The sequence below is a fragment of the Dendrobates tinctorius genome, unplaced genomic scaffold, assembly GCF_039654945.1.
Source record: "Dendrobates tinctorius isolate UK_male_01 unplaced genomic scaffold, ASM3965494v1 ptg000164l, whole genome shotgun sequence".
NCBI classification, from domain to species: Eukaryota; Metazoa; Chordata; class Amphibia; order Anura; family Dendrobatidae; genus Dendrobates; species Dendrobates tinctorius.
In genome coordinates, this window is record NW_027361831.1 from 5,112,219 (window position 1) to 5,174,407 (window position 62,189).

Here is a 62,189-nt window from a genome sequence, read left to right on the forward strand (position 1 = left end):
CGTACACACGCGGCTCCTCCGCTCCGTACACCTCGTACACACACGGCTCTGCTCCGTACACCTCGTACACACGCGGCTCCACTCCGTACACCTCGTACGCACGCGGCTCCGCTCCGTACACCTCGTACACACGCGGATTCGCTCCATACACCTCATACACATGGCTCCGCTCCGTACACCTCATACACACATGGCTCCACTCAGTACACCTCGTACACACGCGGCTCCGCTCCATACACCTCGTACACACGCGGCTCCGCTCCGTACACCTCGTACACACGCGGCTCTGCTACATCCCCCCTGTAAACCCCTCCTGACCCCACACAGAAACTTCCCCTCATCCAGCACCATGACAACCAGCACAGCAGAGTCCTGCATACACTGAGGCCCCTGATCATGTGACCCCTGACTCCTCCCCTCCTGTGACCTCATCCCAGGTCCTGTGCGCACAGAGCAGCCATATATGTGGAGTGCGGCTCTGCAGGTGGAGGTTCCACACCAGGACTGTAGCAGGTAAAGACCCCAATATCCACAGGTATCCCTTCTAATTGGGGGGAAACTATCACCTCTAATAATCCTCGGACAGTTCTGACAAACATTGAACAGTGCCCCTTTATGGAGGTGACAGAAAGTCTGTTTAGTCACTTTAGCTTCATGGTATCAGCTCTATTCCAATGGTGAGAGAGCGATTCACCCTGAGGAGTCACAAATTCTGGGGTTGGTATAAAATGTTATATTTAGGGGGTTTGTGTTGTCTCCTTATAAGAATCACAATGGTTTTGTTCCGTTTCCGCTGATAGATACAAACGACCCAACTATGAGAGACGGGAACCAAGGAACCATGTATTACTCTCATAGTAATTGTCAGGAATATTTATGTTGGCAGCCGGTGGTGATGGAGTCAGTGACGGACTCTGGCCAGATATGTTTCTGGAGCCGTAGTAGAAGATGAAGATGTCGTCCTCACCATGAAGTAGTTATTCCTCCTGTCACGTGTAATGAATATCTCCTGCAGTATTACTAATGCCGATTCCAGGGTCGGTAAATGAGATGAGAATTAGCGTTATGGAAGATGAGTCTGGGCGGCACGGTGGCTCAGTGTTGTCCCACCAAGGACAACATCTGCAAGGAGTTTGTATGTTCTCCCCGTGTTTGCGTAGATTTCCTCCCACATTCCAAAGACATACTGATAGGGAATGTAGATTGTGAGCCCCATTGGGGACAGTGATGATAATGTGTGCAAAACTGTAAAGCGCTGCGGAATTTGTTAGCGCTATATAAAAATAAAGATTATTATTAAGATTATTATTATTATGAGGAACGTATTCAGCTGCCGACTCCGAGGAAGAAACTGCTTGTGTGTGGTGTAAAATATATAGGTTTTGGGTCCCCAATGTATTTCCTGGTTAGTCTTGTGATTCCTACAGCTAATCAGATTGCGAAGCAGTGAGTAACGTAGTCAGTGATTGGGGGCATGGAGGAGATGTCTTAGGCCGGGGTCACACTAAGCGACGCAAAATATGGTCAGTATTTTACATGCGTAATACGGATGAATGGCCCCTAAACAGTGCTCCGTATGTCATCCATAAGCAAGGTGTGGTCGCGTATTTTGCGCATGTAAACATCCGTATGTAATCCGTATGTAATCCGTATGCAGAGATTTTCTCGCAGGCTTGCAAAATGGACATATAATGGAGCCCTATGACAGGGTTTCTAACAGAAACTAAAGAATAGATATAGACACATAGAATGCATATATATATATATGTATTCTATGTGTCTATATTTATTCATTGGTTTCTTTATTAAACCTGTCAGTGTGAGTTTACTGTATAGCGCACTGAATTGCCGGCTTTGCTAAAAGACACCGGGTGCGTATTTCTCGCAGGTCACATGTGTGGTCCGTGTGTAATCCGTATTTTTTGCGCACCCATAGACTTGCATTGGCATACTACGGCCGTAGTACGCTGACAATCGCAGCATGCTGTGATTGGCACGGAGCCTAGAATACGGATGAGAAATATACGGCTGGTGCGAGGGACCTCATAGAGAATCATTGGTCCGTGTCTAATGCGGGCTTTTAGCGCCTCTCACTCGGCCGTATTCCTCGCCAGTGTGACCCCGGCCTTAGTCAGCAATTCAACTTCTGTTTCAGTCCATACAAGACTACAGTATACACCATCTACGCATTCTATCTCCTCATATGTTTCCCCTTATTATCTCCAGTAATTGTATTATTACTCAGAGTTTTTTTTATCACCTTATGCTTCTTTTACACTTACCGGTTTTGCAAAAAACCTCGGATACGGTGTACCACAAAAACAAGCTACCGTTGTTTTTGCGGTACCATTGAAATGTATTGCGGCTGTGTCTGTGAGCCGTAAAAAATATCGAGCAAGCTTGATATTTTTTCATGGCCGTATATACAGCCCTCATGGCGCTCCAATGAATTTTTGCGGCCCCATAGAAATCTATTGGGGCCCAAAAACAGCCCGCAAAAACACAGCAAGTGTAAAAGAACCCTTACATTGGCTCATCATTGTCCTATTCAGGTACCTACATTATCAGATTTTCGCAATGGATGTCTTTATTAAGAGACTTTTTCTGAATTACCCCTCAAGGATGAATATGGACAGAGACAAGATGGTGGAGAGGATATTAGACCTCACCCTAGAGATCCTCTTCCAGCTTACTGGAGAGGTGAGAGATTCTGATGACGTCACATTACATCATTCTTATCTATGGGAATAACAGATGGACAGAACTGGAGAGGTGAGGACTCTGGAAATGTCTGTAGTGAGATTTATTAATGTGTCTCTCCGTAACCAGGATTACACAGTAGTGAAGAAGACCTCTAGGGAGCGCTGTCAGGACACTGTGTCTGAGGGATGGGGTAGACCCCTGAGCTCAATCACGGGACCTCCACCTCACCCCTTGATACATGAGGACATCAATGACCAGAAGATTCTAGAACTCACCTACAAGATGATTGAGCTGCTGACTGCAGAGGTGACACTGCTGGGAATGCTGGGATATTATACAGTAATGCTATGAAGGGATCGGGGGATGACTGTATCATTGTATGTGTCAGGTTCCTATGAGGTGTCAGGATGTCACCATCTATTTCTCCATGGAGGAGTGGGAGTATTTAGAAGGACACAAAGATCTGTACAAGGACGTCATGATGGAGGTTCCCCAGCCCCTCACATCACCAGGTAATAGACAGGACTAAATACACACGGCCTATAATTATCTGTATGTAAAGAATGAATTCAGGCCCTGTATGTGTTTCCTCCAGTTGTATCCAGTAAGAGGACAACACCAGAGAGATGTCCCCGTCCTCTTCTCCCACAGGACTGTAAACAAGAAAATCCCAATGTTCCTCAGGATGATCAGGTAGATAGAGAGAAGGTGTCATGAGATCTCCCCTATGATGGGTAGACGGCTGTGAAGGTCTTGTGCTCAGTCTTGTTTTATCCACCAGTATTATATGTTTTATACTTGTGTAATGAGAACGGTGGAGATGGCAGGATTAGAGCTGATCATACATGTGACTTCTACATCTGTCTGTGACTTTTACAATATTTATTTCAGGGTGAAGATCTGACCCATATCAATACTACAGAGACATATATGAGGGGTGATGAGCGGTGTAAAGAGGAGATTTCTACATATGACTACCCAGGTGAGTAGTAACCACTAACTACAGAGAAGTCACAGATTCTTCTCAGTCACTGGCTATGGCTGCTTTATTGGTCTTGTAGTCCGACCATACCACAATTGTGTGATCACCATTTTGCCGCTAGACCACAACAGTGTCTTTCACCCAAAACCATTCAAATTACTTTGTGTATTGAAAACCCTTTTCTGTACAGCTTATAACCTGAAGATTCACTTAGCAAAATTAGAAGATGCTGACCGTTACCCGCCCAGATCTGTAAGCCACAAAGCCAGATGACCGTGTACATAGAATGTGCTGACAATTTTGAAAATCACTTGAAGAAAAATATTATGATGGGCCTGTAAGAGAAAGCGGAGGGTAATGATGCTGTTGGCTTCCTAGAATCCTGATATCTTATTGGATGAATCTACCTTCTCTCCCTTCTGTGCTGCTGAATCTGCGCATATGGTCCCTACAAGACCAGGTCCAGTCTTTCTGGCCAAATTTCACTTTTATGATCAACAACATTAAATGTGCAGTGAGGGCCAAGTGTGAATTTCTGTACAATAACAACATAGTTTCCCTTTATCCTGACTTTTTAATTTCTTTTGAGACCAACTAACTTCAAACAGGATCGTGATAAATTACGTAAAAGCTAATCACAAAATCTTTATACTAGTTTTTATTTCCAGCATTGGGAACATTGCACACGGTTTTCTAATTCAGAACATAAAGAGAAATGTATATAAGACTCAAAAACATGCAGATTCTGAATAAGGAGTCTGGTGGTTTTCTTAGAATCTACTGCACCAACTGGTAAATTGTTTGAAATGTGGTAATATAATTTATACCAAAAACAGTGATTACTCTGGTTAGTCATATTGGACTGCTATTATTTTGAACACTACTGTATATCTCTAAGCTGTGTGTGGCTGCTGGCTGTAATATACATTTATTCACGCCAGCAGGAGATGTGTTGGCATGGCTCAAGCGCTGGTTTCATGTAATCACACCACGTCATAAATTCCATTATGTTTTCAATCTTAAGCAATTCAGATAACTGCAAAATCTCTCCTGAAATGGGGAGCGCTAATGCTTTCTTTACTCTTCTGGTCAGGACACATGGTCGCTCCAATGGTCCACCATAAATAAGTGCAGTTTAGTGTTGGAGCTCTCCCCTCATACAAGTTGTTTGTTGGGGAAGTTTTTAGTTTTGCATAATTTGTGGTGGAATTCTGTTTGGATGTGCCGGTTAGGCTTTTGACATTAGTATACTTAGGCTCTCTGACTGAGCGCTCAACTCCTCAGCCTCAGGTGTTTTTTAATTACATCAGGATCCTATCTTCCCATATAAATGTAGGCTTTAGCCGGAGAGAGGATTCACACAGGCAGGTTCCCAGCAACAAGAATCGCCTTATTGTGGATGCTGGGTGCACATGAACTGGCCAATTTATGCGCTCAGTAAACTCAAGTTTTCTAATTTTCTAGAGCAGTAATGCAATTCAAATTTCATGTTTGCATGCTATAGCGCTACAGAGTGCTACTTTATTTGTTGGTTATGTATAGAGATGGCTAATCTTAGGTGTGAACAGGCGCTTACTGTTTTCTGTTTGTATGTGCAGGTCAGTCTTTTGATATTGCCATTTTTACAGACAGTTTAAGTAGAAATGTTCAAAAATATAAATTTCATTGATATTTTATTAAAAAATAATTGGTTTTATTCCTAGAAGATGACTGTACCAGGAGATCAGATGGACAGCTGACATCTTCAATTTTTAAATCAGATGATCTTGAGATCCCGGAGGATACAATGGAAGTAAATGCCATTATTCCAGATATATCATCATCCCTTCACAGCAAAGATCTGTCATCTCACTCCTTGAAACAAGTCCCGTCTTCTGATTCACTACCAACTACTGAGGAAAATCAAACTCACAAAATAAGCATTGAAAAACAAACTGCGTCTAAAGTAAAGAAGCCATTTTCATGTTCAGAATATGTAAATATTTTTCCCCTCAAAAAGTCTTTTCTTAAATATCAAAAAATTCACACAGCGGAGAATAGATTTTCTTGTTCCAAGTGTGGGAAATGTTTTAACCAGAAATCATATTTTGTTAAGCACCAGAAAATCCACACAGGGGAGAAGCCTTTTTCATGTTCAGAATGTGGGAAATGTTTTAACCGGAAACAGCATCTTGATATCCACCAGAGAACCCACACAGGGATCAAGCCATTTTCATGTTCAGAATGTGGGAAATGTTTTACAAATATATCAACTCTTGTTACACATCAGAGAGTTCACACAGGGGAGAAACCATATTCCTGTTCAGAATGTGGGAAATGTTTTACACAGAAATCAAGTCTTACCAGCCATCAGCGAACTCACACAGGGGAGAAGCCATTTTCATGTTTAGAATGTGGAAAATGTTTTATAGATAAATCAGCTCTTGTTACACATCAGAGAATTCACACTGGGGTGAAGCCATTTTCATGTTCAGAATGTGGGAAATGTTTTATAGATAAATCCACTCTTGTTATACATCAGAGAATTCACACTGGGGAGAAGCCATTTTCATGTTCAGAATGTGGGAAATGTTTTAACCAGAAAGGGCATCTTAATATACATCAGAGAACCCACATGGGGAGATGCCTTTTTCCTGTTTAGAATGTGGGAAATGTTTTATGAAGAAATCATCTCCTCTTAGTTACCAGAGCAGTCACACAGGGTAGAAGCCTCTTTTATATTCATAATGCAGGAAAGTTTTATTTGGAAATCAACTCTTAATAGACATCAAAGAAGTCACACGGGGAGAAGCCTTTTTTATTTTCAGAGTGTTGGAAATGTTTTAACTGAAAATTATATCTTCTTAAATGGGTTGTCCACTATTTGGAGAACCTCTTATTATTCCCCATGTTTGGCCTTGTTAAAATAAAAACACTCATACATTGCTCCCATGTTGGTCCTGTTGCAATGTTGTCGGGACTCTCGTTCCCAGGGTTCAAATGAGGTTGTTACATCACTCGAGCCTTGCGCACAATCGGTGCCGACTTCTCTGTCCCCAACTTTGGACGTATTGAACATCATCAGGAAGCCAGGACTGTGGCTGCCATCTGATTTCCTCATGATGTTAGATTTGTGTGAAGATGGGGACAGTGTAATCAGAGCTGACTGGGCGCAAGGCTCACATGACGTAAGAACCTCGCGTGAACCCCAGGCACGCAAGTGCCAACAGTGTTGGAACAGTGCCGGTATAGGAAGTTTGCATAATTGTTTTTATTTCAACAGGACAAAACGTGAGCAATGAGAAGGGGTTGTCCAAGTAGGGGAAACCCCTTTAAGCATCAAAAATACCACACAGAGAGAATCCATTATCATACCTAGAGTGTGAAAAATTAATTAATGGAAAATTGTATTTTGTTGACCATCAAAAATAACTCAGATGGGGAGAACATATATACAGTGGGGAAATTAGTATTTGATACACTTCCAATTTTGCAAGTTTTCACACCCACAAGGAATGGAGAGGTCTGTAATTTGTATCGTAGGTACACTTCAACTGTGAGAGACAGAGTCTAAAAATAAAAAAAAGAAAATCACATTGTATGATTTTTAAATACTGATTTTATGCAATTTAATTATTTCATCATCTACCAACCAGCAAGAATTTTGGCTCTCGCAGACCTTTTAGTTTTTCTTTAAGAAGCCCTCCTATTCTGCACTTATTACCTGGATTAATTGCACCTGTTTGAACTCCTTAGCAGTATAAAAGGCACCTGTCCACGCAATCAATCACAATTCTTTCGATTGTATGGTGAAAAAACCTCATCCCATAGGCAGGTCCTCATCCCATTTTGAGGTGTTCAAAACAGTTGGGTGGCTTAAGTCTCGTGGATCTGCGGAACTAATTACATAGCCTCTCAGCTAGATCAAGTTAAATCTTGGTATAAAGGAAATGGGTCCTGCCAGTGGACACAGATTGTGTGAAATGCGATTCATTCCAAAAGTGTGAAGGCCCTTCTTTGCTCCTCCCTAATTGCCACCAGAAGATCCTACACTGCCCTATCCCCTGCAGTTTCTTTAATTTCCAATTGTGATTTATTTCACAAGAAATTTTCCTCTTTCTCCACTCGCCCTCCTTTCCATAACCCCGATGGAGATTCTGGAAGAACTAGTCCCTGATCTAGACGTGTATGTGCGGACATCTCTTGGAATTTCATTGCTAAACACCCTCTCATCAGGCTCATCCTCGATGTCTTTTGACTTTCTCAGACTTTAGTTCCAATCAGCGAATTCGATATTTTTTTGCGTATAAGGAACTTCTTACAAAAGACGCTTTTTGCACAAATCAAAGTTAGCATTGAGCTGTTACACAAATTATAATACAACCCCATCCCAAAAAGTGAGTGTGATTACTGGCAGCAAAAATGACTATTACCAGATTGTGGAAAAAGCTAACCTTATGATTCGAAGATGTAATTTTCTCTATTAATAAAACCTGTTCACATGAAAAGATGATTTCTTAGGGTAGTTTCACATTTGCGTTTAAGGCCGCAGCGACAGCCGCAGCTAAGCCCCGCCCCCTGCCGCGCCTCCGGTAGCTCCGCCTACGGGCGCATGACGCTGCATGCGTCCTGCATCTTTAGCACTGGGGACGCAGGCCGTGCGCAGGTATGCGTTTGGTGGCGCATGCGTCCTTTTGACGCTGGGTCTACTGCACCAAATTGCAACAGGTTGCGTTTGGCGCTGGTCGGCGCAGCGTCAAAAGGACGCATGCGCCGCCAAACGCATACCTGCGCACGGCCTGTGTCCCCAGTGCTAAAGATAGGGGACGCAGGACGCATCTAGTTTTTCCGTGGGAATTTAAAATGCGGATTTCTCGCATATTTCCCGCGGCATGGAATTCCGGAATTCCTGTGGAAATTTCCACAGAAATTCCAGACGTGTGTACATAGCCTAAGGGTTAAAAGTTAACCAGCGATTTCTCATTTTTACAGCACCATTTTTTTTTCTTTAGGGACCACATCACATTTTAAGTCACGTTGAGGGGTCTATATGATTACAAGATAGCCAAAAGTGACACCATTCTAAAGACTGCACCCCTCAAGGTGCTCAAAACCACATTCAAGACGTTTATTAACTCTTCAGGTGCTTCACAGGAATTTTTGGAATGTGGAAAAATAAGAACTTTTAAGTTTTTTCACAAAAAATTTTCTTCAGATCCAAAATTTTTTATTTTGTCAAGGGTAGCAGGAAAAAATGGACCCCAAAATGTGTTGTGCAAATTCTCCTGAGCATGCCGATACCCCATGTGAGGGAGAAAACCACTGTTTGGGTGCACGGCAGAGCTCGGAAGGGAAGGAGCACCATTTGACTTTTTGAATGCAAAATTTGCTGGAAAAATTGGCGGCCGCCATGTCGCGTTTGGAGAGCCCCTGATGTGCCTAAACAGTGAAAATACCTCACATGGAGCACCATTTTGGAAACTAGACCCCTCAAGGAACTGATCTAGATGTGTGGTGAGCACATTGAACCATCAGGGGCTTCACAGAAGTTTATAATGTTGAGCCGTAAAAATAAAAAAAAAGGATTTCTCCACAAATTTGGTTTTAGCACAAAATATTGAATTTTCATAAGGGCAACAGGAGAAAATGCACCATATAATTTGTTGTGCAATTTCTCCAGAGTACCCCATATGAGGGAGAAAACCTCTTTTGAAGCACAGTGCAAAGCTCAGAAGGAAAAAGGCCTCATATTGGAGTTCAGATTTTGCTGGAATGGTTTGAGGGTGCCATGTCACATTGGCAGAGCCCCTAAGGTGCCAGAACAACAGAAATTCCCTATATTTGAACTCATTTTACATACGTTCGAGTGCCCTGGGCGCGCAGCACAGGCAGGGCTGTCGGGTACTCCGTATTGTGCCCGTCGACTTCAATGGGGGACGGTGTCACGGTGGCAGTGACCCGGTCCGTGGCCCTGGGGCGTCCATTACATAATAAAATAGGGGGGAAAGTTGTTTGTGATGTTGTTACATGTGGTAAAAATAGAGATAAAGTTTATAGATGATTACGTGACGCCACCTGTGGTAATCTGGTCAGAGGTGACCAGCGCTGCGGAGGACACAGAGAGGTGCAGTTTCTTTACCTTTTACTGGCAATTGGTTGCAATCCGGAGTACCACATACAGGTGATGGCTTGAGTCCGGCTCGCCTGGAGGCATTCAGGGGCTCCACCTTGCCAGGTGGGGGTTTAGAATCTTCCTTCTGCGCTTTTTGTGTGGGCCTCTGCTGTTTGTAACTAAGCTGAGACCCTCTATTTGTGATGATTTCTCTAACCTGTATGGCTGTCAGCGTGACCCTATTCCACGGGTACCGTCCTTGTCACCGACAACCCCGGGCTCCTTATCCGCTGCCCTTCCCTCAGGTGTTCAACGTCGCACAGGAACTTACAGTTCCCTGTACTTTCAGATTCGTGGCAGGACATACAGCTCCTGCCCACCCAGGACTCTGGCGTCCCTTTCTCTCTATTAGCGCTTCGCTCTGGGGTCTGCTATAGGCCGTTTTTAGCTTCCCCAGAACCTCTCCGTCTCTGCTCGTGTCCGTTCCCTCTTCACAGATTAGCTCTCCCTGTCTTGAACAGACAGGATCTTCCAGAAAGATCTTTTTACCTCACGTTTAACTGTCTTGTCATTTTCCTCACCGCTCCCAGCTGCTCTCGTTTTCATGACAACTCCCTCAGCTGATTTCTAGCTGACTCGCCAACCCCATCTGCTGGCCAGAATTTATAAGGCAGCTCCCTTTTTTGACCTGCAGCAGTTATTGTGATTTAATCTATGTTACCTGGCATGGGGGTCCCCTTTCTGCCTCCAAGCATGACTTCACCTCTTAGAGGGAGGCAATGTCACTGTGACAAATGGACTCTGGGGTGTCACAATTACATTCCCCAATGAATTCATCTAGTGGTGCAGTGATCATACTGACACCGCATGTGCCTCACAGAAATATTTTTCAGGCACAGTGGAAAGCTAAGAAGGCAAGGAGCGCCAGATTTTACTGTTATGGTGTGCAGGTACCATGACCCACTGGGAGAGCCCATGAGGTGCCAGAACACCAGAAGGCCCTCATAAGTGACCCCATTTTACAAACTTCCCTTGTCAATGAATTCTTCTAGGTTGCTCTCTCCACACACCATGCTGTGACCGGGTATTTGTATCTGCGCATCCACCTACAGGTTTTTTTGCTGCCTTCTTCTCTTACCCCTGAATGGCTTTTACCATATGCTATAGTCCTTATATTTAAACCTATAACTCAACTGACCCAATTGCTTAGGGTCTTTTGCATTTGCTCTATTGGGGTTCTCTCTGTGCAGCTTTTGCTACTGGACTTGAATATTCTGTCTGTTTTTGGGGTAAGTAACTTCATTTAGACTATTGGCTGATTGTCATTTGTTTAATGTTGCGTTATTTTTGATACGTCTGGTGCACACAGTGGAGATAGCTGCAAGGTACCTAACCGGTCCTTCAGGTGTTATGGTTTAGACCAGGGGTGGGGAACGTCCCCTCCAGAGCCGCAATTGGGTACTACCTTGATGCAGGAGCCAGAGGAGCAGAGGAGGACTCTCGCTCTGCTTCCTAGCCCCGCCCGCTGGATACCGCACACTGATATGTGCAGCCGCAGGCACTGACGGGGACTGAGCACACCCCGCCGGACCCCAGCGGCCCCCGCGCACTGATACCAGGACGAGTAACCGCGCGCTGCTACCCAGTGTGAGCTGCACGGTCTGAGGCCTCCCTTCCTAGTCACCCCGACCTGCCATATTCATCATCCTGGTCACCGGTGCTGCTGTGTGTGCGGTGCAGACCACTCCAACACCAGGTCAGACATGTGCTGCCTAATGGGGACCTGTGCTGCCTAATGGGGACATGTGCTGCATATTGTGGACCTGTGCTGCCTAATGGGGACATGTGCTGCATATTGGGGACGTGTGCTGCCTAATGGGGACGTGTGCTGCCTAATGGGGACCTGTGCTGCCTAATGGGGACATGTGCTGCCTAATGTGGACATGTGCTGCCTAATGGCTTTCCCGAGCATGCTCGGGTGTCCTCTGAGTATTTTGGCGTGCTCAGAGATTTAGTTTTCGTCGCCTCAGCTGCATGATTTATGGCTGCTGGACAGCCTGAATACATGTGAGGAATGCCTGTTTGTTAAGGAATCCCCACATATATTCAGCCTGTCCAGCAGTTGCAAATCATGCAAATGTGTCGACAGAAACGAAATCTCCGAGCACGCCAAAATACTCAGAGGACACCTGAGCATGCTTGGGAAAACCCGAGCAACGAGTATACTCGCTCATCATTATTAATAATTTTATGCGGCCCCCGAACACTATTATAAAATTCCAAATGGCCCTCGGCAGAAAAAAGGTTCCCCACCTCTGGTTTAGACCTTCAATGTTTTTTTTAAATTGTTTTTAACATGTGGTCTGTACCTTGTTTGTGTGATCCTGTGTAATCATGCATGAATAAAATGTATTGTTTCTAATATTTGACATTTATTCATGGTGATCCTGGCCAGTTTTTGTACACACTACTTTTTTCTTGAGTATCAACATAGTCATGTTTTAAGTGTGGGGCTAGTGATCCCTAGTATTATTTTGTGGTGCCCTCAGACTTCTTTTATACAATTATGAATTCATCTAGGGGTGCAGTGATCGTATTGACACCAATTGGTGTGTCACAGAATTTTATACCATTGGGCAGTGAAGACAAAATCACTACATTTTTACCACCAAAATTTTGCCTCCTGGAGCACAGATTTTCCTAGAACAGTTTGCGGACTCCATATACAGAGCCCTATTTGCTAGAAGAGCAGAATCCTCAACAAGTGACCCAATTTGGGAAACTATACACCTTGGGGAATTTATCTACAGGTGTAGTGATGATTTTGACTCCATGGGTATGTTCAAGAAACAAGCAGCAATGAATGTTTCTGAGTGAAAATTGCAAATGGCTGCTGTAGTGACCAGTTCGTTGCAGCCACCAGTATATTTTGCCTGACCCATGCTTCTGGAGACATGCACCCGTAAATTAGGCGGGCTCTCATCTCTTCAGAAATGCCAAACATGGACACTATATGTGGTTTAGGAACACTGTGGGGTTCAGAAGGGCGGGGGGGCATTTAAATTTGGGAGCAGAGAATTTGCTGAATTTCTTATGGCAGGTGAGGAGCCAATTCACTTTTCCAAAGCCTTTTTACTACCATTAACATGGAAGCCCCCTATATTTCCATTAACTGGAACCTGGCACCTCGTTTTTCAGCTATAAGCTGGGGCCACTGCCTTTCGGGACTTATCTACAGCATTCTATAATGCTGTAGATAAGCTCCCGATCTAACCTGAAAGATAAGAAAAATACGTTTTATTATACTCACCTGAGGGCGGTCCGGTGCGATGGACATTGCAGGTCCGGCACCTCCCATCTTCTTGCAATGTCATCATCTTCCTTGCTTCGTGTCGTGGCTCCTGCACAGGTGTACTATATCTGCCCTGTTGAGGGCAGAGCAAAGTACTGTAGTGCGCAGGTGCCGGGAAAGGTCAGAGAGGCCCAGCACCTGCGCACTGCAGTACTTGGCTCTGCCCTCAACAGGGCAGATCAGTACGCCTGCGCAGGAGCACGGCACGAAGCAAGGAGGTTGACTACATTGCATGAAGATGGGAGGCACCAGACCCAGACCTGAGACACCCATCGGACCACAACCCCCCCTGGGTGTGTATAATATAACTTGTTTTTCTTATCTTTCAGGTTAGATCAGGGCTTATCTACAGCATTATAGAATGCTGTAGATAAGCCCCTAAAGGCAGTGGCCCCAGCTGAAAAATGAGGTAACAAGTTCCCTTTAACAGATGACTGACCTGAGAGTTTGCTTTTTTAGTGGATTGAGTTGAAGCATTTATCAGGAACATAACGTTAGGGATCACATTTATCCGGCGCTCTACGGTGAGCACTTACTTTGGGGTTACCATCTAAATCTCCAGTGACGTGATTCAGATGAAAACTCTGAGGGATCCATTCACTATAATGAGGCAGCAGAGTTACTCGACTCTGTCTGGCCTCTGTTCAGCTGTGTCCTTCTGTTCAGAAGTGCACAAAACTGTGGTCGACGGCACTTTTATGCAATCTTAAAAAGACAGACACCGCCGGATCTCAGGTCAGACGGCGTCCACAGTGCCTCCGTACACCTCACACACACACGGTTCCACTCCGTACACACACGGTTCCGCTCTGTACACCTCGTACACACACGGCTCCGCTCCGTACACCTCGTACACACACGGCTCCGCTCCGTACACGTCGTACACACACGGCTCCGCTCCGTACACGTCGTACACACACGGCTCCGCTCCGTACACGTCGTACACACACGGCTCCGCTCCGTACACGTCGTACACACGCGGCTCCTCTCCGTACACGTCGTACACACGCGGCTCCGCTCCGTACACCTCGTACACACACGGCTCCGTTCCGTACACCTCGTACACACGCGCTCTGCTCCGTACACCTCGTACACACGCGGCTCCGCTCCGTACACCTCGTACACACGCGGCTCCGCTCCGTACACCTCGTACACACGCGGCTCCGCTCCGTACACCTCGTACACACGCGGCTCCGCTCCGTACGCCTCGTACACACGCGGCTCCGCTCCGTACGCCTCGTACACACGCGGCTCCGCTCCGTACGCCTCGTACACACGCGGCTCCGCTCCGTACACCTCGTACACACACGGCTCCGCTCCGTACACCTCGTACACACGCGGCTCCGCTCCGTACACCTCGTACACACGCGGCTCTGCTCCGTACACCTCGTACACACGCGGCTCTGCTCCGTACACCTCGTACACACGCGGCTCCGCTCCGTACACCTCGTACACACACGGCTCTGCTACATCCACCCTGTAAACCCCTCCTGACCCCACACAGAAACTTCCCCTCATCCAGCACCATGACAACCAGCACAGCAGAGTCCTGCATACACTGAGGCCCCTGATCATGTGACCCCCCTGACTCCTCCCCTCCTGTGACCTCATCCCAGGTCCTGTGCGCACAGAGCAGCCATATATGTGGAGTGCGGCTCTGCAGGTGGAGGTAGGTGCTGGAGACTCCCCATTACTGGGATCATTAGACATTAACCCCCTCAGTGCTGAGACTTTTGGGGTCTCTGTGTGGTGTGAACAGTGACGTAACAGCTGTGGACAGACTGCCGGTTCCCAAGTCCACATTAGATCCATTCAGACAACTGCAGGATGAGAGGACAGAAGAACAAGGACATTCTCACCACATGCGATTATTATGTTGGCTACTGGCATTACTGTGACTGTCCGGCCGCATCACGTTATCGGGTTTATAGAAAACCCGTTGATGCGATGCTCGGCACACCGTCTGACAGTTCAGGGAGAGTTGTTATAGGAGGGAGAGCTCAGATTATTGTCCACTTCCTCCCTAAATATTACAAAGTTGCACCCTTTGGTGCCTTTCATGTAGCACTATAGGGTTTTTTTTAAAGCTTATTAAATAATGAATGAAAAAGAAACTGACGTGCGGGCTAATATCAGGCTGGGAAGGACCATGGATATTGGCCCCTTCCCAGCCTAAAAATACCAGCCCACAGCCACCCCAGAATTGGCTCATCACGTTAGATGCACCATGTCTGGCACTTTGCCCAGCTCTTCCCCCATTGCCCTGGTGCATTGGCAATCAGGGGTGTTTATGTCAGCTGTGTATTGTCAGCTGACATCAATCCCAGGGGTTAGTATTAGAGAGACATCAGACACCACCATTACTAACTCAGAAAGCTAAAAAAAACCTCCCTGGTTTATGCTGGTTTGAAGTAGTCCACAAATGGCAACCTGAAAGACATAAAAAGAGAGCATTAACTGAATAAAGACAAGAAACAGTCCCTTGATCACCAATGGCGTTCCCGCAGTGTCCACTGATTTTGTAGTACAATCTATGGAGCCTCATTTTGGGGTCGAAATTTCATAGCTCACTCCCGGTCAGGCTGCGCTTCTCGAGAGCGGTGATTTCATAAACATTGCTGACGTCATCACTGCTCCCACTTGTCTCGCGGAGAGCAGCCTGACCGGGAGCTGTACATCAGCACAAGCAGCGTTTCGTGGAGACATCATGGAAAGGGAGATGTGGTGTAAACATGCACCTGTTGCCACCTTCCGGGGTCGGATGCTTTTTACAAGCCGGCGTCATATCCCTTGGGTGTTCCTTATATAGTGATTGTGACATGACAACAATATCCTGAATGTCAGAACCAATACACATACGAGACATAAAGGTAATATATGACACAAGAAACAACAACAAAAGGAAAGAAACAACCACCGCACGTCCATTGAATTACTGTATTATAAACTAGATGGAGGCCCAATGCTATCGCATCGAGAGGGCGGTAATGTCACGATGGGGACAGGCTTTACAGCATTGAAAATCTCTGCCCCCCCCATGTACTCACCCACCTGTCCACTCTCTCCCCATGTGCTGACTTCTCCCGTCTGTGCTCTCTTCTTTGACCTGTCTACCCCATGTGCTCTCCCCCTTGTCTGCTGTCTCTCTCCTTCCTGTGCTGTGTTCTCCCCTCATGTGCTGTGCCATTTGAGCGGTCTCCCCCTGTGCTCTGTCTCTCTCACACCTGTGTCTGACCATGTACAGAACATACCACAGCTCCTGGGCAGGGGAGCAAGCAAAAGACAATACTGACATTATAGCAGGAGATCGCAGAGGATACATTTTGTGAGGTACAATATTGTTTAAAAACAGTCAGTGAAATATTTTACCTCACAAAATGAATCCTCTGTGATCCCCTGCTGTAATGTCAGTATTGTCTTTTGCTTCCTCCCCTGCTCAGGAGATGTGGTATGCTCCGGTCAGACAAAGACAATTTTTAAAATGAACTTTCGTTTGTGGGAAAACCCCTTTAATGTGACCAGCTTCCTATGACTGTAGACACATCGCGCATCTGCTGCCGGGATCAGCCGAATGATTCACTGCGCCTGCACGGAATTCGCGCAGGTGCAGTGCGACGGTGTTCTGCTGGTGGTACCGTGCAAGAGGCTGCGTGAGAGTGTGAGTGTGTGTGTGGTGTGTATGGCATATACAGTGTGTGTGTGTGGCACGACAGTGTTCCGCTGGTGGTACTGCGCAATAGGTTGGTACCAGCAGCAGTTTCCATATTGAGACACCCATCACTTGGGTGTCCCAATATGGCTGTCGGTGAACTTCCTCCGCTTGGAATTCTGGGATACGGTGACATCTGGACAGAACAGGAAATGAAAACATTACAAGGCAATTATATAAATAGATAATACTAGAAATATATTGCACAGGGGATATCACAGCCAGTTCCCACAAGAAGAATCCTGGAAACACCGAATTAGAAATGATTCTTTCTCCGCAGTTTCTATTGGACTTAATACATTCCTGATTCCGGAGAGTAATAGGAATACGGCAGAAAACAGAGGAAGAAAGTTCAAAGAAGAAGCTTCTTAGAAGGACATTGAAGTTACAGACGACATTTAACCCTTTGGGAGAAAGTAATTCCAGAACTCGTCTCTGTAGAAGTTTCCTGCGTTGTGATTGTGAATCCAGTGCGGTCGCCTCTTCTAACACCGACCATCGGAGATCAGAACTTTTATCACCATCTCCAAGTAATGTCCGGCCACGGTGGTCTCACCAGACTTCTGCTCTTTCTCATTCTTTTCTTGCAGGGGCCGCAGTAGATTTCATCCTAGATCCATAGAGCTGAATAGAGGAGCGATGTTCCTTCAGTCTGATGTTAGTTGATGGTGATGTTTGGCAACACTTGAGTTTAATAGTATCAGCTCTAATCAAATGGTTAGACAGCAATTTACCCTGAAGATACGCAAATTTTATATTTTATTTATTTTGCTCATTTACTGTATATAGAGTCATTAATTCCACTGCCCTTTACATACAGTATCATCACTCTCCCTATTGGGGCTCACAATCTGATTTCCTTATCAGTATGTCTTTGGAATGTGGGAGGAAACCCACGCAAACACGGGGAGAACATACAAACTCCTTGCAGATGTTGTCCTTGGTGGGATTTGAACCTAGGACTGCAGTGCTAACCACTGAGCCACCGTGCATCCAATATTTAGGGTGTTTCGTGTTGCCTCCTTATAAGAATCACAATGGTTTTCTTTCTTTTCAACTGATACATACATACGACCCAACTATGAAACATGGGAACCGAGGAAACATTTATTGCCCACATAGTACAGTGCCCGTTTCGTGACCCCCACTCTGTATAATGTTCCTCCAGTACCGCCATCCTCCACACACATTATGATAATACAAGCTGCCCCACACAATATGCTACCACCCAAACCACTAGATAATAAATCCTCACGTATCCTCATTCTTGAGGCATTACGGTTCCCCTTTCTTGGTTGCCACGCACAATATAATGTTCCCACAGTACAACCATCCTCAATATTGCAATATTTTCACTCATGTTTGGTGTTTTTCATGGAATATACAAGAGCCTACATTTAGACATTAGCGTCAAATATCTCCTGTCTTGTTGCTCTTACAAACAACCTTTTATAAAAACCTCAAACTATTCCGTGTGTGAATCAGACCTGAGATCTAACGTGATAGAAGATTACAGTGCGGGGAAGACGAAGAACCTGCATATAGACGGCTGGTGGTGATAGTCAGTGACGGACTCTGGCCAGATATGTTTCTGGAGCCGTAGTAGAAGATGAAGATGTCGTCCTCATCATGAAGTAGTTATTCCTCATGTCCCGTGTAATGAATATCTCCTGCAGTATTACTAATGCCGATTCCAGTGTCGGTAAATGACACGAGAATTAGCGTTATGGAAGATGAGTCTATGAGGAACGTATTCAGCTGCCGACTCCGAGGAAGAAACTGCTTGTTGTGTGTGGTCTAAAATATATAGGATTTATTAGTAGATTTCAGGGAAAAACTAATAAAAATACCATTGCTGCTTGGGTCCCCGCCGGTCTCTGTATTTTCTGGCCAATCCTAACAAACTTGTAATTCCTACAACAAATCAGATGCCAAAGCGGTGAGTAACGTAGTCAGTGATTGGGGGCATGGAGGAGATGTCTTGGTCAGCAATTCAATTTCTGTTCCAGTCTGTTCCAGTCCATACAAGACTGGAGAATACAACATCTACACGTTCTATCCTGATATATTTCCCCTTATTGTTTCCAGTAATTGTATTATTGCACAGTATTTTTATGATGTTATATCGGCTCATCTTCTTCTTATTCAGGCGTCTACAATATCGGATCCTCTCAGTGAAGATCTTCTATATAAGAGAATTTTCCTGGTTTACCCATCAGCGATAGATATGGACAGAGACAAGATGGCAGAGAGGATATTACACCTCACCCTAGAGATCCTCTTCCGGCTTACTGGAGAGGTGAGAGATTCTGATGACGTCACATTACATCATTCTTATCTATGGGAATAACAGATGGACAGAACTGGAGAGGTGAGGACTCTGGAAATGTCTGTAGTGAGATTTATTAATGTGTCTCTCCATAACCAGGATTACATAGCAGTGAAGAAGACCTCTAGTGAGCGATGTCCGGACCCTGTGTCTGAGGGATGGGGAAGACCCCTGAGCCCAATCACGGGGCCTCCACCTCACCCCCTGATACATGAGGACATCAATGACCAGAAGATCCTAGAACTCACCTACAAGATGATTGAGCTGCTGACTGGAGAGGTGACACTGCTGGGAATGCTGGGACATTATACAGTAATGCTATGATGGGATCAGGGGATGACGATATCCTTGTATGTGTCAGGTTCCTATAAGGTGTCAGGATGTCGCCATCTATTTCTCCATGGAGGAGTGGGAGTATTTAGAAGGACACACAGATGTGTACAAGGAGGTCATGATGGAGGTTCCCCGGCCCCTCACATCACCAGGTAATAGACAGGACTAAATACACACGGCCTATAATTATCTGTATGTAAAGAATGAATTCAGTCCCTGTATGTGTTTCCTCCAGATCTATCCAGTAAGAGGACAACACCAGAGAGATGTCCCCGTCCTCTTCTTCCACAGGACTGTAAACAAGAAGATCCCAATGTTCCTTGGGATCATCAGGTAGATGGAGAGAAGGTGTCATGAGATCTCCCCTATGATGTGTAGACATCTGTGAGGGTCTTGTGCTCAGTCTTGTTTTATCCACCAGTATTAAATGATTTATACTTGTGTAATGAGAACGGAGGAGATGGCAGGATTAGAGCTGATCATAGATGTGACTTCTCCATCTGTCTGTGACCTTTAGAATATTTGTTTCAGGGTGAAGATCTGACCCATATTAATACTACAGAGACATATGTGTGGGGTGATGAGCGGTGTAAGGAGGAGATTCCTACATATGACTACCCAGGTGAGTAGTAACCACTAGTGATGAGCGAATGTGTTCCAAAAACGATGGCAAAACATGAATTCGGCACAAATCTGGTACATTCAGATTCGTGATCGGTAAACAAAATTTTATAAAATTGGTTAAAATCGGTAACATTCTGTAAAATATTGCGGGAAAATATTTACATTGCTACTAAAGTATTTTCAGCACTTTGACTATGATAATGGTGGTGTATCATGAGTGTGGGGCACAAATTTTGATACATTTAGGGGATTTGCAGAGCTCAGAGGCGTACAGTAATTTTTTAGCCTTCTAACTTTATGTGTGCACGTTGCGGCTAGCCAATCGGTGCAGAAAACATCCAGAATGTCCTGACACAACGGCTTGTGTCATTGGCTGCTGAAATCACATGTCCCCCTCTCTATGAAGAGCGGACATCTTGTTTTAGTGCCATGTTGACACTGTAACCGTGACTGCTTACTGCTAAATTTTAGCTAGTTAGCTAGGCGGTTGTTTCTTACTCAGATAGTTTAGCTACGTAGTGTCCTGTGTGGCTGTGAAATCGACTTTCCAGCAGTTTTTTTTTTTGTTGCATTACTGAGGTCCACAGACAAAGACAGCAGGGCACATTTCATATGTGTTGTGTGCTGCTTCTTTTGTGCTCCATGCACGAGTAGACCGTTCTAAATCTTATTTTTTCACTTGCTAAATGTGAAACAGCATGCCATATCCCACCTTGTCATGTGGTGTTGTGGTGACATTGTTCTGTGATTTGCGCTGTTGTGCATGAAAAAAAATAATTGTTGGCAGTTGCTACTGTGATTCACCATGCCATATCTCACCTTGAGGTGAAATTCCACTGTCTGCATAGCTTATTTATTAGCCATTAACAACTTTTCATTGTCTGTAATGGTGGGATCAAAAAACGATAATCCCACCAACTCTGCATTCAAATACCACAAATGGTTCGAAAATTTGATCAGAGCTATTTCTGCAATGTTGTTGTCACATTCTTTATAGTCTAACAGACTATGCAAAATACCTAAATCTTAAAATACCTCAATTTGGATTTTTTTAAACTTTGAGCGACGAGCGGCACGGGTTAACGTCGTTTGATCGAGCTCAAATTTTGGCTCTCTCAATATCTGGAAAGGGGAATCGTTTTGTGGGGTCCAGACGAACAAGATTCTGACATTTTTTCCCCCCCATATGAGATCCGGTCACCCTAATGAACACACCTGCTTGGGTATCCATCTGCTCCGTTGGGTGTAGTGGAAGATGTGTCAGTCCCTATTATACTATATCTACTGTGGTGAAATTGGTGCCACTTTGGTGGTGTCGGCCAATAATTTTTGGAAAAATTAACATTATTGGTTGGGTGTCCATCTGCTGGATTGGATGTAGTGGAAGACCTGTCTGTCCGTATTATTCTTTTTCTACTGTGGTGAAATTGATGCCACTTTGGTGGTGTCTGCCAATAATTTTTGGAAATGTGTAGACTCCAGGTTGGGACTTCTTTATGTGTGTTGCCTGGAGCAGTAGGCCTCTGATACCGGAAGTCCTGCACTCGTCAACTACCCATGTTACTATCCTTACATTTTTCTGACAATAGGAGTCTACAACACTGATATTTGTGCCACCTGAGTGTGGCTGAGCATCAATTTTTTTAATCACTTATATAGCTCTGATAATTCAACATTTGCTTTACAGACATTTACAGACAATACTGGCACTGTCACCATAGGGACTCACAATCTAAATTTACTATCTGTATGTCTTTGGAGTGTGGGTAGAAAAATAAGTACTGCGAGGAAACTCTCGCAAACATGGGGAGAACATACAAACTGTTTGAGTATGCTGTCCTTGGTGAGGTTGGAACACAGGACTTCAGTGCTACAAGGCTGCTAATGTTTTTGGGTTGACAACTCAACATTCCTGTGGTTGGAAGCCTATCACTGTGATGCAAACTGTGTGCCTCACTGCTGTCTTGGGGAAAACCACTGTCAAGATTGTCTTCAAGAAGGTTTTGTTACTGCAGCATGGGCACCTCCCATTCCGGGCAGGGGGGGGGGACTGGCAAAATTTACCTTTGCATCGTGGATAGAACACACTGGCAACCCAGTAGTCGGCGCTATTTTGAATCATAACTATACGGGTAACAATCATGTTGCAGATAGTGCTGCAAGAAGGCGCTCATGGGTCGGTCTCTTTCATGAGGTCCAAGTCCACAGTGTGTTGGTGGCGGGATAACACTCAAGCTTTTTTCCTCCATTCCCTCCTGGCACCCACGGACGACAAAGAGGGAATCATTATCGTCTTCATCTCATAACTGTTACGCATCCATCACCTCTTCCTTCTCGTCCTTTTCCTGGTCTTTCCCATTTGTTCCTCTAATGGCAACTGCCTGTGAGACGACAGACCTGAACTTATAGATATTGTTAACCCTAAAGACATCCTCCTCTGTTTACTCCTCTTCCCCCGGGACCGCCAGCACCTCCTCATCCAGACTATTTAAAGTGTTCTCCAGCAAGTAGATTACAGTAATAGTGATGCTGATGGTGGCATCATCAGCACAAACCATCTTAGCAGCCACTTCAAAAAAGTGCAGAAGGATGCAGAAGTCCTTCATCTGTGTCCACTACGCAAGTGTGAATTGCACCATGTCCGAACTGCATTGTGCCAGGCAATGCAAAATGTCGTACTGTCTTGGTGCTGCTGCAACAGTCGCTGCAACGTGTGCAGAGTTTAATTCCACGGTGTGGTCACATCGCATATCAACCGGTTGTCCGAAAAATCTCTATCAACTTGAGTGGAATGGTGGAAGTGAGCACACAACAATGGTTTCTGCAGCAGCGCATCCAGTCTAGGACTGTGGTCTAGGAATTGCTGTACCATCAGGTTGAGGTTGTGAGCCATGCAAGGCACATCTGTGAGGTTGGCCCTGCGTAGGGCCTACACCAGGTTTGCATCATTATCACACACGGCCTTCCTTGGCTCCAGGTTGAGTGTAGACAGCCATAGCTCAAACGCTGCATGGATAGCTGTCCACAACTCTTGATCTGTATGACTGCAATCTGCAGGGCATATTAATTTAAACACTGCCTGACTGCAGTGAGCTCTGGCTGCACAGTACGGAGGGGGTGAGTCTCTATGCGGTGTTGGAACGTGTATTTCATTAAGGCAGGGGTTGAGGGTGCAGGTGGAGGCCCTAGAGGAGGTGAAACAAGCAGAAGCACCTGAGGAAGTGTTAAGATACAGAGGTTTGTTCCACAAGCCCTGGCGATTCCAAAACTAGGTGTCTAGTGCTTTAGTTCTTCATCTCCTGGTGTGCACTAGTTTAGTTCTCCTGATATAAATGATATTGATATGGCACACATAATGCGTGTCGTCATCTCATCTTAATTGTCTGTGGCCGAATTGGATCTCTGGCAGAGATTATACATGCACGAAGAAAAGAATACACAAGACAAGGTATATCATGTCAAATGATTCTTCCCTATCTTTAATCAGAGATGTACAGTTTTTATAACAGAAATCGAGCTGTCTCATTGTGTTACATCATGGGTTCCTTTCCAAATTACAGTTTACCCCAAATAGCAAATTAGTATTGATCTCATATGATCTCATGTGTCCTATATCCGCTACATAATCATTATGCACATAATTATCGTTTTCTAGCCTAGCCTAACCCAGTATCGAGGAGACTAGGTGGATACAGAAATAAGTCTTAGAGAATCAGAAGTATCTTAAAGCTATATGATTCTAACATTTGAGCAAAGCGTCCATATAGTGGTATAATTTTTGATTCTTGTATATGTTCATATGTCATATATTCTCCCCTTAACACTCCAACCCAAGCTGTTTAGTAGTTTAGTTCTCCAAACCCTGTTGTCTATTAGTTTAGTTCTCCATAAACTGGTGTGTATTTGTTTCGTTCTACAATCATAGCTCTTTCATAGTTTAGTTCTCCAAACCCTGTGTGGAGAAATGGGGTCAGTGGGTGCTCTCGTCCGGTGGAAGACTGAATTATTATTATTTATTATTATAGCGCCATTTATTCCATGGCGTTTTACATGTGAGGAGGGGTGCACATAATACATACAAGTACAGTAATCTTAAACAATACAAGTCACGACTGGTACAGGATGAGAGCGGACCCTGCCCGCGAGGGCTCACAATCTACAACGGGTTGGTTGAGGATACAGTAGGCGATGGTAGAGCTGGTCGTGCAGTGGTTTGGTGGATCGGTGGTTACTGCAAGTTGTAGGCTTGTCGGAAGAGGTAGGTCTTCAAGTTCTTTTTGAAGGTTTGCATGGTAGGCGAGAGTCTGATATGTTGTGGTAGAGTTCCAGAGTAGGGGGGATGCACGGGAGAAATCTTGTATGCGATTGTGGGAAGAGGAGATAAGAGGGGAGTACAGAAGGAGATCTTGTGAGGATTGGAGGTTTCGTGCAGGTAAGTACCGGGAGACTAGGTCACAGATGTACGGAGGGCACAGGTTGTGGATGGCTTTGTATGTCATGGTTAGGGTTTTGAACTGGAGTCTTTGGGTAATGGGGAGCCAGTGCAGGGATTGACAGAGGCGAGAGGCCGGGGAATAGCGAGGGGACAGGTGGATTAGTCGGGCAGCAGAGTTAAGAATAGATTGGAGGGGTGCGAGAGTGTTAGAGGGGAGGCCACAGAGCAGGAGGTTGCAGTAGTCAAGGTGGGAGATGATGAGGGCATGGACTGGGGTTTTTGCAGATTCTTGGTTGAGGAATGTACGGATCCGTGAAATATTTTTGAGTTGAAGTCGGCAGGAAGCGGAAAGGGCTTGGCTATGTGGTTTGAAAGAGAGATCAGTGTCAAGGATAACCCCAAGGCAGCGAGCTTGGGTTAGGGATCATACCACTGAATGGTCGCTCTATCTTCCGGTGGGCAATACACTACACAGACAACACAGGGTTAGGGTAAAACAGTGTGGCAATACTTGACTGAACCACAACACCCAATAGAAAACAGAACAATCCCAGCAATTAGCCCAAGATGGTGCACATTACAGGGGCTCAACCTTCTGCTGACTCGCTGGGATAATGGTATATGTTAGGTCCGAGCTCCCAGGATCATTACCCCACCTGTGATAGGTACGCAGAGAGGAGGTAACCACAAGCGTAGGAGATAACCGAGAGCCGTCCTGTGTTCTTTCAGCCATGTCCGAGGTACCCTGAGCTGAGATCCTGAAGAGTGACGCCAACCAGAAGAAAAGAAGTCTCTCTTATACCCGAGGCAGGTGATCTACTTTTAGATTTACCCAGTGTCCTTCAGTCCACCCTCACAGCCTTTCCCTATCTACCTTCGAAGACAACAAACTGGTTATAGAATACAATACACAATTAAAATATCAGCACACAATAAAGAAAGATAAACGCATACTAGGTACAAGTCACTATTACAGACTTGCACAGTATGTTAAATGGTATGCAAGTCTGTCTTCTTGACCCATCAGCCATAAACACTTAAATCCACAAGCAAATATACAGATAAAAAGTCAATTCTTCTTGGTTTGCAAAAACATGGTTGTCTGGGAAATTAAGATACAATCTGGTTTCTTCACACCCTGTTGTCTAGTAGTTTAGTTATCCATCGTATGGTGTGTAGTGGTTTAGTTCTACAGCCCTAGCTGTTTAGTAGTTTAGTTGTCCAACCCAGTGTGGTCTAGTATTTTAGTTATCCATCTTATAGTGTGTAGTGGTTTAGTTCCCCATCCAAAATGCACCCTGCAAGCCTTGGGGATTGCAAGACTTGTGTAGCAGCCCCATCCCAGACTGCCCCCACAGCCACCAGAGTCACCCAGTGCCCAGTCAGCAAGCTGTAATGCCTCTGTTCATTCTAGCTTGTTCAGGTGTCAGTGTCTAAATGCACACTGGCAGACATAGAATTTTTCAGGGAATGAGTGATGTTGTCTGCGACATGCTGGTGTAGCGCAGGCACATATTTCTTAAAGAAGTAAAGGTGACTGGGCAACTGATGCTGGGGGACTGCGACGGCCATCCGCTTTCGGAAACTGTCTGTATCCACAAGGCAGAAAGGCTGCGTTTCTGTAGCCAACAAATTGGAATGGCCATGCAAAAATCACAGAAATCACAGGCCATGAGTCACGCAGAAACAACAACTGTGATCTTTGTATCGAAGAGCTCCCAGCTGGCCCCTATTGTCCAGACAATGACACGATTGGGTGATGGTCATCCAAGGAGGCCACAGGCTGTTCACAATAATTAGTTTTCGAAAAACTAATAGTGAGCATACGGCTTATCCACCTCTGGATTAGAATGCATAGAATATGTGTATATCCTGCTGTACGATCATTTCTAGCTCCATGATAACCCCCCCACAGTACTCGCTGTCACCACCAATCCTGTTTTTTAAAAAAGTTATAAATATAGGCCCATTGTTTGTTATTCCTCTTTGGAGGTTCACACAGGCTCACCCACTCACTTCCTTGACCACTTTTCTGCCTTGCTGCCACACTTCATGTTCTCAGAATTGCCAACCCTTATCCTGGGAGACTTAAACAGCCCCACCTCCCCAACTGCATCTCAGATTCTATTTCTAGCCACTTCTTGTGGCCTCTCACAACTTTCAACCTCTGAGACACACAAAGACTGTAACACCCCTGACCTGGTCTTTGTCCAGCTAAGTTCAATCTCCTACCTAGATAACTCACCTCTTACCCTTTCTCCCCCATGAAATTAGGAGTATACTTTACACATTTTTAGACGCTACCTAAAAATACATCTGTTTAGGGCGTCCTGTCACGTTCCCTAATTAAAATCCTTTTTATATATAGCCTCTTCTCTACTTCTCTGAACATAATTCGCCATTACACTCAACCATAACCAAAAGCCTCATGCAGCTTTTATCTACCCCCCATTTCCTCAAGATGGTTAGACCATCATTGTAACTAAGCACCTGTACTTTGTGTCTCCTCCACCTCATTGTAGATTGTAAGCTCTGAAGAGCAGTGTCGTCATTATTTTTGCTTTAATTGTTTGATTATCGTAAACTTTTCAACTTTTGACTGTTTTATATGACTGCTGACTTGTAAAGCTCTGTGGAATATGTTTGCGATGTATAAATAAAGGTTATTATTATGAGTGGGATGAAGATGGTGAAGATCAAGCTCTTAGCTTTGCCATGTGTAGGAGGAAACCATCTTTTACATGAGCACAGCTGCACAAATGTCGGCTCGCTGCTGTGCTGATGGAGGGTGGAGTAGGGTGAACATGACAAGCTGCTGGACTGAGAGAGGTGCAGGCTGAGATGTTACGGTGGATTGAGAAAGATGGGGTGTGCTTAGTATCTAAGGCTAGTTTCACACTAGCGTTTTTTTGAGCTGCGTTTTTGCGCAGTGCAAACGCATACAAAAAACACATGCGTTTTCTGTATTTTTGCGCTTGTCTTAACCAATTTTTAGCCATTTTAACTCTTAAAACGCATGCGCATGCGTACATCTGCGTTCCCATAGACTGTAATGTGTTTTTTTGCGCATTCTGTGCGCATTTTGTGCGCATGCGTTTTTTTGAGACCGGTCGGACGGACCAAAAATGCAACAGGTAGCGTCCGGCGCGCCTGGGCACACTATACAAAAAACGCATGCGCACGCAAAATGCGTACAAACGCTTGCAAGCGCTAAACCATGCGCACCCATGTTAAAGATAGGTGCAAAGGACGCATGCACATGTATGCGCAAAAACGCAGCGCAAAAAAACGCTAGTGTGAAACCAGCCTAAGATCAGTCAAAAACAGCAAGCATGTCCACTTCCGTATCAGCTGACAGGCTTCCAGCCACCCCAACTGTAGGGGGTAAACAAGTTGAGGTTCTGCGGCTGATGACCTGTGTGACAACACTTGCCATGGTGAGGGAGGAGGAAGAATCAGAAGATGCGGTTGACTGGATGGACATTGGTTGGCGAGGCCCACTTGTCTACATTTTAGCACCGTGAGATTTCCAGATTAACTCATGTTGATCGCTCATGTGCCAGTTCTTGCATGTAGGTCTCAAATTCTTTTTACTCTACTATGTCATTTTAAAAAAAGTTGACATATAACATGATTTTTTTAATTTTTGCCGGTCTGAAAAGAAAGACCCAAGCTAGACAACTGCAGACCCTCAAACACTGCTGGGGCTCAGGATGCATTGTTTGTTGTGGTTGCATAACTGTGTCTGTGGGAACACGCAACGTAAGCTCCTCGTCTTCCTCCTCCTCCTCTGCTGAGCTACTCAGCTGCATGTCTCTGGGTTTACACCAAGTGTGATCTACTACCTGATCACCATCTTCTTTGTTCCTCCCATTCCTCCCCCTGAGAGTCACCCTCCTCCTCTTCCTGCCCTGACAGCACAGTACAGTCTGCGAGCGCCTCAAGTATCTCACTCTCGTCACGAATGGATCACCTCCACCCACCGGGGTTAATGACTGTTGCAAAGGTTTAGATTCTGCTTGGACCCTACTTCGTCCGGCTCCGGATCAAACTGAAAAAAAATTGGCCATCGGTGCAGATGATTTCCTCCTCTTGACTCTGTGAATCTTTGGAGAATGCTTCCGATGCCCATGGCATACAATGTGTGAGCAGATCTGCAGACTTAGCCATCTGTGGTTCTCAACAGTCAGTTGGGTGGTTGGAGAGTTGTGACATGGGGGAAAACAAGGGTAATTGGGGTGCCACCTCTGAGGAATGTACTGTGTGTGATGTTAAGGTGGAGGAAGAGGAGCAGAGGCCACTTAATGCAGCGCTTGCCATCTACTGGAGCACATGTTCTTTCTGGCTCTCATCTACAAAGCGTACCGCTGTACGGCTGCCATAGAAAGGGAGCTGAGTTGACTGTCCAGTAATAGAAGTTGTAAAAGTGCTGCGCAATTGCTCACTACAGCAAAACAAACCTACTATTCATCCCTCATATCATACCTGTCTCACAACCCTAAACAGCTATTCACTACTTTTAATTCTCTCCTCCATCCACCAGCTCCCCCTCCCCTCTCCTCTCATCTCAGCTGAAGACTGCCTCACCACCTGTGAACTTGACCTTATAACATCCCACCTCATTCCAAACCTTACCACAGTCTTCATCCCAAGTCTAACCCACCTTTCCAACCTGCCACTAACAACTGGTGTCTTCCCCTCCTGACTGAAACATACCTCAATCACTCCCATCCTCAAAAAGCCTACCCTTGACCCATCCTTTGTGTCTAGCAATCGCCCCATCTCATTTCTCCCCTATTCCTCCAAACTACTGGAACAACACGTACATTTTTAACTGTCTTTCCATTTTTCCTCTTGCTCCCTCTTTGACCGCTTACAGTCTGTCTTCAGACCGCACCATTCCACTGAAACTGCCCTGACTCAAGTCACCAATTACCTACTAACCACCAAATCAGAGCGATGCTAGTTTGACCTCCTCCTTCTACTGGACCTGGCATCTGCCTTTGACACAGTGGACCATTCCCTCTTACTACAGACTTTCTGATCTCTTGCCTTTATGGACATGACCCTTTGTTTGATATCCTTTTACCTATCAGACTGGACATTCAGTGTCTCCCACTCACACACCACCTCCTCATCTCGCCCCTATGTGTTGATGTCCCCCAAGGTTCAGTTGCAGGCCCGGGCACTATGCTTAGGGTACGCGCTCCCTCCTTCTTAAAGGGATTGCCCGCATCAACCTAAGGTATTCCCAACCTATAGCTGGGCGGCACCTTCTATTTAAGTCTCTTCATCCAATATGGAGGTGCCTGAGCTACGTTGTTAGTTTGTCTTGCATGCTTGCTTGTTGTAAGGTTCACCCGTCTGCTTGTCTACCCTGTGCCCATCTGCTTGTACCTGTTTGTGTTCTTCTGTCCATCAGCTGGTCCAGACCACACCTGCCAGTGCTTTTCTGTTTCTCAGCTAGTCCGATCTGCACCCGTGGTTCCAGTGTCCCTACAGTGCCTGCCTGCATTCTTCATCTCTTCTAGCAGCCTACTCACTCTAGGGGGGTCAGCTGCCACCCTCTGTAGGTCAACCCTGAAGTAGCACTTTGTGCCACCTCCTTGTCCCTCCTGTCGCAGTTTTCGCCTGCTGCCACTTATCTGAGTTGGGATTTGGTAGGCCACCTGTTTACGCCCCTCCAGGCTTTCCGAGGGATACAGCATAGTGGTTCCGCTACCTTGCCCGTTGCAGTCTCCATCTGCTGGGTTGGCTGTAGTGTAAGAGGTGTCGGTCCCTGTTATACTATTTCTACTGTGGTGAAATTGATGCCACTTTGTTGGTATCTGCGACCTTCCCTTTGTTTCTTTTGTAGATGGATTCACATCCCTTGTTCCTTTCACATCTTGATTATAGAATTACTGATTATGATATTGTATATTACATTGTGTAAAACATGTTTATAACCAAGTGTTGGTGTTTATTAATATTTTTGACACTTACTAAGTCTTGGCATTTATCATCTTTGTGATTTCTCATTATGGCCTACAAAGTCAAATGACAGTATACGTAGAATGTGCAAAACAGTATAAACTATAAATACATGTGCATCAATCCAAACATTAGTCATGCATTACATTATTAGGCTGTGGGCACACATAGCGTTTTAAAACGCACACTAAAAACCGGACTCCTTCCCAGAAATTGCGCGTTTTTTCTGCGCGATTTCACCGCGATTCTGTTCGCGATTTTCTCAAGCACTTTCCAAGCGATTTGAAGCATCGCTTGGAAAGTGATTGACAGGTTGGTCACACTCGTCAAACATAGTGTTTGACAAGTGTGAGCAGCTTTTTACTATTGAGGCCGCCTATGCGGCATCAATAGTAAAAGATAAAATGTTAAAAATGATAAAAAAATAAAAAAATCGGGGTATATTTACCTTCCGACGTCCCACGCTGCCATCCCGGGCCACAGCGTTCCCAGTAATGCCTTGCGAGACCTGTGATGACGTTGGTCTCGCGTTACTATAGCGATCTCGCGAGACCGCGTCATCACAGGACCTTGCCGCAAGGCATTACTGGGAACGCTGAGGCCGGGAATGCAGCGCGGGACGTCGGAAGGTAAATATACCCCGATTTTTTTATTTTTTTTTTTTAATTCTTTTTTTTTACAGGGGTATGGTACCCAGGGCCTGGAGGACAATCTCCTCTCCTCCACACCGTGGGTACCAACCGCACATGAGACGCTTAACTTCCCGCATGGTGGGCATAGCCACATGCGGGAAGTAAGCGATTGTCATGCATTCCTATGGGTGCGGAATCGCGGCAATTCTTTGCGATTCCGCACAAAAGAATGAGCATGCTGCGATTTTTTCCGCGATGCATTTCCGCCGCGGAAAAAAGCGCAGCATTAGCACAGCATGTGCGGAATGCCTTAGGAATGCATGGGGGGCGTTCTGTACACGATTTTTAAACGTTTTCGCGCCCAAAATCGCAGCAAAAACGCTTAAAAATCGCATCGTGGGCACATAGCATTAAGGTAGAAAAGTCCATCCATCTGTGTGTGTTCATCCAGTAAGGAAGAGCCAGAAAGCACATGTCTTGTCTCTCTTCTCACATCTCCAATCTCTCTTCTGTGTCCTCTTTTATATGTTAAAAAAGTCTACTGTTGTGAATTCTCTTGCTTCTGAGTCAGGACTCCCTCTGGTGGTTACTGTGGGTAGTGGAGCTGGCCAGATTGACAGAGGTTTGCCACCTGATGATGATGATTTTAGATCTGGGGTTACTGATTGGAGTATTTAAGTCAGCAGGCTTCCTTCAATCCCTGCTGGTGATTAGTTGTTTTTTTTTAAACTCTATTTTTATTAGAAATTTTCTTTGTTAACAACAAAAGAAAGTACAGAAAGAAAAAGCCATACAAATACATATCATGTTACAAATTTGCATTCTTCAGAGAGACGCAACATCACGGCTCTAATCAAGAGCATGTATCTCTAGTAACAATTTGTCCAAAAGTCGATGGCGTCCACTTCTTCCTTAAGATTACATATTTAAAGAACAGCCTTAACTCTGCTACCCTCTTCCCTCCCCAACAATCTCTCCCCCCCCCCCCCAACACCCTATAACCTTTTCCTCCCTTGCTTTGTGGAGAGCCTACCCACTCACAGGCTCTATGACTCTCCATAATTGACTTTCATTGGCTCACAGAAATCATTTGCATCAGTTCAGTTTTAATCTTCCCAGTGTTCCCCCCAAAGATTCCTTGTGGTACCATGTTGTGTCCCTGAAAGGAATAACTATGCGTTGAATTTCCTCCTTGTTACAATGTTCCACAATATAATGCCTCCACTTTGTAAAAAATCTAGATGTTTCGCAAGACTTCCTCTTTTCTGCTTCCAACCTTTCCATTAGCATTACATGTTTCAGGCGACCCGAGAGTTCTTTTATGGTGGGCATGTCTTTTTGCAGCCAATTTGTTAGTAATATTTTTTTCATGAGCATTATAATTATATGGACGACTTCCGGGGGTCCCCCCCCCCCTTCATGAGCAACGGGGGACTTCTCCCAATAATGAAATAAGATCAAATCTCTCGGGATTTCATCACCCCAATCCCATATGTTCTTTATATATTTTCTAACCGCACCCCACATATCCGCCACGTGCTTGCAAGTCAGTAGGCCATGGAGTAAGTCAGTAAATGGGACATTACACTTGGGACATTGCGTGAGTCTATCTGGCTTATCAGAACTCCTTGGAAACTGGAAGGCGTATATTGCCCTATGTATTATTTTGAATTGAGTTTCTCTCCAACTCTCATTAATAAGGGACTGTCGAGCTTTAGTCCACCCCTTCCTTATTTTGTCTCCAATAGCCCTGTCCTCCAGCTGCGATTCCCATTTTTTATAGAAGGTATCTGGATGACTATCTAAGAGCACCCCTCTCATCGTGTTATACAGCAATGTAATAGACGAAAAATTTTTTGCTGCATCAACCATTTTATCAAACTCGTTGCATGTGAACTCCGCCTGCGTGTCTACTAAGTGGGACATGATATGATACCTAATCTGTTCAAATTGTAACGTTTGGAATTTTTGGAGATCAAATTTTTCTATTATTTCGTTTTGTCTTAGCCATCTGTTCTCTGTAGGATGAACCAGATGAGCTATCTCCTGTATACCCCTATCTCTCCATTCCTTAAACAGTTTATTCTCTACTCCCGGTAAAAACTCTATGTTGTTCCACATTGGGAGGTATTTAGATATTCGGAACGAAAGTTTATATTTTTTTCTCACCGTCTTCCAGGTGGCAATAGTATCCCGGAATATCAAAGAATTTTTGATTTTGGCTGGGAGCATCTTTAATCTTGCATGCAACAAGGACCTAAGATCCCAAGGTTGGGCATATTCCTTCTCTATGACATAGGCCGAATATTTACTCTCACCATGCAACCAATTTAAAAAGTACCTTGTCAGACACGCTATATTATAATTTCTAATACTTGATAAGTTTAAGCCCCCTTCCGTCTTTGGATTCATCATCTTTTTAAGACTTATGCGTGGTTTTTTGTTCCTCCAAATAAATTTGGAGAACGCAGAAGTCAATGCTTTTACATCCGTGTGTTTCAGCAGGAGTGGGATTGTTTGAAGGTGGTACATTAATTTCGAAGTACTCATCATTTTAATAAGTTGTATTCTCCCTGTCAAATTTAATGGCAGATCTTTCCACTTTACTAGATCATTTACTATATTTGTTATTAAAGGAGGGTAGTTTAATTTGTATATAGAAGATGGCTCTCCCCCTATTTTAATGCCTAAATATTTAATATAAGATTTCGCCATACCCACCCCCAATTGAGCTCTATTTAATTTCTGTCTATTCGTCTCGTCCCACCTTCCCAGGGGAAGCAGTTCGGATTTAATCTTGTTAATTTTAAAACCCGCATAATCCCCATATGTATTTATCGTTTCTATAGCCGGTTCCACCTGCGCAAAGGGATCCCTAAGGAAAAGCAAAATATCATCGGCAAAGAAAGTAGCACGCACTGCCTCCCCACCGATCTGAATGCCAGGAAACCGCTGCGGGTCAGACAGCTCTCTCACCAAAGGTTCCAGAGCTATATTGAATAGCAGAGGCGACAAAGGACACCCCTGCCTTGTCCCCCTGGACAGTGGGAACCTGTCCGAGAGGAAACCCGGAATGTAGATCTGGGCCTCCGGCCTTGAATATAACTCTGTGATGTAGGTCAGGAAGGAGCCATCAAAACCCATTCTTACCAACACCCTGAAAAGCCATTCCCACCTGACATTATCAAATGCTTTCTCAGCATCGATTGTTAGTAATGCTGGTTTTTCACTTGGAGTGGGATTAAGGTTTACCCTGTCCAAGACCAACATGACTTTTCTCAAGTTACTCGTTGCTGACCTACCCTTAACAAAACCCGCCTGTGATTCCGATATTAGGTTTGGTAATATTTCTGCCAATCTATCAGCCAGGATTTTAGACATAATTTTATTATCTACGTTTATTAAGGAAATGGGACGATAAGATCCCGGCGACAGGGGATCCTTTCCTGGTTTTGGTAAAACTTTGATATATGCTAATTTGCTGGGCCTCGTCATGGGCTTCCCTTCTAGTATCCCGTTAAATATTTTTGCTAAAACAGGGGATGCTTCATCCTGTAAAATCTTAAAAAATTCTCCCGAATAGCCATCAGGGCCCGGGGCTTTCCCATTCCCCAAGTTCCTAATTGTCTGTTTAATTTCTTCTTGTGTAATGAGTGTATTTAAGAGTTGTTTTTGTTCATCTGACAACTTCGGGATATCTGGTCGATCGAGTAATGTGGTCGTCGGAAATCTCCGATCCACCTTATCCATATAAAGGTTCTTATAGTATTTTCCCAGAATACTGGCTATTTCTTTTGGTTTAATTTGTATGTTACCATTTTGGTCTTTTAGATGAAAAGGGCCTTGTGCAAAGAATCTATTCCTGACCATAGAGGCCATCAGTTTTCCTGCTTTATTTCCAAATCTATGGAATTTGGCCTCGTGAGATGATTTAAATAATTGTTCCCTCTTAGCCATCCAAGTATTAAATTCTCTTTGCTCCATTAACCAGTTATCCTTATTTATTTTGTTGGGGTGACTTTGAAACAGGGTATAAGTCTGTCTGAGCCTGTTCGTGAGTTCTGTGTACTTTTCCTGTGTTTTCCTTTTTAAAGCTGACGTGTATGAAATTATTTTTCCCCTCATGACTACTTTAATTGTTTCCCATAATAGGGGTGAGTTAGTCTCGTGAGACCTATTATCCTCTCTTATCTCTCCCCACCACTCCTTCAGTTTTAATGCGAAATCTTCGTTGTCATGTAAATATCTAGGAAATCTCCATAAATAGTCTGTTCCTCTAGGGAACGCATCTGCCAGTTCTATTGTCACAGGCGCATGATCCGATATCACCAGATCATGTATTGTAGACGACAACACCCTGCCAAGGACAGTCGGGGAGACCAAGAAATGATCTATCCTCGACCACGCGTCTCTGGCAGGTGAATAGAAAGTGAATTCCCTATCCTGCGGGTGCAGATATCTCCAAGTGTCAGTCAGGCCCGTGTTTTTTAGCATTGGGGAAATTACTTTATCTTGGCCTCTCAGCCCCGGTGTCCCCTGTGATTCGTTTTTTCTATCTTCTGAGACATTTACCACCGAGTTGAAATCCCCCCGATTATCAGGTCATGTATGGAATCTTTCAGTATCTCCTGTTCTAGAAAATGGTAGTATGCTTTATTATTTTCATTGGGGGCATATACGTTCATTATTTTGTATGTGCTGCCTGATGCCGTTATGGTAATCGAGTGTAGCCTCCCCTCATGATCCGTTTTAGTGTTCACCACCTGGTGTTGGAAATTTTTATCTATCAACAGTAGTACTCCTGCCTTATTATTAATAGCTGGTGACCCGTATGTTTTGCCCACCCACAATTTTTCCATCCTCTTAAAGTCTGACAATTCCAAATGTGTCTCTTGTAATAGGGCTATATCCGGCTTAATACGTTTAAGATGTCTGAGAATCATTAACCGCTTCTGTGGGGACTTCAGGCCCCTTACATTCCAGGTAACTATCCTCATAAATTCTTATTTATTATATATATATTTTTTTTTTTTTTTTTTTTTTTTTTTAGGTGGGCCAACTGAAGTTAACTTAGTGACACCCAACACTGGGATACGAGCAAAGCTTCTCTGTCCATGTGAGCCAATTTCAAAATCAAAAATACAGTTATATCCCCCACAAACAAGTTGAACCAAGATTAACCTTTTCCCTGCCCCTTTATCCCCTAAGGAGCCTGAAGAACATCTCCAGGATCCTTGTCCAGATTGGCATACCATTTTTGACTTCACTTCTTCCCCGCACCTTTTCCTTCCCTTGCTCCCCTCCCCCCTTTCCCCTCTCCCATTATTGCGTGATCAGTTATAAACAGACATATAGAATACAAATCCCTCGGGCGGTCCGAGAGGTGATCAGACCCCAGAAAGAGAAGAAAACAACTATACGTCAAACCCCAATCTGTCCTCAGTAGCGACCCATACACCATTCTTCAAACCTTCCCGGATTGTTTGGACGTTCTCTGGGCCTTTGGTGAATCCGATACTAGATTCGGGCTTCTGTCCTCCGTGTATGTCGGCCAGTCCTTTAGATGCTCTTTGGGACTGTTTGCGCTTCCCTGCGATCTTGCATCCTCTGTGTGAACGACTCTCAAGGTCTTGAGAAACTTCTCTGCTTCTTTGGGATTGTAAAATGAATGTGAAGAGCCATCTTGATGCCTAATGTAGAGGGTTGCCGGGTATCTCAATTGGAACCGCACATTGTTTTTGTGTAGTTCTGTGCATATCACACTGAAAGCTCTGCGTTGCCTGGTCACTTCAGCAGAAAAGTCTTCAAATAAGAGCACTTTTTCCCCCCTAATTTCAAGGGGTCGTCTAAGTCTTTTATAGGACTGAATGACATCATTTTTGTCCGAAAAGTTCAGGTACTTGGTAATGATTTGTCTAGGTCTTATCTGGTTGCCCATTTCGGACGGGTTCTTTTGGGGGCCAATGCGATGTACCCGCTCAATTATCTTCCCCGCCTCTAACCCCAAAGCCTCGGGGATCATATTTTCGCACAGATTTCTTAAGTCCTTTATGGGGAATTTTTCAGAGATTCCTATAATCCGAATATTACTCCGTCTGGATCTGTTTTCCAGATCATCAATTTTATCTCTCAAAATCAGGTTTTCCTTAGATAATCTAGATATTGTTGACTGATCATCATATACATTGTCTTCCAGTGTAGATACACGTGTCTCCATTGCGGACACCTTCTCAGCGGTTTCATCTAGATGCTTCTGCATATCATGCAAGGCCGTTCCTATGTACTCCCTCAGCTTTGACGTAATCTCAGGCAGTAAATGACCTGCCACCTCCCCTGCCAGCTTTTTATAGTCCATCTCAGGTATGTGCGATCCAGGGGGGTCACGCTCCTCACAATCACCGCAGTCCTCCATAGCAGTGGGGGATGCAGGGGCATAAATCGCGTCAGGAAGAGTACATGGCTTAGGGGTGCCCTGGGTCTCCCTGAGCTTCCCAATCGCGGATTTCCCAGACTTGTGTGTCTCAGCCCTGCCGTCTCTCCTTCCTCCCTGCTCCCCTCTCCTCACCGTCTGCCTTGAAGCAGCTGCTGCCGCCGCTGAGGTCGGCGCCGGCGCCATCTTGGAAGGCGCGCGTGTCTCTCCCCCTCGGTTTTGAGCTGCCTCTTTACCGCTGTTCCTGAGGACGTATCTGTCCATGCAGCGGTGCAGCAGGGCCGGGGCTTCCTCTCCTCCCGTTCCCGGTAATCCGGGGATCAAGTTTGCGGTGTAGATGCTGCCTTTTAGCAGGGGGTTGGGGAGCGCTGGAAGCCTTGCTCCTCACATGCGGGCGCCGGAACCGGAAGTCCTGGTGATTAGTTTTCCTGTGCATTCTGAGGTCTGATGTCTCCTGCCCTGATCCTGCATTTTACAGTTAAGTTGTTCATTTGCTAATCCTTTGCATCTGATATGGTTTTGCCTCTTTCTGCTTGTTGTGAGGGTTCAGCGTGCTGGGGGCTGTGCTGGACCCTGCTCCATATGTTACAGCTTTGTCAGTTTGTTCAGTCCCCTGTTATATTAGTCTCTTTTGCTTTGCTTCCAGTTCATAGATTGCTGATATAGTGGGGGCAAGGTTGTGAGACCTCAGTGTTTTTTGGTACATCAGACGTGTTGGATTTTTTAGGGTTTTTGCATGATTGCAGACAGTGTCTTTCCTTTCCTATCCTATCTTGTCAGTTCGGGCCCCATCATTTACATAGTAACATAGTTATTAAGGTTGAAGGAAGACTTTAAGTCCATCTAGTTCAACCCATATCCTATCCTAACTTGCCCTAACATGTTGATCCAGAGGAAGGCAAAAAAAACCCATGTGGCAATTAAGCTTCACATAGGGGAAAAAAATTCCTTCCCGACTCCACATACAGCAATCAGACTAGCTCCCTGGATCAATGCAATATTAAGGAAACTAGTGTATATACCATTTAATATTATACTTTTCAAGAAAGGCATCCAGTCCCTTCTTAAATTTTAGTAGGGAATCACTCATTACAACATCATATGGCAGAGAGTTCCATAGTCTCACTGCTCTTACAGTAAAGAATCCGCGTCTGAGCGTATGCTTAAACCTTCTTTCCTCCAGATGTAGAGGATGCCAACTTGTCCCAATCAAAGGTCTAAGAGTAAAAAGAACATTAGAAAGGTCTTGGTATTGTCCCCGCATATATTTATGCATTGAAATAAGATCACCCCTAAGCCTTCGATTTTCCAAACTAAATAACCCCAAGTGTAATAACCTGTCTTGGTATTGCAGACCCCCCAGTTCCCTAATAACCTTGGTCGCTCTTCTCTGCACCTGCTCCAGTTCAGCTATGTCTTATACACCGGAGACCAGAACTGTACACAGTATTCTAAGTGTCGTCGCACTAGTGACTTATATAGAGGTAAAATTATGTTCTCCTCATGAGCATCTATGCCTCTTTTAATGCATCCCATTATTTTATTTGCATTTGCAGCAGCTGCCTGACACTGGCCACTAAATGTGAGTTTGTCGTCCACCCATACACCCAGGTCTTTTTCAGTGACAGTTTTGCCCAGTGTTTAACAATTAAGCACATAATTATACATCTTGTTCGTTCTACCCAAGTGCATGACCTTACATTTATCCCCATTAAAGCTCATTTGCCTTTTATCAACCCAAGCTTCTAGTTTACATAAATCCTCCTGTAATATAAAATTGTCCTCCTCTGTATTGATTACCCTGCAGAGTTTAGTGTCATCTGCAAATATTGAAATTCTACTCTCTATGCCCCCTACAAGGTCATTAATAAATATGTTACAAAGCGGGCCCGAAACTGACCCCTGTGGTACCCCACTGCTAACCGTGACCCAGTCCAAGTGTGCTCCATTAATAACCACCCTTTGTTTCCTATTCCTGAGCCAGCTCTTAACACACTTTCACATATTTTCCCCTATCCCCATTGTTCTCATTTTATGTATCAACCTTTTGTGTGGCACCGTATCAAAAGCTTTTGAAAAGTCCATGTACACCACGTCCACTGCATTCCCTTGGTCCAGTCCGGAACTTACCTCTTCATAAAAGCTTATCAGATTAGTCTGACAGGAACGGTTCCTCGTAAACCCATGTTGATATTGGGTCATGAGGTTATTCTTCTCCAGATACTCCAGTATAGTATTTCTTAGAAAACCCTCCAGGATTCTACCCACAGTTGAGGTTAAACTTACTGGCCTATAATTTCCAAGTTCAGTTTTTGTCCCCTTTTTGAATATTGGCACCACATTTGCTATATGCCAGTCCTGTGGTACAGACCCTGTTATTATGGAATCTTTAAAGATTAAAAATAATGGTCTATCTATGACTGTGCTTAATTCCTGCAGTACTCGGGGGTGTATCGCATCCGGGCCCGGGGATTTGTCAATTTTAGTGATTTTTAGACGCCGCCGTACTTCCTGCTGGGTTAAGCAGGTGACATTTAATGGAGAATTTTTATCCCTGATCACGTTATCCGTTATGGGATTTTCTTGTGTAAATACTGTTGAAAAAAAAGTCACTTAGCATATTGGCTTTTTTCTCATCCTCATCCACCATTTCACCCAGACTATTTTTAAGGGGACCAACACTATAATTTTTTTGTTTCTTACTATTTATGTAGTTAAAGAATATTTTGGGATTATTTTTACTTTCTCTGGCAATGAGTCTCTCTGTCTCAATCTTTGCTGTTTTGATTTGCTTTTTACAGAATTTATTTAATTTTCTGTATTTATTTAATGCCTCATCACTACCTACTTGCTTTAATTCTCTAAATGCTTTATTTTTATCTCTTATTGCGCCCCTTACAGCTCTATTTAGCCATAGTGGTTTCCTCCTATTTCTAGCATGTTTATTCCCATGCGGTATATATTGTGCACAGGTCCTATTCAGGATGCTAATAAACGTCTCCCATTTTCTTTGTGTATTTTTATGTCTCAGGATATCGTCCCAGTTAATTGCACCAAGATCATCTCTCGTCCGTTGGAATTTGCCTTCCTGAAGTTTAGTGTCCTTGTAACCCCTCTACTACACATCTTATTAAAGGATACATGAAAACTTATTATTTTGTGATCACTATTACCCAAGTGACCCTCAACCCTTACATTTGATATGCGGTCTGGCCTGTTGGTTAATATTAGGTCTAGCAGTGCCTCCCCTCTTGTTGGGTCCTGAACCAGTTGTGAAAGGTAATTGTCTCTCATAGTTGTCTAAAACCTATTACCTTTGCTGGAACTGCAGGTTTCGGTTCCTCAATGTATTTCAGGGTAGTTGAAGTCCCCCATAATAATGACTTCTCCTTGAGTCGCAGCTTCATCTATTTGGTTTATAAGGATATTCTCTGTTGCTTCCATTATTTTTGGAGACTTATAACAAACCCCTATCAGTAATTTATTATTTTTTCCCCCTCCCCTTATCTCTACCCACAGGGACTCTACATTTTCATTAGATTCATATATATTATCACACAGGATGGGTTTTAAGGATGATTTGACATATAAACACACGCCTCCCCCTCGCTTATTTGTATGGTCAATTCTGAACAGACTATAGCCCTGTAAATTAACCGCCCAGTCATGGTTCTCATCCAGCCATGTCTCAGATATCCCCACCATGTCATAATTATGTTCCAACAACATTAACTCCATTTCCTCCATTTTGTTGGCGAGGCTTCTGGCATTAGTATACATGCACTTTATGTATCTCTCTGTACCTCTATTCTTTCTTAAATTATTAACTGTTCTAATCCCACCCCCCATGCCACCCCCACCCCCAATTTCATTATTTGTGCCCAGGTCTATATCTGTACTGTCTTCCCCTCCTATAAAAGGAATACCCTCCCCCGTCCCTAGTTTAAACACTCCTCCAACCTTGTAGCCATTTTCTCCCCCAGCACAGCTGCACCCTCCCCATTGAGGTGCAGCCCGTCCCTAGCGTAGAACCTGTAGCCAACTGAGAAGTCGGCCCTGTTCTCCAGGAACCCAAACCCCTCCTTCCTACACCAATTCCTGAGCCACTTATTAACCTCCCTAATCTCCCGTTGCCTCTCTGGCGTGGCACATGGTACAGGAAGTATTTCCGAAAATACCACCTTGGAGGTCCTTGCTTTAAGCTTGCAGCCTAATTCCCTGACATCATCTTTAAGGACCTTCCACCTACCTCTAACTTTGTCATTTGTGCCAATGTGCACCATGACCGCTGGATCCTCACCAGCCCCTCCCAGTAATCTGTCAACCCGATCAGCGATGTGTCGGACTCGAGCGCCAGGTAGGCAGCACACCGTTCGACGATTCCTGTCTTTGTGACAGATTGCCCTATCTGTTCCCCTAATAATTGAGTCTCCCACTACCAGAACCTGTCTGGCCTGCCCTGCTCTCCTATTTCCCCCCCTTACTGGAGCAGACACGCCTCCGGCTTTCAGAGGACATGCCTTGCTGCAGCAGCGCTACTCCTGCACTGACATTCCCCTCATCTGCCAACTTAGCAAACTTATTGGGGTGTGCCAGATCAGGACTAGCCTCCCTGGTGCTCTTCCCTCTACCCCGCCTTCTAACTGTCACCCAGCTAGCTGCTTCATTGTCCTGCAGCTCCAACCTAACATCCCCCCCTCATCTATCCCATTGAGCGTCTGCTCAGTGAGCAGAAGACTCCGTTCCATATTGTCTATGGATCTCAGTGTTGCTAGCTGCACATTTAGATCCAGTATCTGGGCTTCCAAATGCACAATGTGATCACATCTCGCACAGTAGTATGCACCCTCGACCGGCTGTCCAAGGATTTAATACATGCAGCAAGACGTGCACTGGATGGCATTGGCGATAGTGGAGCACATCCTAATGCTCAGTCTATTTTCTGCCTGTGTTTGTGTTTCATCTTGTCTCACCGACAATATATGTTTGGGGGCTATTTCTTTGGGGTTCTACTCCGGGGCAGTTTAGACTTCACATTTCTTGCTTAGGCCTAGTTAGTTCTCCGGCTGTGTTGAGGCGTTTAAGGCATTGTAGGTACGCTCCACTGCTACTGTTAGTTGTGTTGTTAGGATTAGGGGTCTACAACCCGCTAAGTTACCAACCCTTCTGGTTTCCTGGTGGCTTAGCCTATTCCTGCCATCCTCCTCGGTGACAACTTCTTGAGAGGCTTTGATCTCCCAAGGTATGTGTACTGGAGACTGAAACTGCCTCCAATTAGGATAAACATCTCCTGAGAAAGGTCTAATTAGTATACTCTCATCTTTGAATGTCAAATGTCCTTTTTAGAAGATAAAAAAAAAACCAGTTATTTGCCCTCCTTGGACAATTTGAACAAGTTTCAATGACCTTACTTTCAGGGAAGTTAGCAGAAGGATATACATATTATATATTAAACTGAATGAAGCCATATCAATAATTATTAAAATAATTAATTGGAATGTTGAAGCCATTAAAAATAACTCTTACTACATACGTTTGTACACTACTGTATTGGCACATGGCAGGGTTCAGAAGGGAAGTAGTGACATTTAGCTATTTGATTGTGTAGGCAAACTCTTCCAGCAAAATCTGCATTGTATTGGGGGAACGAACAGGTTTGGTGCTATTGTCTCCATTTTCCAGACCCCAGGGATTGCCTTGCTCATCACCCTTTAATACCTCTACATGATTCTGCAGTTACACAGAGATCCCTAGTCTTGGCCATGGTGTTACCTGCTGTTTTGTGGTGTGAGATGGCAGGAAGAATAATCAGGCATTTGGGTCAGAACCAGGAGGGCAGATAAAATACAAAATCAGAAGTCAAAAGAGGAGTCAGTAAAATGGTCGGGGTCACAGCAGAAAACAAATACACAAGTCAAGAGCTGAACACAGAGGACTGAACCAGAGGAGAACAAGGCTGTATTTGGAAACTTCTGGTAATATGATTTGAGCTTTAGTAGTATGTGGTTCTTTCCAGTTGGCTGAAGCAGGGAGCAGATTACTTCAGCTGGGCAGCACACACACCCATACTGCCAATTTGGATGGTACTACCGGTCCCAGGCACCTTTATCTTAGTAGCAGGACTGAGTCTGCGCCGCCCAGAGCTTCTGGTTCTGATATCTCCATCACCAGCGCTGCCTGCAGAATGAATGAGGCATCTTGTGACAGAAGCAGACGTTACAGGAGCTGATACCAGAGGAGATGGGATACAACATTTGCAGAATTCCTAATATGACAAAATAGCAGAAAACCAAAGCAGTAGAAATCCCCATAGAGCGACTACATTTTGTAAATTATAACCCTCAGGGAATTAATGTATAGTAGTGAGTATTTTGACTCCACATCCACTTTTCGGAAATTAGCATGTAGTGGATGTTGCAAAGTGAAAATTGCACATTTTCCATTTAATTACCCACCACATAGTGCCCAGATTGCGCTCCAGGAGACACAACACCATAATTTAAGTGGGTTCTTCTCACTATAATAATGCCAAATGCATGGTTACTAAATGTGGTTTGAGCATACTGGCTCAGAAGAGAGAGGTAGATTAGACTTTGGGAGTGCCGATATTGCTGGATTGGTTTATGGAAGCTTTTCTAGTGCCTTTGAGCCACTAATAATGTGGAAACCTCTGTTTTTCAATTGACAGATATTGGTCTTAAGTGTGGACTGTTTTTTGTGAGCTGAGCAGAAGTTTTTATTAGTATTACTTTCACCTACATAACATTGTTTGGTGGCTTTTTATTTCATATTTGGGAGACAGAATGAACCAACAGTTAAACACCGCGTTGCACTGGTTCATGCCATGAGGTCTTTTATTAGACTGTGAATTGTATCTGTGAATAATTCAATATTTTTATATAACTTGCCATTTTTACTGATAGTTTAAGTAGAAATGTTCAAAAATATAAATTTCAAGTATATTTTATTCAAAAATAATAATTGGTTTTATTCTTAGCAGATGACTGGGCCAGGAGATCAGAGGGACAGCTGACATCTTCAATTTTTAAATCTGATGATCTTGAGATCCCACAAGATACAACTGAAGTGAATGCCGTTACTCCACATATACCTTCATTCCTTCACAGCAAAGATCTATCATCTGACCTTTGGAAACAGGTCCTGTCTTCTGATTCATTACTGACCACTAAGGAAAATCAAAGTCACAAAATAAGCATTAAAAAACTAACTCCTCCTAAAGCAAATAAGTCATTGTCACGTTCAGAATGTGGAAATAGTTTTCCCCTCGAAAAGTCTTTTCTTAAACATCAAAAAATACTTACAGTGGAGAACAGATTTTCTTGTTCCACGTGTGGTAAATGTTTTAACTACAACTCTTTCCTTGTTAGTCACCAGAGAATTCACACTGGGGAGAAGCCATTTTCATGTTCAGAATGTGGGAAATGTTTTTACACAAAAGCGCATCTTGATGCACATCAGAAAATTCATACAGGGGAGAAGCCATTTTCATGTTCAGAATGTGGGAAATGTTTTTACACAAAAGCGCATCTTGATTCACACCAGAAAATTCACACAGGGGAGAAGCCATTTTCTTGTTCAGAATGTGGGAAATGTTTTTACACGAAAGCGCATCTTGATGGACACGAGAGAATTCACACAGGGGAGAAACCTTTTTCATGCTCAGAGTGTGGAAAATGTTTTGTAGATGAGTCATCTCTTGTTAAACATCAGAGAATTCACACAGGGGAGAAGCCTTTTTCATGCTTAGAATGTGGGAAATGTTTTACAGAGAAACCAAGTCTTAACAGACATAAGAGAACTCACACAGGCGAGAAGCCATTTTTATGTTCAGAATGTGGGAAATGTTTTACAGCGAAATCAAGTTTTCTTAGTCACCAGAGAACTCACACAGGGGAGAAGCCTTTTTCATGTTCAAAATGTGGGAAATGTTTTACAGATAAATCAACTTTTCTCAAACATCACAGTACTCACTCTGGGGAGAAGCCTTTTTCATGTTCAGAATGTGGGAAGTGTTTTAACCAGAAATCAAATTTTGTTAGGCACCAGAAAACTCACACAGGGGAGAAACCTTTTTCATGTTCAGAATGTGGAAAATGTTTTGCAGAGAAATCAACTCTTATCATACATCAGAGAACTCACACAGGGGAGAAACCTTTTTCATGTTCAGAATGTGGAAAATGTTTTGCAGAGAAATCAACTCTTATCATACATCAGAGAACTCACACAGGGGAGAAACCTTTTCCGTGTTCAGAATGTGGAAAATGTTTTGCAGAGAAATCAAATCTTATCATACATCAGAGAACTCACACAGGGGAGAAACCTTATTCATGTTCAGAATGTGGGAAATGTTTTAATCAGAAATCAGATGTTGCTAAGCACCAGAGAAGCCACACAGAGGAGAAACCTTTTTCCTGTTCAGAATGTTGAAAATGTTTTATGAATAAATCATCTCTTCTTAGTCACCAGTGAAGTCACACAGGGTAAAAGAATTTTTTTATTTTCTTAAGTTATATTGTCAATGTTCAGAACGTGGGAAATATTTTATACAGGAATCAAATTTTGTTAAGCACCAGAGCTGTAACACCAGGAAGAAGCCTTTTTTATACTTTTAATGTGGGAAATGTTTTACTTGGAAATCATCTCTTAACAAGATTCAGAGAAGTCATACAGGGGAGAAGCTTTTTTCATGTTTAGAATGTTGGAAATGTTTTAACCGAAAATGATATCTTCTTAAAGGGGTTGTTCACTACTAGGACAACCCCTTGTTATTCCTCCTGTATGGCCTCGATAAAATAAAAGCAGTAATACTCACGTGCTGGTGCTGTTCTAGCGGTGTTGTGACTCGCATTCCTGGGGCTCACGTGAGGTTTTTACATCACATGAGCCAGGCACCTAATTAGTACCCCATTTCACTGTCACTAGCTTCAGACGTTTTGAACATCAACAGAATGCCAGGACTGTAGCGGCTCTCTTGACAGCGAGGATCTCTGCGCCTGTCCCCATCTCCCTCCACCTCTTTCCTCCACCATAATACGTTGGAAAGAGGCGGAGGGAGATGGGGACAGGCGCAGAGATCCTCACTGCACAGGCACCAGATTCCCAGCTCCGCAGTGTGAATACATTATAACACACTGTGGGGCGGGATCTGGGGCTTCCGCTACACACAGGCACAATATCATTACATCATCACCTGATGTAAGTTCCCGGTCAGCGCGCACGGCGCATGCCTGAGAAATGTTTGCAGAGTGCAGGCACCGGTCACGTAATGAGGAACAGAGGAGACAGCGCACGGAGGCAAGAGGGGGATGATGAACGGCTGTGAGGCGCTTGAGACAGGGAGAAAACATCCATGACGCAATAGAGGTATGGCGGGCAATTTATAAAAGTCTTTTTTTCAGCGTTCCTAGGGATAATACACATAAGAGCCACCTTCACAGAATGCAGCCTTAGTGCTGCTGAAGGTGGCTCTTTTACTTTAATAGGCCCTGGGGGGTGACAGGTTCCCTTTAAATGAATAAGTGAAATTACTTTAGAGCTTGCCATAGTTTTTTACATATAAGACACACTTTTAGCAAGAAAAAAAATCTTACTAAATAAGTGAGTGCATCTTATAGACTGGAAGCAGCTTCCTGTGACAGAGGAGAACAATGAGACCGTGTCCTTCCTGATTACTGAGAGAACTGCTCTCTGTCCTCCAGCCCCATACTTATCTAACTGATTGGTGCAGAACAGGAGAGAAAGGTACTGGGACCTGATCAGAAGGTGCCATCCTGAATGAGAAGCTGAAGAACCTTCTACCTGACCAGTTCATGGACCTTTCAGATCCTGTAACAGTGTTTTGCATATTTTCAAAAGTTGTCAGGTTCAATCATGAAATGAGCCATTCCTTAATGATTTTGACCTTTATTAAAATCTGACAATGAGGGAGGCGTGACTTGGCAGACAAAGAAGATGGCCACTTTGCTGCAGAGCCGCGGCACTTTGGGCCCTTATTTAGCGACTTCCTCAGCACCTTTCCTATTAATATAGCTCCAGCACTGTCCCATTACCCAGAGATGATGACCAGACTGCTCCAGCCACGGTATGATTATTGACAGAGTTATGCGCCCTAAACACCTTCCAGGTGTACGGAGCAGAGCCGTGTGTACGAGGTGTACGGAGCGGAGCCGTGTGTGTACGAGGTGTACGGAGCGGAGCCGTGTGTGTACGAGGTGTACGGAGCGGAGCTGCGAGTGTACGAGGTGTACGGAGCGGAGCCGCGTGTGTAAGAGGTGTACGGAGCGGAGCCGCGTGTGTACGAGGTGTACGGAGCGGAGCCGCGTGTGTACGAGGTGTACGGAGCTGAGCCGTGTATGTACGAGGTGTACGAAGCAGAGCAGCGTGTGTATGGAGCGGACCCGTGTATGTACGAGGCGTACGGAGCAGAGCCGCATGTGTACGAGGTGTATGGAGCGGAACTGTGGGTGTACGGAGCGGAGCCTTGTGTGTATGAAGTATACGAAGCCGTGTGTGTGTATGGAGCAGAACTGCGTGTGTACGAAGTGTACAGAGCTGAACCGTGTGTGTACGAGGTGTACGAAGCGGAGCCGCGTGTGTATGGAGCAGACCCGCATGTGCATGAAGCGTATGGAGTGGAGCCATGTGTGTGAACGAGGTGTATGGAGCAGAGCCGCATTTGTACGAGGTTTACGGAGTGGAGCCATGTGTGTATGAGGTGAGCGGAGCAGCGTGTGAACTAGGTGTATGGCGCAGAGCTACATGTGTACAAGTTTTACGGAGTGGAGCCATGCGTGTGTACGAGGTGTACGGACCATGGTCGTGGGTGAATGAGATGTATGGTGCAGAGCCGCATTTGTTTGAGGTTTACAGAGTGGAGCCATGTGTGTACTAAGTGGAGCCGTATGTGCGAGGTGTATGGAGCGGAGCCATGTGTGTGTACGAGGCATACAAAGCGGAACCGTGTGTATGAGGTGTGCGGAGCTGTGTGTGTACAAGGTGTATGGTGGGGAGCATTCATACCTCCCAACCGTCCCGGATCCAGCAGGACAGTCCCGATTGTGAGATTCTGCCCCGTTCTGGCCGGGAGCTTACTTTTCCCGAGGATGTAGGAGTACACGGCGGAGCCCCGAGGAGCACTTTAAAACTCGCACGGGACATTCCACCGGAAGTGACGTGCTGGAAACTGACCAGAAGTGAGGTAATTTTGGCAAGAGATTGTGACGGAACCATGGAGGCACTTCAGGAAATGCTTCAGATCCATCACCATGTCGTCCTCTGACAGCGCAGACAGCGGGATCGCCTTGGAATCAGGGATGCCGGCCATGTGAGCGGATCATGATATGTCCTGCACCGGGAGGCTCAGGTGGGCATTACAGTGTGAGCCAGGCTGCTATAGTATCTTTATAGAATATTTCTTTCTCTGTTCTCTCTGTTTTCTTTCCCTCTCTAATCTTTTTCTCTGTTCTTTCTTCCTTTCTCTAATCTTTCTTTTTTCCTTCTCTCTCTGTTCTTTCTTTCTCTCTGTTCTTTCTCTCTCTGTTCTTTTTGTCTCTTTCTTTCTTTCCCCTCTTTCTCTCTCTCTTTTCTTTCTTTATTTCTTTGTATTTTCTTTCTTTCTTTGTATTTTCTTTCTTTCTCTCTCTGTTCTTTCTTTCTCTCTGTTATTTCTTTCTCTCTGTTCTTTCTTTCTCTCTGTCTGTTCTTTCATTCATTATTTCCCCGCTTTCTCTCTCTCTGCTCTTTCTTCTTTCTCTCTCTGTTCTTTCTTTCATTCTCTGTTCTTTTTTTCATTCTGTTTTTTTTCTCTCTCTCTGTTCTTTCTTTCTTTCTCTGTTCTTTCTTTCATTCTCTCTGTTCTTTCTGTCTTTCTCTCTGTTCTTTCTCTCACTGTACTTTCTTTCATTCTTTCCCCTTTTTCTTTCTCTCTGTTTTCTTCTTTCTCTCTCTGTGCTTTCTTTCTGTCTCTCTGTTCTTTCTTTCCCCTCTTTCTTTCTCTCTGTTCTTTCTTTCCATTTTTTTCTCTCCCTGTTCTTCCTTTCTCTCTTTTCTTTCTCTGTTCTTTCTTTTTCTCTCTCTCCTTTCTTTCTTTCTCTCTGTTCTTTCTTTTTTCTCTCTGTTCTTTCTTTCTTTTCCTCAGTACCAGCCACTGTGCGCTCAGTACCAGTCAGTGTGATCAGCAGTGCTAAATGGGTGTGGTTGGGGCATGGACTAGTTGTAAAATGGGGTGGCCGGGGCATGGCCTAAAATTTGCCGGTGCCCGACCATGGCTTGCCACCCCCCCTAGTTTTGCTCCTGGGTACGCCCATGTGTATACGGTTTGTTAACTTCCTGAAGAAGAAGAGGGTTACACTTCGAAATGCATATAAAAAAAACAAAAACTTATTTTCATAAAACTTCTGGCATTTGCCATTTCTTTGCAAGCCGGCAGCTTGGATATGGACCACGAAACTTCCTTGTTCCATAAGTGTTTTTGTTGACATCACCCAATAATCTGCAACAACCACATGATGCTGAGTCAGGTCAGTATATATCCATACGATTTCTATTACTTATCAGCTTTTTGTATTTACCTTTACAATGTGACAGATATGATCATACAGAAACCATTATTGTGTAAGAAATATGTGCCGGTGGGAGTGTAATGTCTACAGATGTACACCTATGTATAAATTTGTGCTCAGTGGTTAGCACTGCAGCCTTGCAGCACTGGAGTCCTGGGTTCGAATCCCACCGAGGACAACATCTGCAAGGAGTTTGTATGTTCTCCCCGTGTTTGCGTGGGTTTCCTCCGGGGACTCCGGTTTCCTCCCACATTCCAAAGACATACTGATAGGGAATGTAGATTGTGAGCCCCATCGGGGACAGTGATGATAATGTGTGCAAACTGTAAAGCGCTGTGGAATATGTTAGTGCTATATAAAAATAAATATTAGTGTCTACAGACATACACGTATATATAAATATGTGCCGATGGGAGTGTAGTGTCTACAGATGTACACCGATATATAAATATGTGCCGATGGGAGTGTAGTTTCTACAGATATACACTTATATATAAATATGTGCCGATGGGAGTGTAGTGTCTACAGATATACACTTATAAATAAATATGTGCCGATGGGAGTGTAGTGTCTACAGATATACACTTATACATAAATATGTGCCGATGGGAGTGTAGTGTCTACAGATATACACCGATATATAAATACTAGAGGTGTATGTGTGTGAGTATGTGAGTACGTGTGTGTATGTGAATACGTATGATGTGTGTTTGTGTATGTGAATACGTGTGTGTGTATGTGAATACGTGTGTGTGTATGTGAATATGTGTGTATGTGAATACGTGTGTATGTATGTATGTATGTGAATACGTGTGTGTGTGTATATGTGAGTACAGGCGGCGGTGGGGGGGTTCAGCGGCGGCAGGTCCAGCGGCGGGGGGGTCCAGGCAGCGGCCAGTCGTCAGGAAAGACCGCGGCTTGCGGCCTGTGCACAGGCCGCAAGCCGCGGTCTTTCCTGACGGTTGTGACGGTGGGTGGGAGGACAGAGGCAGGTCCGGCGGGGGGGGTCCTGGCAGCGGCCAGCCGTCAGGAAAGACCGCGGTCTTTCCTGCAGGCAGCGGCGTGGGGGGGGTCCATCGGCGGTGGGTCCAGCAGCGGCGGGGGGGGTCCGGCGGTGGCGGGGTCCCGGCGGTGTCTCGCTGGTGGTCCTGGTACCACCAGCGGGTGCCATATTGGAATACCCATCACTGGGGTATTTCAATATGGTGGTTGGTGTATTTCCGGTCGGCACGGTGGATTGTGGGGTTTGGGGACATCCAGACGGAAGTGGATGACAGACAATTTAAGGCAAATATATATATATATATATATAATATATATATATATATATATATATATATAGATGTGGCGATGGGAGTGCAGTGTCTACAGATATACACCTATACATAAATATGTGCCGATGGGCGTGTATTGTCTACAGATATATACCTATATATAAATATGTGCCGATGGGAGTGTAGTGTCTACAGATATACACCTATTTATAAATATGTGCCGATGGGAGTGTAGTGTCTACAGATATACACTTATACATAAATATGTGCCGATGGGAGTGTAGTGTCTACAGATATACACCGATATATAAATACTAGAGGTGTATGTGTGTGAGTATGTGAGTACGTGTGTGTATGTGAATACGTATGATGTGTGTTTGTGTATGTGAATACGTGTGTGTGTATGTGAATACGTGTGTGTGTATGTGAATACGTGTGTATGTGTGTATGTGAATACGTGTGTATGTATGTATGTATGTGAATACGTGTGTGTGTGTATATGTGAGTACAGGCGGCGGTGGGGGGGTTCAGCGGCGGCAGGTCCAGCGGTGGGGGGGGTCCAGGCAGCGGCCAGTCGTCAGGAAAGACCGCGGCTTGCGGCCTGTGCACAGGCCGCAAGCCGCGGTCTTTCCTGACGGTTGTGACGGTGGGTGGGAGGACAGAGGCAGGTCCGGCGGGGGGGGTCCTGGCAGCGGCCAGCCGTCAGGAAAGACCGCGGTCTTTCCTGCAGGCAGCGGCGTGGGGGGGGTCCATCGGCGGTGGGTCCAGCAGCGGCGGGGGGGTCCGGCGGTGGCGGGGTCCCGGCGGTGTCTCGCTGGTGGTCCTGGTACCACCAGCGGGTGCCATATTGGAATACCCATCACTGGGGTATTTCAATATGGTGGTTGGCGTATTTCCGGTCGGCACGGTGGATTGTGGGGTTTGGGGACATCCAGACGGAAGTGGATGACAGACAATTTAAGGCAAATATATATATATATATATATATATATATATATAATATATATATATAGATGTGGCGATGGGAGTGCAGTGTCTACAGATATACACCTATACATAAATATGTGCCGATGGGCGTGTATTGTCTACAGATATATACCTATATATAAATATGTGCCGATGGGAGTGTAGTGTCTACAGATATACACCTATTTATAAATATGTGCCGGTGGGAATGTAGTGTCTATAGATGTACACCGATACATAAATATGTGCCGATGGGAGTGTAGTGTTTACAGATATACACCTATATATAAATATGTGCTGATGGGAGTGTAGTGTCTACAGATATACACCTATATATAAATATGTACCGGTGGGAGTGTAGTGTCTACAGATGTACACCGATATATAAATATGTGCCGGTGGGAGTGTAGTGTCTACAGATATACACCTATTTATAAATATGTGCCGGTGGGAGTGTAGTGTCTACAGATATACACCTATTTATAAATATGTGCCGGTGGGAGTGTAGTGTCTACAGATGTACACCGATATATAAATATGTGCCGATTGGAGTGTAGTGTCTACAGATATACACCTATATATAAATATGTGCTGATGGGAGTGTAGTGTCTACAGATATACACCTATTTCTAAATATGTGCCGGTTAGAGTGTAGTGAACACCCGATTCCTACACTTTGGCTGGTCCGAACTATGAAAACAATTGTTACCATCCACCTTTAGTGTCTACCCTTTTTCTTCATAGATTGTAAGCTTGCAAGCAGGGCCCTCATTTCTCTTGGTATGTGTTTCGATCTACAGTATGTGTTTATTATTATGATGTAATGTCTATTGTCTAGAAATCCCCTCTATAATGTAAAGTGCTGAGGAATATGTTGGCACTATAGAAATAAAATTATTATTATTAGTGTCTGCAGATATACACTGATATATAAATGTGTGGGTGGGAGTGTAGTGTCTACAGATATACATCTATATATAAATATGTGCGGGTGGGAGTGTAGTGTCTACAGATATACACCAATATATAAATATGTGCCGATGTGAGTGCAGTGTTTACAGATATACATCTATGTATAAATATGTGCCAGTGAGAGTGTAGTGTCCACAGATATACACCTATATATAAATATGTGCCGGTGGGCGTGTAATGTCTACAGATATACACCGATATATAAATCTGCACCAATATTCATATAGATGCCATTATTGTGTAAGAACTGCAGTGGATACATTAAGTGTTCAGACCCCTTTAAATTTTTCACTTTTTGTTTCATAGCAGCCATTTGGTAAATTCAAAAAAGTTCTTTTTTTTTCTCGTTAATGTACACTCTGCATCCCATCTTGACTGAAAAAAACAAATGTAGAAATTTGGGGATCCTCTGCCATTCTTCCTTGCAGATCCTCTCCAGTTCCATCAGGTTGGATGGTGAACGTAGGTAGACAGCCATTTTCAGGTCTCTCCAGAGATGCTCAATTGGGTTTAGGTCAGGGCGCTGGCTGGGCCAGTCAAGAATGGTCACAGCGTTGTTCTGAAGCAACGCCTTTGTTATTTTAACTGTGTGCTTAGGGTTATTGTCTTGTTGGAAGGTGAACCTTCGGCCAAGTCTGAGGTCCAGAGCACTCTGGAAGAGGTTGTCATCTAGGATATCTCTGTACTTGGCCGCATTCATGTTTCCTTCAATTGCAACCAGTCGTCCTGTCCCTGCAGCTTAAAAATACCCCCACAGCATAATGCTGCCACCACGTTTCACTGTTGGGATTGTATTGGGCAGGAGATGAGCAGTGCCTGGTTTTCTCTACACATACCACTTAGAATTATCACCAAAAAGTTCTATCTTCGACTCATCAGTGAATCTTATTTCTCATAGTCTGGGAGTCTTTCATGTGTCTTTTAGCAAACTCTATGCGGGCTTTCATATGTCTTGCACTGAGAAGAGGCTTCAGTTGGGCCACTCTGCCATAAAGACCCGACTGATGGAGGGCTGCAGTGATAGTTGACTTTATGGAACTTTCTCCTATCTGCCTACTGCATCTGTGGAGCTCAGCCACAGTGATCTTAGGATTCTTTACCTCTCTCACCAAGGCTCTTCTCCCACAATTGCTCAATTTGGCTGGACGGCCAGATCTAGGAAGACTTCTGATGGTCCCAAACTTCCATTTAAGGATTATGGAGGCCACTGTGCTCTTAGGAACCTTGAGTACTGCAGAAATTCTTTTGTAACCTTGGCCAGATATGTGCCTTGCCACAATTCTGTCTCTGAGCTCCTTGGCCAGTTCCTTTGACCTCATGATTCTCATTTGGTCTGACATGCACTGTGAGCTGTGAAGTCTTATATAGACAGATGTGTGCCTTTCCAAATCAAGTCCTGTCAGTTTAATTAAAAACAGCTGGACTCCAGTGAAGGAGTAGAACCATCTCAATGAGGATCACAAGGAAATGGACAGCATGTGACTTAAATATAAGTGTCTGAGCAATGGGTCTGAATACTTATGACCATGTGATATTTCAATTTTTCTTTAATAAATTTGCAAAAATTTCTGCATTTCTGTTTTTTTCCAGTCAAGATGGGGTGCAAAGTGTATATTAATGAGAAAAAAAGAACTTTTTTAAATTTACCAAATGGCTACAATGAAACAAAGAGTGAAAAATGTAAAGAGGTCTGAATACTTTCCGTACCCACTGTATGTGCCGGTGGGAGTGTAGTGCCTACAGATATACACTTATATATACTGTATATACTCGTGTATGAGCTGACCCGATTATAAGCCAACCCCCCTAATTTTGCCACAAAAAACTTGGAAAACTTATTGACTTGCGTATAAGCCTAGGGTGGAAAATGCAGTAGCTACTGGTAAATTTCAAAATTAAAAATAGATACCAATAAAAGTAAAATTAATTGAGACATCAGTAGGTTAAATGTTTTTGCATATCCATATTGAATCAGGAGCCCCATATAATGCTCCATACAATTCATGATGGCCCCATAAGATGCTCCATACAAAATACACCCCATATAATGCTGCACAAAGGTTAATAATGCCCCCATAAGATGCTCCATAGAATAATATGCCCCATATAATTCTCCATAAAGGTTATGGCCCCATAAGATGCTCCATAGATTATGCCTCCATAAGATGCTCCATAGATGGGGAGCGTGGCTATGCCGTGAACGGAAGAGGATGCTGGTACAGAGAGCTCCTCATCATCCTGTCAGATCCTGATCATTGGACCCCTTCCTGACAACGCACTTATGGCTGGCTGGACCCCCTTGGACACCGGGACCCCTGGTCACTCCGTGGCAGGTTGGGAGGCTTCTGGGAGCGGGCGGCGGAGGAGATAGAAGCGGGCGGCTGGCTTCCCCACGAGACGGCGGCCATCTTGGGCGTGCAGCTCAGCTGCTGAGAGCTGCAGCGCTGACTTCCATTGCTGCACCGCCGCCGGGCAGTGAAGAAAACCGTCTGGCAATCTGAGGGTACACGCGGTGAGTGCCCTGGAAAAACGGGCCCCGCGTGATATCCCTTTTTATCTATTGGCTCACTGTGCCGGTTGGCGCCATTATTGGGGGAGGCTTTGTGCACCCTCCCCCACTGCAGCTGCCTCTGCGGGGGTTCCTCCTCCCTCCCCGGGTCATTAAGATCTGAACAGTACCTGGCTATCGTCCTTGTAATCCCTCGGGCGTCCCTCAGTGGCCTAATCCATAATTAACTGTTGCCAGCCCCTCTGCGATTCCCATCTGTAGTGAGCAATACCTGGATTACACGTTTTAATTGTCCCGCTAAACCGCACTGCAGACAATCATGAGCCGACTTAAAGGGTCGGGAGCGGCGGAAAAACTGAAGGAATTTGCTAGAGCTGACCCCGCTGAAAGTGCGCGACATAATAGGAGCACATCCTCTCAAGTTCAGCGCAAAAATCGCCATTCTGGGGGTGAGGAGGAGACGGAACAGGAGGAATTGACCCTTAAACAAGCATCGGAGCAGTTGATGCAGGCTATCTCGTTGACCAGGACATCCCTGACAGAGAGAATTGAGGATGTCTATACGGAGGGGGGAGACTCCGTCAGGATATGCAGGCTATGAGGGGGCGCATTACGGAAGTGGAGACAAGGGTGTCCAAGGTGGAAGATACCATTACACCCATGGAGGCTAAATTAACGAAAGTGGCGGGCTCCATGAATACTTGGAAGCAGAAGGCGGATGATTTGGAAAATAGAATGCGCCGGAATAATATCCGTATTGTTGGACTGCCTGAGCGCTCGGAAGGTCAGCATCCTGAGCAGTTTCTGGAGGATTGGCTTAAGACCTCCTTGGGGGACGAATTCTCCTCAATGTTTGCTGTTGAAAGAGCTCACAGGGTCCCCACAAGACCCCTGCCTCCGGGGGCCCCGCCTCAGCCATTCCTGGCACGCTTGCTCAATTGCAAGGACAGAGATACCATTCTGCGTCTCGCACGCCTGAAAAGACCTATCAAGTTGAACATTGCTGTCGTTTCCATCTTTCCGGATTTCTCCATGGAACTGCAGAAGCAACGGGCACAATTCTTCGAGGTCAAGAAGCGGTTCAGGGACAGGAACATTGTATATTCGATGATATATCCGGCCCGGCTCCGGATTGTCCATGAAGGCTCCTCCGTATTTTTTACAGATCCGGCGGAGGCGACTGAATGGCTACGGTCCCATAGGGGATCCCCCGCGAAAGATTCCTAATGTGGCGGCTGTTACCTTGAATCCTCTCAATCAATGGTCTAATTGGAGCTCTCTCGGCGAATTCCCAGATGCCAGCTATACCGGACGCTGTATACAGTGATGGTATCTCCTTGTTTATCTTTTGATGGGGGCGTAAGACTGTACGCCTATTTTATTAGGTTCCTGTTTTGCTTTTTCTTTTTCAAAAGTTTTACTTTTTATAATTGTTTAGATAGAGGCCGCAGCCAACGCCAAATTCTGCTACCTGTGTGGGTTCTCTGCATCTGGTTCAGGCACCAGCATGTATTATATCCAGATAGACGGGAATGGGTTCTGAGCTGATTTGTATGACCGGAATATAAGAGGCATAAAAACCCCTCGGAAAAAAATTAAAGTGTTCTCACAAATTAGACATTACCGTCCTCACGTTGTGGCTCTGGTGGAGACGCATTTCACCAGAGATACGGTTCGATGGGTACAGAAACCGTGGGTGCAATGGTTTATACATGCTTTTCACACCAGCTACTCAAGGGGGGTTTCACTGTTGGTTCATAAGGATGTTTGGTGGGAGGTTAGGGAGGTCCGGAAAGACCCCGAGGGACGATTTATGTTTGTGCACGCACTGATTAATTCTCAGAAATATGTCATCCTTTGTATTTATAATCCCCATCCGGCCAATATATCAATTATTCGGAAGGCATTGAGCTTTGCTTTGAATTACCCAGATGCACATGTCATTTGTATGGGAGATTTCAATTTAGTCATGAACAGCCATTTGGATAAATTGAGACTGGGTGATGGAATACAGGGTGGGGTTCCCCCCCCCGGGCACATCCTAACTGTTACAATTCATGGCGGGTAGCGGGTGGCTAGATCTATGGAGGGTGCGCCATCCAGAGACAAGGGAGTATACTTGTCATTCCTCCACTAAGTGCTCTCTGTCTCGTATAGACTACTTTTTTGGGTCTAGCGGTCTGGCGGCGTGGGTGGATGATATCAACCATGGAAGTAGGGGGATTTCGGATCATAGTCCAGTTATTCTCAAGCTTATATTTGGGCCATTGACTAATAGGATAACATGGAAGTTGAACCCTTTTTGGCTGAAGTTGATAACATCCCTTGATAGAACGATAGATCAATTACGTTGCTTCGTCTCGTCCCACCCCGAACCCCGAAATATTAATGTATTCTGGGATGCTCTTAAAGCCTATTTACGGGGTTGTTTATCCTCTACAATTTCTCATGTTAAGCGAGTGACATCGAAGGAGGATGGCGAGATGGAGCGACATCTGAAAGACTCAGAGGCAGCCTATATATTGGATCAAACTAACAGTATAAGGGTAGAATGGCTGACCGCTCAAAGGCTATATGCTCAATACACTGACACTAAAATGAAACGTAAATTATTCTTTGCCCGGCAGTCTTATTTTGAAATGGGGAATCAGGCGAGTAAATTTCTGGCATATTTAGTACGACAGCACAATGCTACTAACACAATTCTACAGATTCGTGACTCAGATGGTACTTTGGTTTAATCAACTGAAGAGATACTACAATGTTTTTCTGATTATTATGGTTCATTGTACAATTCTAAGACGGAGGTGGATGGCCTGGAGTGTTTAAATTATTTGTTAGATATAGAATTTCCTAAGCTAAGTCCTTCCCAATGGGCCTTTATGGATGCAGAGTTTACACTGGAGGAGGTAGAGGATGCCATAAAAGACATAGCCTCCGGGAAGGCCCCTGGGCCGGATGGATTTCCTGTGGAGCTATATAGGAAATATCAGGATATACTGGCACCCCTTTTGTTGACAGTGTTTCGTGGGATTTGGGAGGGGGGATGCATGCCGGAGTCCTTTTATGAAGCCAATGTAATAGTTCTTAAAAAGGAGGGGAAGGACCCTTTAGATTGTGGATCTTATAGGCCTATATCACTAGTAAATGTGGAATATAAAATTTTTACAAAAATTTTAGCCAAAAGAGTAAATTCAGTCATATTAAATCTTGTACACCCTGATCAGATGGGTTTTATGCCGGGTAAGAGTACTTCCATAAATATCAGACCAGTCCAGTCAGTGGTCCAATATAGCTTTCTGGTACCAGATAATGAATGGGCACAGGCATCACTAGATGCGGCCAAGGCCTTTGACTCGCTTGAATGGCCTTTTCTCCATGCATGCTTACAGAGGTATGGATTTGGTGAAAGATTCCAAAAATGGGTTAATGTTATATACATGAAGCCCAAGGCCCGGGTTATTGTAAATAACTCCATATCTGAATCATTTTCACTGCATAGAGGAACTCGTCAGGGATGTCCCATTTCCCAGGCCCTTTTTGCTCTTGCTTTTGAGGTGCTGGCAATACGTATAAGAGCCTCCCCTAATATTGCTGGTATAGAAATAGCGGATCGGATAGATACCATAGGCCTATATGCTGACGATATGGTGATATTTATGGACAAAACAAAAGAGACCCTGACAAGACTGAACACTACCATAAATAATTTCAGTAAATATTCTGGCCTATACATAAATTGGGAGAAATCTGCTTTGATGCCTCTTTCCCACACTCCAATGCCACGACTTGAGACTCTCTCCTTACTCCCCATTGTAACTAGTTTTAAATATTTGGGTGTTCATATTTGTCAGGGTAGTAAATTTGATCTGCAACTCAATATACAACCATTGCTGGAGATGGTCAGGGGTAAATTTGCGATCTGGGGTAAACTTCCACTGTCTGTAGCCGGACTTATTAATTTAATTAAAATGATATTACTCCCCAAGCTTAGCTACTTTCTTCAACATAGTGCGGTGGTGGTACCCAAATCCTTTTTTGCTAATATAAATTCCAAAACCACATCCTTTATTTGGGGGAAAGCCAGGCCTAAACTTAAACTAACCACTCTGCAGAGGCCCAAGAGGGGAGGAGGGGCAGCGTTACCCGATTTCTTTTTATATTATCTAGCTGGACAGGCCAAGGCCATAAGTACATGGATGCCTGGAGGTCATCTCCCGAATTCTGAGAGTTATCTACTTCATGCTGCAGGGACTGGTTGCCCACTGGGTTTTTTTGGAAATGAGGAAAATAAATGTCTCGAGACTGCTACCTCTGCTTCGTCTGGCACGATCGATATGGAGACAGATCAAGGGGGTGGTTAGATTTGGGGATATTATAGCTGAAATGCCCCTATGGAATAATGACTACTTCCCGGTGCTACTTAAACATTCATCTGCTGAGTTTTGGGCTCAATATAGTGTCTCTACGATAAGTGATCTATATGATCATGGAACAATGGTATCCTTTGAGCAATTACAAGTTAATCGTGGAGTCCCGAGATCCCAGTTTTTTCTTTATCTACAGCTAAGATCAGCTTTTCAATCGCACATGAGATGTATGGGTATAGATAATGCCATTTCGTCTCTACCTCTGATAGGGATTCTTAAATCACAGGGCCCTCAAGGCCTCATCTCTTCTCTCTATACATATATGTTGTCAGTGGGGACAGAAAATGCCTTAGATTCCGTTAAGAAGAAATGGGAGAGACTCATCCCAGAGACACAGGGTGAGGAATGGGAAGAAATCCTGGAGTCACCAATCTGGGTGTCTCAGTCTGCCAACAACAGGATGATACAACTGTATATTATTAATCAATCATATTTGACTCCAATTCGACTCTTTAGGATGGGCCGATGCCCATCATCGGAATGTTTAAGATGTCATTCAATAGATGCAGACTTTATCCATATGATCTGGTGCTGTCCAGTTGTTGCGCAATACTGGAGGGGGTGACGTCTTTATTAACATCCTTGGTACAAACTGCTGTTCCCCTTGAACCACTGATTTGTCTGTTTGGAGTGTGGGATGAGGAGGCCTGGGGTCATTATGTGGGGATTTTTCTACGGGAGACACTGTTCATGGCACGGAAGATACTAGCATTACGGTGGATGGGGAATTCACCCCCTTCTCTTGGGTCCTGGATCACGCTGGTAAACTCGATTATCCCATATGAACGTACACTGTATCAAAATAGAGGATGCCTGGGTAAATTCAAAAAGATTTGGTAGAGGTGGAACTCCTCTCACCTCACTTTGCAGGGCGGGGATGTCGCACAGTAAACCGTTTATTGTATAAAAGTAGGCTGCGGAACTGTTTACGTTTTGGTAGATGTAGGTAGGTTTAGAAGCTAGGCAGGTTTTTATTACTGGTACAATAACACAATACTACTGTGATTCACTTGATATTATATCTGCTTTATTCACACACAATTGATGCACATATTATGCTTCACGTCTTCATGTTACCTGAGCATATATATACTATGTATCACGCTTAACATTTTGTACTAAATGTGTGTATTATATAACTTCTAATGGTTTAATACACTAATTTAAAAAAAAAAAGATGCTCCATAAAATGCTCCATAGATTATGCCGCTATAAGATGCTCCATAGATTATGCCCCCATAAAATGCTCCATAGATTATGCCCTAATATGCTGCTCCATAGAATATGCCCCCATATGCTGCTCCATAGATTAAGCCCCCATAGAATATGCCCCCATATGCTGCTCCATAGAATATGCCTCCATATGCTGCCCCCATAAACTTCTCTATAGACTATGCCCCCATATGCTTCCCTATAGAATATGCCCCCATATGCTGCTCCATAGAATATGCCCCCATAAGATGCTCCATATATTATGACCCCATATGCTGCAAAAAAATGCCATACTCACCTCTCCTACTCAGGACCCAGCACCAGAGATATTCACCTGTCCGGGGTCCATCGCTGCTCACCGTTGTCTGCCGCATCCTGTGTCAGTGACTGTTCAGCCAGCAGAGGGCGCGGCGCACCCTAACCACATCACTGCGCCCTTTGCTGCCTAAATGTCACTGACACAGGACGCAGCAGACACCGGTGAGCAGCGATGGACCTGGGACAGGTGAATATTGGATATACTTACCCCCTCCTGGCGCGGTCTCTGCATTCCCGCTTCTCCCACGGTCTCCCTTCCTGCCTTCAGAAGTCACGTGGTACCGCTAATTACACTCATGAATATGCGCATATTCATGAGTTTGATGAGCGGTAC

General features: G+C 44.6%; 1 protein-coding gene across 1 annotated transcript; it reads left to right on the top strand.

Annotated features, from left to right (window-relative positions):
* The first annotated feature begins 427 nt into the window (after positions 1 to 427).
* On the top strand, positions 428 to 46,425 carry LOC141052926 (uncharacterized). Its single transcript, XM_073550247.1, has 13 exons — positions 428 to 513; positions 2,622 to 2,700; positions 2,830 to 3,009; positions 3,092 to 3,215; positions 3,299 to 3,396; positions 3,595 to 3,685; positions 5,389 to 5,477; positions 18,987 to 19,136; positions 19,266 to 19,445; positions 19,528 to 19,651; positions 19,735 to 19,832; positions 20,031 to 20,121; positions 44,591 to 46,425. Exons 1-13 carry the CDS (start codon positions 464 to 466, stop codon positions 46,039 to 46,041), a joined length of 2,805 nt encoding a protein of 934 aa, XP_073406348.1. The 5' UTR covers positions 428 to 463; the 3' UTR covers positions 46,042 to 46,425.
* The last annotated feature ends 15,764 nt before the right edge of the window (positions 46,426 to 62,189 follow it).

Excerpts from the sequence above, each read along its gene's own strand:
- LOC141052926 (XM_073550247.1), top strand. The coding sequence starts at position 464 with ATGTGGAGTGCGGCTCTGCAGGTGGAGGTTCCACACCAGGACTGTAGC. Across the intron at positions 3,010-3,091 it reads TTGAGCTGCTGACTGCAGAG|GTTCCTATGAGGTGTCAGGA; the intron begins GTGACACTGCTG and ends TGTATGTGTCAG. Across the intron at positions 3,397-3,594 it reads ATGTTCCTCAGGATGATCAG|GGTGAAGATCTGACCCATAT; the intron begins GTAGATAGAGAG and ends TATTTATTTCAG.